General features: G+C 36.4%; 5 protein-coding genes, 1 long non-coding RNA gene and 1 pseudogene across 13 annotated transcripts in view; 3 read left to right on the top strand and 4 right to left on the bottom strand.

The window, feature by feature from the left end:
- Positions 1-4945: 4945 nt before the first annotated feature.
- Positions 4946-10533, bottom strand: FTSH4 (FTSH protease 4). The gene is made up of 7 exons (XM_086644838.1): positions 10220-10533; positions 9267-9330; positions 8450-8713; positions 7909-8145; positions 7681-7805; positions 6911-7387; positions 4946-6151 (listed from the first exon to the last, which is right to left on the bottom strand). Exons 1-7 carry the CDS (start codon positions 10244-10246, stop codon positions 5231-5233), a joined length of 2115 nt encoding a protein of 704 aa, XP_086500964.1. The 5' UTR covers positions 10247-10533; the 3' UTR covers positions 4946-5230.
- Positions 10534-15417: 4884 nt separating this feature from the next.
- Positions 15418-21416, bottom strand: LOC147539170 (Metallo-hydrolase/oxidoreductase superfamily protein). 5 transcript variants are annotated; one of them, XM_086640899.1, is made up of 12 exons: positions 20865-21416; positions 19632-19759; positions 19391-19503; positions 18786-18827; positions 17815-17870; positions 17653-17729; positions 17092-17211; positions 16538-16614; positions 16380-16443; positions 16217-16267; positions 15999-16047; positions 15418-15793 (listed from the first exon to the last, which is right to left on the bottom strand). In XM_086640899.1, exons 1-12 carry the CDS (start codon positions 21022-21024, stop codon positions 15675-15677), a joined length of 1056 nt encoding a protein of 351 aa, XP_086497025.1. In that variant the 5' UTR covers positions 21025-21416; the 3' UTR covers positions 15418-15674. The 5 variants fall into 5 exon arrangements, with proteins under 5 accessions (XP_086497025.1, XP_086497024.1, XP_086497026.1 ...); XM_086640898.1 differs by having other exon boundaries at positions 17815-17885; positions 20865-21256; XM_086640900.1 differs by lacking the exon at positions 17815-17870 and having other exon boundaries at positions 17653-17743; positions 20865-21256.
- Positions 21417-23741: 2325 nt separating this feature from the next.
- LOC147539171 (beta-fructofuranosidase, insoluble isoenzyme CWINV1-like) lies at positions 23742-27450 on the top strand. 2 transcript variants are annotated; one of them, XM_086642170.1, is made up of 6 exons: positions 23742-24582; positions 24834-25699; positions 25787-25945; positions 26048-26286; positions 26379-26469; positions 27051-27450. In XM_086642170.1, exons 1-6 carry the CDS (start codon positions 24396-24398, stop codon positions 27228-27230), a joined length of 1722 nt encoding a protein of 573 aa, XP_086498296.1. In that variant the 5' UTR covers positions 23742-24395; the 3' UTR covers positions 27231-27450. The 2 variants fall into 2 exon arrangements, with proteins under 2 accessions (XP_086498296.1, XP_086498297.1); XM_086642171.1 differs by having other exon boundaries at positions 23758-24716.
- Positions 27451-29466: 2016 nt separating this feature from the next.
- On the bottom strand, positions 29467-33318 carry LOC147539172 (nucleosome assembly protein 1;2-like). 2 transcript variants are annotated; one of them, XM_086640325.1, is made up of 12 exons: positions 32716-33233; positions 32562-32605; positions 32340-32435; positions 31502-31594; positions 31288-31375; positions 31144-31205; positions 30855-31039; positions 30591-30768; positions 30447-30490; positions 30037-30241; positions 29921-29935; positions 29467-29822 (listed from the first exon to the last, which is right to left on the bottom strand). In XM_086640325.1, the coding sequence occupies exons 1-12, from the start codon at positions 32780-32782 to the stop codon at positions 29754-29756; spliced, it is 1146 nt and encodes a 381-aa protein (XP_086496451.1). In that variant the 5' UTR covers positions 32783-33233; the 3' UTR covers positions 29467-29753. The 2 variants fall into 2 exon arrangements, with proteins under 2 accessions (XP_086496451.1, XP_086496452.1); XM_086640326.1 differs by lacking the exon at positions 29921-29935 and having other exon boundaries at positions 32716-33318.
- Positions 33319-37160: 3842 nt separating this feature from the next.
- On the bottom strand, positions 37161-37940 carry LOC147539173 (uncharacterized; annotated as a pseudogene).
- Positions 37941-39491: 1551 nt separating this feature from the next.
- LOC147539174 (uncharacterized) lies at positions 39492-41963 on the top strand. The gene is made up of 4 exons (XR_015225709.1): positions 39492-39612; positions 39696-39753; positions 40601-40674; positions 41738-41963. It is a non-coding gene; the product is annotated as an uncharacterized LOC147539174 (long non-coding RNA).
- Positions 41964-54425: 12462 nt separating this feature from the next.
- LOC147539175 (uncharacterized) overlaps positions 54426-57296 on the top strand; it is a 3610-nt gene continuing 739 nt past the window's right edge. The window contains exons 1-3 of one of the 2 annotated variants that reach the window (XM_086640321.1): positions 54426-54657; positions 55231-56389; positions 56544-57296. The exon at positions 56544-57296 is cut by the window's right edge and continues 739 nt beyond it. In XM_086640321.1, coding sequence (XP_086496447.1) covers positions 55308-56389; positions 56544-57296 — 1835 coding nt within the window. In that variant the 5' untranslated portion in view covers positions 54426-54657; positions 55231-55307. The remainder of the gene's footprint in view (positions 54658-55230; positions 56390-56543) is intronic. The other variant, XR_015225180.1, reaches the window with a different exon arrangement.

Consider the following 57296-nt stretch of genomic DNA (forward strand, 5'->3'; position numbering starts at 1 on the left):
GAAAATAAATTACTTTTGTTATTTAGTAGGGAAATTCAAGAATAATGTATAAAAGAAATTGTACTGAACTCAAAATTTTGGAAAACTTTCTTTCATTAGTAGAAGACAAAGGTCGAGGAAATTACCTTTGCTTCTATTTGGTACAAAATTTTAATTTACTCAGCGATCCAAAACAATTACCTTTTCGATAAAAATATAATACTACTTATTTCTTCATAGAGAAAGCTCAAAATGACACAGCGAGATTTTTTTAATTTAAATATATCCTAAATCATTTACTTCTTGAACAATATTAAACATGTGAGACAAAACGAAAGAACAACGAAGATACAAAGAAAGAAATATACTAGAATTAACAAAAACATCAACAAAGCTAATCATCCTATAACAATAATTAATTCATTTAGTTACCACATTAATCCAAAATTCTTTACCCAACTATGTCACAATTCTTGGCCGCCAAAAGAAAACAAGAAAATCACTCAAGATGTTGAGAAGGAAAGTTCCAAGAAGTTTGATAATTAGCCTTAATTTTGCTTTGAAGTTAGAAGACAAAAGAAAGTTCTAAAAGAAACTACAATTTTGAATTTGATCGATTCATTATCAGTCACTTGCTTCCCCCCTCATTAAAATAGTGTCTTGTTCTTCTTTCCTGGAAACATGATAAATTGGGCACTTAGAAATTCCAACAAATAGTCCATTTTGGATGAGAATACAAATCAAATCAAACAGAAATTAACAACACGTGGTTAATTATAAAGTCTTCCCAGTTAGAAAGTGATGGGGAAGTTTTGAACCACAAAGTCCCTATATGTGGTGGTTGCCCTAATGTTGTTAGATCCAATCATTTCACAAATTGAAGGGCCTTGAAGAAGTTGAAGTAAAAGACATTGTCATATAGGACGAATTGGTTGTTTAAGTTCAAAGAAAAACAGATTTTGCCAAGGACACCTACAACCACCACAAGATGAAACCTGTAACAGGTAAAGGGTTGGTGTTACCTCTGGATAGAGCAAGGCCCTCCGAGGAAGAGGAAATCCACTTCACCTACTGACAGACGCGCCCTATTCTCCTTTTGAGTTCCTTTGTGAAAGGGGCAGACATAAGTGCCGAGTGATGAGTTAGGGACATGAAGATGTTCTTTTTTTTTTGAATTTGGAGTGTGGACCAATTTTAACTAACTTTATTATCAAACAAATTACATCATCAAATAACAATTAACTTTATTTAACTATTCCGTTAGTCGAAAAAAGCGAGATGCCCCATACATTAGTTTTGTTTTACTTTTGATGCCCCAAACAGTGTCCCTAACACTAATGCTGCAATTTAAAAGAAAATGATATACTCAAATCAACCCTTGGTTTCCCAAGCGTTTGATAGTGATGACATAAGCTCCAAAATCCTGGAGGTCCTAAGCAATTCTTAGAGGAGGTTTATGTGAATATGATTAATGAATGTAAATAGATTTTAATTTTTTATTTGAATATATATGTTTTTTTTAACCAACTACAATCTACGTTAGTCATCACATCATCAAAATGTGATAAACACGATAACCGCCTAAGTTAAACCAATAATTAAAGTGGCCTAAAGCCCAACAACATAGCCTAATAACCAAAATTCAATAACGATTCTACCTCGTATAGCAATCGAACTTGGAACCGCCAGGATTTTGGAATTTACGTCAACACTATCAACCACTTGAGCAACCAAGTGTTGACTTGAGTATATTTTTTTTAAATTGCAACAATAGCGTTAGTAACACTTGAATTTGAAAAACTTGTGTTTGAGATATCAAAAGTTAAATAAAACTAGTATTTAGAGCATCTCACTTGTTTTGACTAACGGGAGAGTTAACTAACGTTAGTTGTTAATTGACACCGTTACTTTTTGGATGATAAAGTAAATCAAAGTTGATCAACACCTCCAAACTCAAAAAAAAGGACATCTTAATAGGAACTCATCACTCGGTACTTATGACTGCTCTTTCGCAAAATGATTTTTTCTTTTTTTGGAGTGCCTTTAAAAATTGACTTAGTACACTTGGTCGAAAGTGGTGCTAGACCAGTGGCTCTGTGGAGGAGCGATTGTGGTGGTGCCGCCTAGATAAGTGGTTCTTTTTCTTCTTTCAGTCTCTGTTTTGATCAACCCTCGCCAGATCTGGCGAGGGTCTCCTCTATTTTTCCTCTTTCTCTCTCTTTTATTGTTCATATGGTTTTGTGGTGGTGAGATTTGAGTATGAAACGATCTGGTTGTGGTGGTGTTCAGTGTTGCTGTTATGGTGATGGTGTGGTGGTGAGGAAGAGGGTAGTGGTGAATGGTGGTGGTGGCGGGTTCAGTGGTGGGATAACGATCGGATCTAGTTGTGGAGGGGTGGTTAGTGGCGGTTTTAGGATTAGATTTGGTGGTGGTCTGGGATGATGGTGGTGATGTTCATGGTGGTGGAGTTAATGGTGTTTATGGAGGAAAGTGGGTTGTGCTTATGGCGGTGGTGTTTTAAATGCTGGTTGTGGGTGGCGGTGGAGAAGAGGGATTTGGTTATTTCTGTGGTGGTGTTTAATGATGGTGGGGTGTGGTGGTGGGAAAGGAGGTTGTGGGTAATTTCTGTGGTGTTTTATTGATGGTGGTGGTAGTAAAGCGATTGATTTTTACGGCAAAATCGGATGGTGCTTCGTGACGGTGGGGTGGTGGTGACGTGATTTCTGTGGTGGTGTGATGGCTACGATTCTCCGATGACGGAGGCGGTTTCTTGGCGGCAGCGGTGGTTTTCCGTTGACGGCGGCGGTTTTCCGGTGACAGTGACGGTTTTCCGGTGACAGCGACGGTTTTCAGGCAACAAGGCGGTCGTTCTTTTATCAGTTTTACTGTAATCTTTTGTCGACCTTGAGGGTCTTTTCATTCACGATCTTTAGGGTCTTTTGTTTGAGTCAGCATCAAGTCAATTTCTGTCCCTTCATGAGGCACTTTATATTCGAAAGTTCTACAAACTTTTCTTATGTAACTCTCATGAAGTTGAGGAGAGATATAACAATTATACCATGTATCTTCGTGTTGTTCACTTATGAATGAAAGTATGGGTTACTCAAAAAAAAAAAAAAATCCAAAATGGTCCAGGTGCAAATAGGGATTACCCGATAAAAGCCATTCACCCAAGTGTCTTTAGGACAGCCTTCATCTTTTCAAATTTTTGAATCTTTTTGAGTATTTAGAAAATGAATGGAGGAGGGACCCCGTTACATCTCTTTCTCTCTCTCTAAAATCTCTCTCTAACCGTTTTTCTCAGATCTGTGATTTGCCGGATCCCTCTTACCTTTAGTAGTTCGTAAGTTTTTCTTTATATAGTTTCTTGTAGATAGTCCGTGAGTAACTACATATTCGTCCTGCACTTTCTTTTGCATACTAGGTTAATGAAGTTTGTTTCTTCTTTGCTTGCAAATGAATCTTGGATCTCTCTTAATTGGGGTTACATAGACAGTAAAAACCCTAGATTATAATCTCTGGAAGTTTTGATCAAAACCCCAACAAGATTCAAGCTATCATGGATGAAGAGTTTTAGGACGAGAATTATCCATGGATGAAGCATCAACTGTTACAATCTTCTAGTAGTGAGAATCTTCTGCTTGGAGAAGAGATCTAGAGAAAGAGACTGAGAAATCGTATTCATTATTGGATTTTCAAACTCGTGAGTTTTCTCTTTGTCTGGGATATGAAATATAAAATCAAATTCTCAGAAACAGAACGAAATTGGGAGAAGTAGAAATCAAAAGTGGTGGTCAACCATGACGTGGTGTGGTGGTAATGTGAATTCTATGGTGGTGTGATGGCGACGATTTTCCGGTGACGGAAGTGGTTTTCTGGCGGTAGCGGCAATTTTCCGGTGTCGGCGGCGGTTTTCCGGTGACGTCGACGGTTTTTCGGCAAGAAGGCGGTGGTTCTTGTATTTATTTTACTGTAGTATTTTGTCGACCTTTAGGGTCTTTTCATTCACGATCTTTAAGATCTTTTGTCGGCCTTTAGGGTCTTTTGTTTTGAGTCAGTGTCTAATCCTATTTCTTTCTCTTCATGAGGCACTTTGCATTTAAAGGTATGTAACTCTCATGAAGTTTTCAGAGGAGAGAAATAAAAGATGTATCATCCATGTAAACAATGTGATTTTATCACTTATTAATGGAAATGGTTCCCTTGGCTTCCAAAAAAAAAAAATGAATGGAGGCTTTAGGATATAAACATTAAATAAGAATGATAGAACAATTAACTACTGTTTCAACACAAAAAAAAAAATCAATTAACCTATTAAGATACTTGTCGTTGTTTATGTTGGCTCCAATGGAGCCAACTACCGACGTAAGAGAGACTAGAGAGATCGGCGTGCATATTTCAGGTCATTTTTGTTTCCTCTTTTCCCTCTAATAGTATTTTCTACATTCTATCGTGAAAAACAAAAACGGGGCCTTTTCTACATAGGATGTCATTTGCCCATACAAAATAGAGATTAGGTTGGATTTCAACTTCTTAAGCATCATAATTATCCTCAATCTGTCATTCCCCATAGCTTCAATCCTGACAAGTATAAACATTTCTGGAGTCTCTAACCTAGAGTTCATAACATTCACAATGGAGTATTCATCTTCTTGAAATCTCAGTCAAGGAATCACTTTTTGATTGATATACCATCTATCATTCATCACATGAAGAGTTTAAGTATGACACAAAAGCGATCAATTGGTACAAAGGACGATCAATGATCTTCAACAGAATTTTTTATCGAAACGGAACCCAACTAGTGTTTGTTTCTCTTTTATAGTCTGCATCTAACTAGTCCAAAGTTAGGACTATAGTCATTCTAGTTAGTTTAGACATTGAACTCCTAATTAGACTGTCTAGCTAAAATGGACCCAATATGAACTCTTATATATCGTTCCGAGTAGAATCAAAATGAAATGAATTTGTGAAAATGTTCTGATTAATCTTAATGAAACTCCTAAACCAAATATAATGTTACTGCCTTAACTTTCTACATTCAGAATTCACTTTCAAATTTATGAAATCGTAACAACATGAACATAACCTCAAATCGGAGAAGCAGGCGATAATAGTTTAAAGGCCTTACTTTTCCATCTATCGTCAAAGATAATTAAGAACCTTATAGGTTGGAGTAACTATATGCACATTGATTCTGATAATTATAACAGATGGAGAATATCAAATCTCTTACCCATGTTTGAACGCGCTAAGATCCAACAGGAGCTACTCCTTTCGCCTTCGCAGCAGCTGCTGCTGCCGCGGCCGCTGCTGCTGCTGCAGCTGTTGCTGCTGCATTTGGTGGGGAGGGAGGGACTGATGCAGATTGAGATGTACTCGGCGTCTTGACAGATTGTTGCTGGTGGTTTTGATGCAGATTATTAGCTTGGGCAAGTAAAGCTTTGATTTGAGTCCCAGTAAGTGTCTCTTTCTCGAGTAGCGCATTAGCTAGTACGTGAAGCTCTTTCCGGTGGGTAGTCAGAATAGTTTTCGCGTTATTATATGCCCTATCCAAGAATTCTCTTACCTCTTTCTCAATAAGAAGTCTGGTTTCTGTGCTCATGCTTTTTCCATTATCGTCGTAGTTGTGAGCAACTAGTCCGACTTCTTTGCTCATTCCATATTTTGTGACCATTGCTCTTGCTAGAGATGTTGCTTGTTGGAGATCTGAAGATGCTCCGGAGGTGACTTCATTTTCTCCGAATATCAGCTCCTCTGCCACTCGTCCACCCATGCAAACATCTAACCTAGCAAGCATTTGCTTTCGAGAAACACTAGTTTCGTCTTTATCAGGCAATTGGGCTACCATTCCAAGAGACATTCCTCGAGGAACTATAGTCGCTTTATGAACTGGATGAGCTCCATCAGTATGAATGGCTACTAGAGCATGACCACCTTCATGGAAAGCTGTTAGTTTTCGTGATTCGTCTGATATTACAGCTGATTTTCTTTCACTTCCCATCATGATCTTATCCTTGGCATACTCTAGATCACTCATAGTCACTGCTTTAGCACCATCCATGGCGGCCTTGAGAGCAGCAATGTTAACCAAGTTTGCAAGGTCAGCACCTGAGAATCCAGGTGTTCCTCTGGCAATGATCATTAGATCAACATCATCACCTTTGAGAATCTGCGAAATGGTATATCAACAGTTAACAAAGACAGCTATTTTCTGGATCTAGTACAGATGGAGAAGGGGAGGGTAAATCACAGAGCTTTGATGACTCGAATGAGTAACTATTATGGATGTGGTTAGAACCTCATTCACGACTCATTACATGACAAAATTGAAGCATGAAATTTTGCAGTAGATATTCGAACGGTAAATTGGTAATGTTAACCATCTCTTCATACCCGGTTAAATTTACGACAACAGGTACTCAAAAAAAAAAATTTGCTTCCTATTTATACAAATCCAATGTGATACAGAATGACTTAATTCAAAAGTAGTTGGGGTCAGCCGATGCACACCCATGTAACCCTTCGAGGGTAAGTCGTTAGCCCGAGCTGAGCCTATATATAACAAAAACATTTTACATATATTATGTAGTGCATGAGTGTGAGTGTGTGTGTGAATGTGAGTGAGTGTGTGAGTGTGCGAGTGTGCGAGTGTGTGAGTGTGCGAATGTGCGAGTGTGTGAAAACTCCGGCTGAGATACTCAGACAGAAACACATGTCTGCTCCCGAGTGAAATCTGCCGCAAACGCTTAGATTCAGTTTGGACAACAACCTTTTTGCACAAGGACAGAGCCCTCGAAATCTTTGACTCTTTCAGTGCTAGGCTTTGCCTCTTGAATGTCAGTGATGGTTATAATCTTTTCTCAGATGAAATATTCCTGGGATCTTACTAAAGGATACTGCTAATCTTCCAAATAAAATTATTAATTACCTTTGTCATGTGGACTTCCATTATTTGCCTCCGTCCTTCGACATCTGGATTAGGGACAACAATATTCCGGTCAAAGCGCCCAGGTCTTACAAGTGCTTTATCCAAGGATTCTGGAAAGTTAGTTGCAGCAATGACAATAATCCCATCATTCTGTTTAAACCCATCCAGCTCAACGAGCAACTGATTCAAAGTCATTTTCATGTACTGCTGATCTTTTGGGTTACGGCTTCCTCCAATTGCATCTATCTCATCGATAAAGATTATACATGGAGATCTCTTCTTGGCAGCTGCAAAAAGATCCCTTACTCTTCTTGCTCCCACACCAACAAACATTTCCTCAAACTCACTACCACTACATGAGAAGAAAGGAACTCCTGCTTCTCCAGCAATGGCTCTTGCTAACATAGTTTTCCCTGTACCAGGTGGACCCACAAGCAAAACACCTTTTGGGAGCTTACCACCTAGACGAGTAAAGCGCTACAAAATAAGAATTGAATAAGTAAGCAGAAGCAGTTTGCAGGATAAGAAACTTTTTTAACGAAGGAAACATCCCCGTGTGGTATTCCTTTCTTTATTTCCAATTAAGAGCCCATTGTCTAAAATACCATGAAATGACCATTATACACCTGAGCAAAACAAGTCAGACTACTGACTCAGAATAAGATAACTTAAACTCGGTCGTCATATTTAAAACAAAAATACAGAACCTTACATAAGTTTAGAATTCAGAAAAATGCTTGCTAAACAATGTACTTTGAATTTGTATTTACCTTGGGATCTCTAAGATAATGAACAATTTCTTCCAACTCGAACTTGGCCTCATCCACCCCCTTGACGTCACTAAATTTCGTGTTAGACTCCATGCTAGGCTGTACCTCTTCGTTTAGTCCGAGACCTGTTAGAATATTTTAAGAAGAAATTTCTTATTCGTCAGCATACAACTGATACAAACTATCATATTCTAGACGAAGCATCGGAAGTCGTAACTCGTAAGGTACCTTTGCTTATTCCTCTATCCTCGATGAGTGCTCCAACACCTGAAATGAGGAGAAAGGCCAAAGCAATGGACCTGAAAGTGCGCCATAACTGCTCTTTGAATTGCCCACCTTCTGCAGTCACCATATGGATAGGAGCACTTGCAGTTCCAAGGACACCGTCTTTCGTGGACTTCCCCACATTCTTCAAAGCTGAAAGACCACCTATACTTTCTTCTTCCCTTGGCATGGTGGACATTCCTGAAAGCAACTACTATTTAAGATCGGAACAAGTTCTAAGGTACAATATGGGACTTCAATCACTTCTACAAAGGTACGATATAACCATATGACTAACTAATTTTACAATTTTCTCATATTAAAGTCATTAAGAACCTTTTTGAGATCTAAATTAATTTCCAAAAGTACCCCAAGTTACGCATGTGAGATTTGAAGGGCATGCCTGAAGAACTTAATCTCAAATGCAATCTACAAATACAAAAAAAGGTTGAAAGATATTTCCGTATGAACAGTATGCAATAAACGTTTATGGTCCTGCAAATACCTTTCTGCAATGTCTTGAGCAGTTCGCTTTCATCCAGCCTATCAACTTTGACTAAAGCTTTGACATATTCAGCAAGTGCTGACTGGCTAGAATGAAGTGAAGGCGAACTTTCAAATAGTCTTATCACCCCTTCTGGATCATTTCGGCGATAGAGCTCTTTAAGCAATGTAGCATCACTCACACCCTCCGAATCACGTACTCTGCGAGCAAAGTTGCCAACATAACTTGACTGAAACCTTTCTTGAAGATATAGAAGCCTATTTGCTGCAAAAGAAAAAAGAAACACATGTTTACAAGAAGTTTGTGATTGAAAAATACTTTCTAGTACATTTTTTAGTTTGGATTGAAACAAAGACAAAGCTTATCACCCATTTATACTTAAAAGAAAATGCTATATGTTGCATCATAACAACGACTCAACGAGCGAAGGAATTGTCCAAAAATATGTTGGAGAACAACATTAACATGATATCTTATGCATACTTAAGTTGCGGAAAGTGTGCTGCTGGAAAAATTGTGGATAGTTCAAAGGAAAAACTACTTAAAAGAATCCTATTGTTCAGCAAAAAAAACAAATGTCGTTCTTGATCCATAAATTTCTGCCCCTCCATATAGATTAACTTGATAACAACTATCGGGAGAAAGCACATGTCCTTCACCCTAATTTTTTTAAAAGTACTTGTACACGAACATTGCAATGTGTTGAAGCCTACAAAGTCTTTATATTGTCAAAACTATGAGGAAAAAGTTTAAGACAGAGAGAAACGATTATTTGTGACATTAAATAATGAGTAACTTGGCATTCATATTTACATACCTTGACCAACCTGAACAAGCTTCTTCACTGATATTGGTTGCAACTGCAGTTGCTGTCTTGACACCTGTTATAGAGCAAGCACAATAAATTGTTGCACTAAACCAAGAGGAAAAACCACAGCTAGCGGAGAGAAGCTTAAAACGGCTTACAAATTGAAGCAAGAAAGTGGACAAGAAAGACACATTAGGAAGGATACACTTGATAAAAATGTGATACTTCAAAAAAAAATTCTTTTATAAGGAATGGTTCCTAGGCAATAAAAGATGATGAGGACTTCGTGATAAAACCTAATGTGCTACCCACTCATCCATGCAGTAACCAAGGAAGAGATTGAAAAAATAGTGTACTAGGTAGAGGCCTAATAATCCATACATTTAGCTGCCCCAAAAAGACGAAACGAAATGAGTTTTAAGAGGGCATGGTTTACTTTGATGGGGAACCCAATAATATGTCTGTTTAATTTATAATATCTCTTCAAATTCTAGCACTCCATGAAAGATTCTAGGAAGTACAAAGGGAACTTGGAAGGTAAGAGAACCCTATCTAAAACAACTGAAAAGGTTATCATCTACCCGAAAAATTGCATCTTTGCTCCTCTATAAAATTAAAATAGAATCACAGATAAGAGTTAACATCTTCATTCAACAATTTTGTTCATGTACAAGGTCATTTTTAAATCCAATCGAAACCCAATCCTAAATCTTTCAAACGATTCAAACAAAACCCACCACTCATTCAGAATACCAAATCCCAATAGACAAATTATTTTCAAGGTTCTCAAATAAATTCATGAACAACTACAGGATTAGGGTTTTTTTCCTGAAACGCATAACAAAACATGAACAAGGGCAAATCGGAAAAAAAAGGCTTCTAGATTTCCCCGTGACAAAATCTCTAAACAAGTGAAAAAATGAAAACCCATGGATCTAGAAATTACAAACATAGAAACTAACCTGTGTGAGAAGACGCCTCCAAGCCATCCCCTTTTCTCTCTTTCTTCTTGTTCACTCTCTATAAGGGTTTGATGGGTAGCCTGGGTTATGTAATCAAAAGATAAGATCAAAATGAAGAAAAAAGTAGAGAGAGAAAATCAAGAATCGGTTGTTTTAGAAGAAAGAGAGAAGAAATTTAGCAGGAAAAACTCGTAAATATCAATCGATCTCTAAATTTTCTTTTTTTTATATTTTTATTGAGAACTCGAGGGAGTGGTTTTTATTTGACGATCCTAATATACACACGGTGCGTAGATGCCCACCTTAAATCATTTGGTGGCCCGGGCCCTTTAAGGAAGTTATATAGACACTACTATATTTACAAACCCCAAGCCCTTAGGTGTCGTTTGGCAACACTAAAATAAGTTATTTTTTTGCTTATTTAAGTAGAAAGGTCAAAAAGTTAGTTTGGTACGCAAAAATTATCGACTTCATTTAAGTTAAAATTTGACTTTTTCTAAAAGTTAAAATTTTTAGCTTTTGACTTCAAAGTAAAGTAATTTTTTTTTGAGACATGCATGAATTTTACTTGACGAATTTTTTTTGTCTATCTCAGCTCCACTACCACAACTAAACTTCTACCATACCATTCTACCCACACCACCACCTTACCTCAACTAGCACCACCACACCTTAACCACCACCTTCGTACCACCACCACTATACACCACCACACCTCGACAACAACCACCTCGTAGCTCTACCACCACCACCACTGTACCTTCACCGCCACCGCCACCACCACCATACCTTCACCACCACCACGGTACCTCCATCAATACCACCTACATATCTTATCCACCACCTTTACCACCATCACCATACCACCACCACCATAACTCCGTCACTATCACTCACATACCTTATCCACCACCACCACCAACGAATTTTCACCGTTACCACCACCGTACTTCCACCACCACCATACTTCCACCACCATCGCCACTATCATACTTCCACCGTACTTCCACCACCACCATACTTCCACCACCATCGCCACTATCATACCTCCACCATCACTATCACTCACATACCTTATCCACCACCACCAACGTATTTCAACCGTTACCACCACCGTACTTTCACCACCACCATACTTCCACCACCGTCGTCACTATCATACCTCCACCACCACCATAACTCCGTCACTATCATTCACATACCTTATCCACTGCCACCACCGTATCCCAACCACCACCGTACTTCCACCACCATCGCCACCATCATACCTCCACCACCACCGATGCCACCATTATACCTTTCTACCACCGCCACCATCAAACCTCTCTACCACCACCACCATCAAACCTCAACCACCACCACAACCCATAACCATACCTTTTAGCACCACCACTACTACCAATATCACCACTACTTTGTATACAAGACTAATCGTGGAAATCTTGAATAAATCCAAATTAAAATCAAGTATCTCTATGAGAAAGAAAAAAAAAATTATCAAAAGTAAATTGAGTTACCAAACTAACTTTTTGACTTTTTTACTTATAAGTAACATTTTTGCCAATTATACTTTTAAATTTTTTTACTTTTTTAAAGCAAAAGAACTTCTACTACAAGCAAAAGTACTTCTACTTCTGGTTGCCAAACGACACCTTACATATCCGACTTGGACCAAGTCATTGGTAGGCCCCACACCCGCGGGTGCACCAATTGGTTTGTCATTCTTAAGTTCACGAGGTATTTGCTGGTGTCAAAAAATGACTATCTCGATTATCAGTAAGAAAAGAGACTTTGATGGTGAATCGCCTGTTTGGTTGAATGATATTATGTCTGGATGAATGAACTTACTTTAGTGAAGGCGATGTGATGAGCTTTTATTGATTGATCATTGGGGGACGTAATGAGCTTACTTTGGTGAAGGCGATGTGGTGCCCTTTTATAAGTTGTTTTGGACCGACTGTGATAGACGGTGAGATTGAGGCGGTTGAGATTCACGCGTTGTATTGAAACTACTATTTTGTAGTTATGGTTTCCTTTTGAGTTTATCTCGTATCTAGGATAATTAGAAGTTCCTCTGTTCAAGGATCCTTCATAGATATTTTGCCGAGTTGACACATCTTCTTGGAGATATTTCCTCCTTTGAGACTCTTGAAGCTCAAGTTAATCACACACTTAGGATCGTAGCCGACTAAGAGCTTTAGGAAGATTCGGGATTAAGTCAGCGCGCTTCTGCCTTCCCATGTTCAAGGCGTAAGCCATCGGTCTTGCTTACATGAACCCCCTATACTTCTTGAGAATCCCGAGGCAGACCTAGTTGTGTTTTAAGTGGAACAAGGATGGAGCTCCTTAGAGGATCTTGTCGACCTCCCTATTCTGGGCTTAGGTGACAGACCTCTTCGGAATCAGTTGCCTAGCTGTTGTCTTGAGACAGGTAGATCCGTTGGACTTCTGATCTTTCTTGACGACAGTCAACGATTGACCATTTTATATATCATCAGTCTTGAGTTCGAATCTTAGTGCAATCAGTTAGATCTTAGATTTATCTATATAATCGCGACATTAAAATAAAGTAATAATAGATAAGAAGGACAATAAGGCCTCTTAGGATGGCCTGTAAAATTGTGGCTTCATTTAATGAAGCTAGGTTGACCCCGGCCAAGATCTAAACGAGCCCGACCCTCTGATAACTTGTTTGATTTTCTTTCTCAGGTGTCTTTTATGGAGTTCGGTGAGAAAAATAGTTAAGATCGGGAGAAAGACACACATGAGGGGCAGTTTGGTCATTTGCAGATTTGGGAAATTTTGATACTCGGATGAAAGGAGAGCCCATGACGAGTCCGTATGCGAAAACAGAAGTCAAATAGGAGTCCGGACCAGCAAGATGGACTAGGTCAAAGATTTGGTCAAAGAAAGTTGACCAAATATTAGAAAGGAGACACGTGGCGCAGATTGAATGGTGAACCCGGAGCAATCTGTACTTGAACGGTATTCACTTGGGGCACGCGGGATAATTTAGGGACTGTGACTGGTGGATGATTCGGTGTATGCAGAAAACTAATACTCCATATCCCATCCGACGGATCTTAAACGACGCACGAGCGGATCAGCAAACAGGTGGGCGTTGCTTCATTTTTTCATCCAGCCGCGAAGCACTGAATAATCAGCATTTATCCACCCAGCAGTTTCGTGAGTTCCCTCCCTTATCTTCTCAAAATCGAAACAGAAGAAGGAAGGGATAGAGAGAGATTCGGCGAGTTGGTTTTGGGCGAGATTTGAATTGATCTTTGGGAAGTTTTATAAGGCCTCCCCAATTTTGTTAAAAGGCCTCTCCATGAACCATTTTACTTGCTAAATTATCACTGAGGGGAGGCCTTTTAACAAAAATGAGGGGGCCCTATAAAATCTCCCTTGATCTTTTCGGGTCTATATAACAAAGAAGAAACAGAGAGCTTGTGATATCACGGTTTAGGGACAAAATAGCAGAGAGAGAGGAGGATTATCATCACTCGTTTTTCTTTCTTGAGTTTTTTATTTTTCCATTTTTGTATTTTTTTTTCTTGGTGAGAGAGAGATTGTAGAACAAAGAGAGAAAAACAGAACAAAGAGTTAAAGAGAGAGAGAGAGAGAGACTGTAGAGAGAGAAATCACAGAGTTTCAATCTTCTTCATTTATTTTCAATTCATTCGGATTGATCTCATCAGTTTTTCGTGTTCTAACACTACTGTTGCTATTAGTGAGGAAGATAAAATAGAAAGAGTGAGAAGAGAAAGAAAAAAAACAGTAGAGAGAGAAAAATAGTGGAGAAGACGAGAAAACTATTTTCCCACAAAGAATTCAATTCCGAGAAGACGAGAAAACAGTTTTCCCTTAAGGTGCGTTTGGCGGATAGACGGGAAAATCAGAAGGAAATCGTTTCCAACGAGAAATTTTTTTTTTGTTTTTTCCCCTCTTTACTTCTCACTTCATTTTCTGATTTTTATCATAATTTCCATGAGTAACCAACTCTTCTATCTAGGGTTTTAGATGAAGTTCATCATATTTAATTTTATCGATATGATTTATTAATAAATTTTGTTGTTTTTAACGATAAAAATCTTCCGGGTTTTCAGACCATTCACGGACTAGAAACTGAGTTATACAAAAAGTTCGTTGATTAATCCAAGTAAATCGTCGTTGGAATTGTTAGGAGGATGGATTCAAAAACCCTAGGCTCTCCCATTTCCTGAGTTTTAAGTTAATCATTTAAAGTTTATTTGCTATTTTCATTTGAATCATATTACCAATCAAACCAATGTTTCAAGTCATAATAGTTTTAAGGTTAGAATTTGAAGTTTGACTAAGTCTCTGTGGATCGATCCGGTCTTACCGGAATTTACAACTTGACACCCGTGCACTTGCAGGTGTAGACCTATTTAGGAAACTTTTTAGGACTATCAGCGATCTATTGATTAAAAAGGCCCTTCGTTTTCCTTTTGTTTTCCCGATCCCCCACCACCATTTCTTTTTCACATCGGCAAGGGTTGCCGGCAAACTGACATTGCCAACGACCTTTAACATTTTTTTCCAGATCTTTCTCTCTTTTCCTCCAACCACCACACCTCCGACCACCACTAGTTCTCTCCTCTCTTGTCAGCTCCCTTTCTTCTTGCTCTTGCTTACTCCCTCTCCCCCCTTCTCCATCTCTCTTCCTCCCTCCTCTCTCATCCTCAATATCTCTGTCTCTTTAACTATTCCGACGAAGGAAGGATTCTCTTCGCTCGAATGTCGATCTGGTTTGGGAGATTTCCCATGAACCAAATCGACTACTGGCTTCAGGAGTGGGAGGATTAGAGAGGGAGGAGAGAGAAATGATGGTGGTGACCAAAGGTGTTTAAGAAGAAGAGGAGGTTTTGTTTCCCCAAAAATTATGATAAAATTTACCATTTACCTTTACAATTTTGTATCTCGAAAATTTCTATTTTCCCCATAGCGCCGACCATTAAAAATACAGTAGTTTCAAAGGCGTAGGTCCATAATTCACTAGGTACATAGGCAAGTAAAAGGGTGATTGATGCCTAAGAATTCAATTTTTGAAATTCCCCAATCAGACAGTACCGCTTCAATGGTTGTTGAGAAAAAACTTAGATTAGGATTAAGAGTTTAGGGTGTAGAAACAAGAACATAGGAAATCTATTCACTAAGACTGCATTTAAACAAGCTTGAACCAAGTAAACTTCTAAGATTTATTTTATTTGACAAATTTAAACAGAGAAAATGTGGATCTCAAAAATATTTTGTTTTTTGATGGTTACAAAATGCAATATAATCACTGTAATCATCCTTATCCTCATTCGATACAAACTACAAAAACCTTCATTTTCCTTCATATCTTCAAGTTGCTGAAGACTCATTTAACCTGTAAAGATTTATTCTTTTTCCCATCTAAATAGGCAAGTAAAGAATTGATTATGTTAAACTAAAGCTTCACCGGGATTCGGAGACCGTCATAGCAAAGTTGAACATCGAGACCCTCAATGTTCATCAATGTTGCAAGATACTCGTTCACTTTGTCGTGATCCATTAGATGCATCATACCTTCAAATAAACGAAAAACAGAAGAAACTTTTAGCCATCTTAACTATATTATACATGAGCGAGTAATAAAGATTTCAAAACATAACTTTTGAAGAAGATAATGTCAGAAATTAAGCAATAGGTGATGGGCAGGAAAAGTCAAGATTGGAAAATTAATATGATAAAAAAAGTCGACCATGGGAAACTAAGAATGTGTGAAATGTACCAGTGAATAGTGTTCTTTTCGGTTTAATCTTCCGAACTTCCTCCAAAGCCTGCTTACAAGAGTAGAAAGAGTAAGTAAATTATGCAAAAAGGGAAACAGAGACATGAGTTGGCCCCCGTTCCCCACGGCTCCTTATGGCAATAGGAGTACGCCTTTGAAAAAGCAACCGCACACACATTTGTACAAATAACAGATGAAAGGTCGTATCGTTTTGTTACCTTGGGTAGCCCAAAATGTGTTGAGGATGATCGATCTGGTCTTAAAGCGTCCTACAGAAATTATTCGATGAATAAGTGAATTAAAAGATAGAAAACCTAAATGACTTCGCGGTGTAAAATGAGAACGAAAAACTTCTAACAGATGAGTTAAGTGTAGGGAAACCATGATTAGAAGTTCGCAGTTCTCCAAGAGAGGGTAAGTTTCAGCAGGTATCTCACTAACGTCGCTGGAAACACAAGTAAATCCTAAGTTGTAAGAAACACAGGACTACCCACTAACAATTTATCAAGCAAAAAGGCCATAAGAGTTAGAATACTTACCTAATGTAACAAATGTTTCCGAAGCGAAAACCAAGGGAACGATAACCTTGTCCATGCCAGACAGGTAAGGGAGTAACCTGAATTTGAATAGAAGGACATTTCAGAGATCACTTGCATATGAGTTAGTATAAACCAAGTATTTCAGCTTCTTAACTTCATTTAAGAATGTGAAGCCCATTTTGGTTGGGCCATAACATGTGTCTCTAGCCATTGCAATTAGCAGGGTCAACTCTTCCTTATGGAGTTTTAAGGTCGTCTATAAAATCACTGTCATCTCAAAAACAAAAGTTTGGTAAGTTGACACAAGAATTTTTTAAAATGAACGCTACTAAAGAGTGATAGGGAATTGACTAGGCATTTAACATCTTCATTCACCATTAACAACTCGAGTCAAAGTGGTTTGATTTTCTTAGTTTTTAGAATTTCTAAATGATGCTGATAGATATGGTTAATGCTTCCATACTTGGAAACTTCTTGACTGGAGAAGATAGACAAAGTTGAAAATAAAACCCGTAGTTGAAGAGAAATACTTTTTTTAACAGGTCACCTTATACCTTAAGATCTTTGACAATGAACGGCTCCTCCTGTATGATATTAAATTGCAAATCAGAGACTGCGGCACCAGGGGTGACTACGCTTGTATCAACTAAGTAATAATGAGTCTTCTTCATGACCTGACAACATTGAAAGAACAATAAGACTGACAGTATATTACACTCCCACCTAAGTAGTTGAGCTAGGTGAACTCGACCGAAGTCCATCAAACTCCACCAGGAAGCCGGATATAGTCGCACGAGTGACTTACAAGCACCTCTGACGTAAATAGTCGGGCTAGGTGAACTCGAACCGAGCTCATGACATCCACCAGGCCCGACTACATGTGATCCCAAGTTACGTCCCAGTAACTTCAACCGAATTAGTTGGGCTAGGTGAACTCAGATGTCATTAAACTCCACCAGGCTCGGGTCCCCGGTCGAGATCGAGTTACTCGCAGACATGGAGTGTGACCCCCCAGAGTATCAAATATATTATAAAGGGTCTAGTTTCCACCTACTGAGAAGGATGATTTTCGATAGATTATAAATAAAAAATGTGACAATATTTTCTTCACGTGCCTCAAAATCACGATTAGCCACATAAATTGGGATGTTAGGTTGGACATTGTTAGTCCAATCACGGAGATCATCAAGACCTGCACAATATAAACTATTAATGTAAATATCAGTTGGCACACCGAAACCTTTTGAAGAATAATAGAATGAGTTAAAGCCAGAGACCTCCAATTGCATCAGCATGAGAATGTGTAATAATTACTGCATCGATTGTTCTTAGCCTGATAGAAGTTTGACTAATTACAAGACGAAAATAAACGGAGATAAACATTCATAGACACAACTTCTTTTTAAAAAAGACATCAGAGGACAACTTTCCAAGTAGTTCCATGAAGAGAATAAGAGTAAAAAAGACCGCAACATCACAATAATTAAGAAGATTGGTGAAACCGAACCCCAATTACTAAATGTGGGGATGTCTATAGATTTTTTTTTTTGTTGAGAAGAATTGCTAATCACTTGAACATTGAAAAGAAAAAATTTAAATGAATTTTATCGAGGCAATTAGGAGACAAAAAGAGCAACTTCTTGCATCAACTCGTAAGGTGGATACAGAATCCTATTGGTAATAATTTAAAAGTTTGTGCCAATGACTAAACATAAGTATAGGAATACGTTTTTGCGGTTTTAGTGTGACTTAATCTTGTGGCTACTAAATTTTCGATATAAATATTGCTTAAGAATATGTTGTCTCGCTTTATCACAATGTTGTTCATGAATTGTTTAGGAAATGCAAGTTGATGGGTGAAAGTGGCGAAGCGAGTTTCGAGGTTCTTTCTCTGTAAGAACGAGGATCGCTGTTCTGTCCAGAATTTGTCAATCTTCTAGGCTATCCGGCTTATATGCTTGAACAGACTGAAAGGATAGATCTAAACGAGATTTAGTCTCTGATACTAGCTACAACTAGATAATGCAAGTTTATATGCTAAACTTTGAGCTTCTACAACCACCTCCGACATCATCTTCGTTAGTAGTATCAAGGTACTCCGACACTATCAAGCTTAAATTAAACGAGGAATCACAGTAGTCCTATTCTTGGGTCAAAACATCTAAAGTCGTTCAATATTGAGAAAGAGAAATGGTGATTTTGGCTTCAACTTAATTGGCTCAAACGAGTGAATGAGATTGATTCTTACCCATATGTAGGAAACCATTTAAGAGCACTATGATAGAAAAACCTGCATAAGAGAACATAGAAAGTTATTACCAAATAAAGAGACCCAAGTCAATTCACGGGAAACCGTGACCAGCTGATTCTTTATCCCGAAAGCTAACTGTCTCTCGCTAGTCGCTACTACCCTATGAATTCTTTATAATTTTATGATATCATTAATTGCCAAAAGATCAATTATATCGTACAACTTATAAAAGACAAGAAAAAGCCTCGCCTTCAAGAGGAGCAATGGTGTACACGAAACGACCAAAATATGATTGGGAAATTATAAAGTTACAAAAGATTTTGACAAAAAAAGGTTCCCAGCTGATGTGGCGGGTGCTTTTTCAAACTTTGACCAAATCTAGGCCGTTGAGAAATGAAAATCACAACCGCCACATCAGCTGGGAACTTTTTTTTGTCAAAATCTTTTGTGATTCTAGCATCTCTCAATATGATTTTATTAAGGAACAAAGGATGATTTTCTCCACAAGTCTACCAACTAAATGGCTAAATTAAAAAAGATACCGGCAAAAAACAAAAGGATGATGAAGAAGCGCAAATGAAAGTGGTAAGGTGGTTACATACTTTCCAGCATCTACAAGAATGTTACACATTCCAGATGAGTTAGCATAGCGAATAAGAATGCTTGTGTTAAGTCTCCTATTCTTGTTACCTGGTTCTGCTGCCTTTGAGCATACCTGTTAAAAACAATTAGTAGGAATTTCCATTGGATTATAGTAGATAGAGAAAGAAACAACGGTATCGTAAAACTATATTAACAGGAAAGTTATCGCCAAACTTTGAAAGAAATTTTTTAAAATCATACCGGACATTTTTCCAAGGGCTTAGTGAGGCAGCTAACTCGAGGAATACCTTCACTAGTTCCCGTCCCTAAAAAGATAATTTCAGACTCCTCTATGGGTGTTTTTGCTTTAGTATCCTCAATGGTTGAGTCTGTATTGCATTAAGAATCACTTCATATCCCATTAAAAAGTTTTATATAATTTATAACTTTTTTAACTGATGGAAACAAACATGAGAAGTTTAATATACTAGCTTTTAGTTAATCAGCATGATCACACTTTTTCCATCCTCTTTTTGTCAAGTCCTCTTCAGTATCAAGTGATTTTGAAACAAAAGAAAGACTAGATATAACTAATATATATATATATATATATATAGAAGTGAACGTTTTTTAGATGTGTACTACCAAAGGATGCTTGACACAACCAACTATCGATAGAACGGAGTGAAGTGGGAAATAACGGGAATTCAGCAACATAAAAGATGCAATTCCGTTTTGTAACTTAGGTCTGTATAGTGCTAAGAATCTACCACTCAATGACATACGTACCAAAATTGATGCAATTCTAGGTTTATTGTAATTGATAGAGAACGGTGCGGAACAATTAAACAGTTCAATAGCTAGGATGCAGTGAATGTTTAGAACTTTTAAAATCTTGACAATGTACAATGGACAAACAATGTTGAGGTTGAGAGGTTTACTGAATTTTGACAGTCTACTTACTTCGTGATGATCACACACCTTGTCCTACCAACTTTGTTTCCTAACTTTGTGATCCATATGTTTCGATAGCATAAAAAAACATGGCGAAGAACCCAATGAATGTAATGAAACAAAGCAGAATAGAATTTTGACAATCACATCGGAAATGTCGAAAACCTATAAATAGATTCTTATATACAATCCTCAATCACAACATCAACAAAATGAGCATAATATTTTACAACCACATACTTATTACACAAAATGATCAACATTATAATAACCTAGTAAAGAATATGAATCAGTAAATTGGTACTTTACCATTTTCAACATATTGATTGAATCAAATACAAATAACCCCCAAAAAGAGTCTCAGCAATTTAGAGCAAGTACCACAATAACTCAATAAGGATGATATGAGTCATTAAAATGCACCCAAAGCATCAAAACCCTAACAAAGACAAAGATTAACACAGTAGAAAGAAATTACAAAGAAAATAATCCAATGAACTACAGTTTGCAGAATAGAATGATAGAATTTCAGTAACCTACTTGAATGAAGAGAAGCTTGAAAAATCCGTCTGATTGGAGAAAACCCATGTCTGGGAAAAGCGATATTTGGAGATTTACAGAGTGAAGTTCCATATCTAAAATGGGTAAAAGAGCTAAATGAAACAGGAGCAGAACGAACTGCTCCTAGAAGAAAACCCATTAAACCACAATTACTATAACTAATTGAAGAAACCCTCTAATCTCATAAGAGTTGAATAACCTCCGAACTGATTGGAATCAGAGCTGGGTAAATCATACATTCAGCTCTGACAAATCTGGAACAGATGCAACTGGAAATAGGGTTATTTCCCAAATCGATCCGTAGTTTATGACCGGACTCCTCCCTTGCCCCTAGTTTACAGAAAATGTCCATATTACCTCATTTTCTTCTTATCCGTCCATTAACTATTAATTAAACTTTCTAAAATACCCCTTTTTTTAATTCACTCACATAGTCAACTGTCTTTCTCTTTCTCTAAAACGTCTCTCTCTCTCTCTTTCATCATCTCTTTCTCTCTCTTTTTCTTAGAATTTCTCTCTTGAGAATTTCTCAGTTTTTCAAAAGAACGACATATGATCGTGAAAAGAAGTGAAAAGAGAGTAATTCTGGAAAATCTAAAACAAATTTAAGAGTCAATAGACCGAAAATAAGTGAAAAGAAAGTCATATAAGTATTTTCAGTAAATTAAGATGTCAAGTAAGAATCCAGTCATAAACTAAGGGGTCATTTAGGAAATAACTCTTTGAAATACGTAGAGTTAGATTGAAGTTGACTAACCGGTCCATTCCAAATGGTCGGTTACGAGTCATATTATCCCATATCCATACGTATCACTACACAAAACTGGAACTTTTTTTTTTGTTAATAACAAAACTGGAACTTATCAAAAGTTACAATTCTAACTCTATAAAAATATAAGGATCCGAACCAAACCCTATAAAAGATGAGGTATCCGTTACGTATCTTAAGACTTACTAATAATTTATACTACTAAATGATATCTTAAAATTTATCAAAGAAAAAAATCAATCAATCACTTATGTTTGCTGCCCTATCGGTTAAGTGGTACTCATCTGGTACACTTTATGACTATTGAAATCTTATCAATTTCAATCAGCAAATACTCGTATGCTTTCAACGAAAAAATAAATACTCGTAGGCTATTACGTTTTCATTAAGTATGCCATAAATAGGTACACACGGGTCGTGAGTCTACTATACTATACTAGTATATTGTCTTACAAAATAATTAAATTTGGTCTCTACATTGGGAAAAAACTGTCGTGAGACATTCTTTTTTGCAATAAACTGGTCAATCTAATTTGACTCAATTGACTTTTTCAAGTTAAATGACAATCTGTTTAGAAACTTAAAATTAAAAGTTACTCATTTACTTGTTCCTCTCTCTCTTTTGTCTCTAAGATTGATCTTCTTCACCATCACTACCATCCACCATCGCACCCGTATTGATGTCTCAACCACCGCCATCGACCACTTACTCCTTATGAAGATGGTGAGTGGTGTACAAGATGAAGACAAAGATGAATGCGTTTTTTGAGAAATTAAGAAAATGTAAGGTTTTTTTTTAGAATTTTTTTCTCTATAAAATTGGAGAAATTTCGTAGTATCAATTCACGTCTCTTCAATAATTTCCTCCGCCCCAAAGCAGGGGCCTTCAATTTTCAAAGTCTAAGAACGAATTGATAGGGGCTCGGCTTGACTCCCAATTATTTTTTTTATTTGGGAGCCAACCCCAGCCCCTATATGCCAACACAGGATCCCTTCCCTTTCGACTCCAACTTCTCCCAATTAGTTGCGGGCTTCCCAACGGCTAGTTGGGGGGCTTGGGGGTGGTGCGTCTCTTAAAACTGAGATTAGCCACATTCTTATTTATTTATTTATTTTTAAAATAATATAATTTTTAACCTCTTGTCTAGTTTTTTTTTATAAGTTCATTTTTCTATTATTTTTGGAAATCATTTTAAATTGTGTCTCATCAGAATTGGATCAAAATCTTAAACAAGAAATTGGGGCGAAGACCCAATTTTAATTTTTTAAGTTAAAAAGACAAGTTATATTTTTTGGTTAAAATCCCAATACTTTTTGCAAAGATGTAGCAAGGTGTTGGAAAACTGTTCTAAGATATTGCAAAGTTGTCGCAAGGTGTTACAAAGTTCCTGTAAGGTGTTCCAAAGCTACCACAAGGCATTGCAAAACTGCCGCAAGGTGTTGCAAAGTATTGCAAAGTTGTTGCAAATTACAAAAATAACTACGGTCTACGGAGCCAAGGACTTAAAAATTGACTGATCTTTTTTCACCAAAGCAAAAGATTTATAAAGATTTTTGACCAAATTTTTCAATTTTAAATTTGGAATCTATAAATTTGTTGAAAAATAGAATTGAAATTCCACACTTATAAACAAATTAAATTTTTTTTTTTTTTTTTTTTTTTTTTGAAGCCACGGGAATCGATTTCCATTCATAAGTGATAAAAATCACATTGTTTACATGGATGTAATTGTTATTTCTCTCTTCCAACTTCATGAGAGTTGCATACCTTTAAATGCAAAGTACCTCATGAATAAGACAGAAATGGGACTAGACTCTGACGAAAAAGATAGAAAAAAGATGAAAAGATCCTAAAGATCACGGATGAAAAGACCCTAAAGGTCACCAAAATAACTGATAATACAAGTCTTTATCTTCATATCCATAATAGAATCAACTATATCCCTTCAATCTTCTTTCATTTTTGAGAGAGAAAAGGGTTAACGGGATAGAGGGAGAAATACATAACGGGATAGACTTGTATTATCAGTTATTTTGGTGACCTTTAGGGTTTGCTTAAGAAAAAAAAAAAAAAAAAAAATAAATTTGGGTGGAGAGCCCCTTGGCCAACGGTTGGGTTTGCTTAAGAAAAACACTTTTTTTTTTACCCACAAATAACCCTCAAATAAGAAACACTTGGGAAACAGTTACTTTTCAAAAATAATTAACCACCCAGTATAAACCTAAGATGAAGGGAAGTTAATTGGGAAGAAGGAAGAACTGGAAGTAAAAAACACAACACAAAAACCATCCATCTCTTTCGTTTCTATGATATTTTTTTTTTGCTCTGCTCTTTATCAAGCAAGTCTTTAACTTCTGTCTTTTCAAAGTTGAATGTTTTTCCCTTTGTTCTTTTTTCTAGTTTCTGCATTTTTTTCACTTTAGTAAGAACTTCACTACTTTCTACATCCATGACTAAACTCTTAAGATGAACAAAGTTGATAGTGAAACATCAAGAACCACGCGCATCTTGCGAGTTAGTCGCCTAGTTTTTTAGTGTTAGTACTACCCCACTACCATAATATTGAAAGTTTGAAACTTCTTTTACTTTTCTTGTCATTTTAGACATTATAAACATTTTTGTTCTATGATGTGCACAGGATATCCTATCGGATCAAGTAGAGTTCGATAGTCGATCAAATATAAATACCCTTATTGTGTTGTGGGTTCTCATTAGAATCTTCGAAGAGTGAGTTCTAGTCATGGCTAATTTTGTTGTTTGGTTCATTTACTTTTGTTTTGTTTTTCTTACTTATGGTGTTGAAGTTGAATCGTCTCATCCTGTTTACTCTAATATTGAGTCATTTCAATACCTTTATCCAACTTCAATGAAAAATCAACCTCACAGAACTGGTTTTCACTTCCAACCTTCGAAAAATTGGATGAATGGTAACTTCTTCACATCCTTCATTTCTTGTTCTTGTTTTTCTTCTTTCTCTAAAAAGTTCATTTTTCTTGTTTATATTTCTTGTTCTTATGATGGAATTCGAAAATGGTGCTGTTGGACTCGACAGATCCTAATGGTTAGTATCCTTCTGTTATTTCAAGATTTTACTCGCATGGTATGCTATACAAAATGTCGATTTCATAATGAGAAACCCGTGCCTAAAAATGTCGAATTTTTGTTTATAAAATTGCAGGACCAATGATTTATAAGGGAATTTACCATTTCTTCTATCAGTACAATCCATTTGGTGCAGTTCCAGGTAATATAATATGGGCTCACGCTACCTCAACCGATCTTGTAAATTGGGTTCACCATAAGCCTGCTTTAGAACGAAATGAACCATATGACATAAACGGGTGTTGGTCTGGGTCCGCTACGATACTTCCTGGGGGTAAACCTGTCATTATTTACACCGGAAATGATGAGCAAAACCGTCAATCACAAAACTTAGCAGTACCGAAAAACTTGTCTGATATTTTCCTTAGAGAATGGATTAAATCGCCTCAAAATCCTGTTATGGCTTCGACAACCATGAATGGAATCAATGCAACTTCATTCAGAGATCCAACTACTGCTTGGAAAGGTCTTGATGGAAGATGGAGATTACTTGTCGGAAGCAAAAGAAAACGTCGAGGATTAGCATTTCTCTATAGAAGTAAAGATTTTGTAAATTGGGTCAAATCACAACACCCAATCCATTCGGCAACAAGAACCGGAATGTGGGAATGTCCGGACTTTTTTCCTGTCTTTCTTAACAGCAAAAACGGAGCCGACACTTCTCTAATGACCTCAAATGTCAAATATGTGCTTAAACTGAGCTTAGACGATACTAAACACGACTACTACACAGTTGGAAAATATTATCATGAAAAGGATAAGTATATCCCAGATATTGAGTCCATAGATAATGATTCAGGACTTAGATATGATTATGGAAAATTCTATGCTTCGAAAACATTTTTCGACAGTTCAAAGAACCGAAGAATCTTGTGGGGTTGGATAAACGAATCATCCGAAAGTTTTATTGAAGATATAAAGAAGGGATGGGCTGGGATTCAGGTAAAACAATAGTAGAGTAGAATGCAGTCCAATTTGTTAAGAGTTTTTGAGAAGGTTTACTCTGAATTTTTTCTTTCTGTTTTATAGGCGATTCCTCGGAGTCTTTGGCTCGATAAAACCCAAAAGCAACTAGTCCAATGGCCAATTGTAGAGATCGAAAAGCTTCGAGAAAACCAAGTCCATTTGCCTATTACAGAGCTTAAAGGTGGATCATTAGTTCAAGTTCTTGGAGTAAAGGCTTCCCAAGTAAGTTCCGAAAAACGAATTCACTCAAACGTGTTTAAAAAATAACTATTTTTTCTCATACAATTGGTAGTACTTAAGATCTACCTCTGTTTTATCTTGAAGGCAGATGTAGAGGTAGAATTTGAACTATCAAATTTGGAGAGAGCTGAAATCTTGAACCCAAGTTGGGTAAATGCTCAACTACTTTGCAGTAAAAAAGAAGCATCAATTAGAGGTAGTTTAGGACCATTTGGTCTTTTAGTCTTGGCATCGAAGAACTTAGAAGAACAAACAGCTATCTTCTTTAGAGTATTCAAAGGTCATAAGAGAAATATAGTACTCATGTGTAGTGATCAAAGCAGGTTAGATTCTTAATTCTTTTCTTCTTTATTTTTGTTTCGGATCCATTAAATCGCTCGTAACTTTGAGTCTTTGATTAAAATAAATAATGCAGGTCTTCTTTGAATCAAGGACTAGATAAAACTACCTATGGAGCTTTTGTGAATGTGGATCCTCTCCATGAGCAACTTTCACTTAGAACCTTGGTATGTTAATTCATATTATGTCTTGTTTGTTCTACTTTATATTGGTTGATGTTACAGATGGATTCACCCGAGTTAACGAGTGTATATCGAAAATATTTAACAAATTAGGTGAAACCTAGATTCCCCGACTAGTGGTTCCACCTTGACAGTGGTGGCCCATTGTCGCCATAACGAAAGGCTTGGTATGTTGGTTAATATTGTCTTTTTGTTAACTTACCGTCTAGTGGTTCCTGGTTTGGTGGCCCATTGTCGCCATCACGATGGGCTCGGTATGTTGGTTAATATTGTCTTTTTGTTAACTTGCCGTCTAGTAGTTCCGCTTTGGTGGCCCATTGTTGCCATCACGATGGGCTTGGTATGTTGGTTAATATTGTCTTTTTGTTAACATACCGACTAGTGGTTCCGCCATGGTAGTGGTGGCCTATTGTCGCCATCGAAATTGGTTGTCATATTCGTACCACTATCCTTACTTCCAAAAGAGTCTAGTTTGAGAAAGGGTAACAAAACTTTCATACTTCTTTATTAGTGATCAACAAAAGAGTGCAACTTGCTTAGATAATTTTCGATTGTGATTTGTGCAGATAGATCACTCTGTAGTGGAGAGTTTTGGTGGGGAAGGAAAAGCTTGTATAAGTGCTAGAATGTATCCAAAATTGGCTATTGATAATGAAGCTCATCTTTATGTATTCAACAATGGGACAGAAAGTATAAGAGTTTCAAATTTTAATGCTTGGACAATGAAGAAAGCTGAAATCAATTGAAGAAAAAGTGAATGAATGGAAACTTGAAACTCAATTGAAGATAACTAGAAATGGCAAAAGTAGTTGTAGTTGAGATGTGGGGATATCATAAAAGAAACTCTCACTATCTCTTTCTTTTCTTTTTTACTTCTTTCACTTCTTTAGTTATTAGTATCTCCTTGTCTTTATGTATTTCAGGATTTCAATAATTTGAAGCAAAATTGCTAAAATGGGTAAGAAATAAGTCTCTTTGTTTTTTTTACTTTATGAACCTTTTGATTTTGAACTCACTAGTTTATTCTCGGCTATAGAGACATTCGACTTTTTTATGATGGAAATCTAGTCATAACATGCTAATCACGACACAGACACGTTTGGTGTAACTATATGTAAGGCCCGAGTCTCGATACTAACCAATATAGTCCCTTCTTTTTGCCACCAAAACCCTAGCCGAATGGGTCTAAAGTTTTGTTTTCGATGAATCCACTAAGTCTGAACTCGCGTCCCTTATCTAGACTATGGATGCTCCCTAAAATGTGGGCTATCACATATATATATAAAGGGTTGGTGCATTTGTCAAACATTACTTAATGAGTAGCTAGGAAGTTGTTCTCATCATGAACAAGACATATACTAAAACAAAACATAGTTCTCATTAGGGCTTCTTTTCCATATATATAGTGTGAAGATGGAGATTCCTCTATTGTGAGAGATGTTTGTTTCTTACTTTCTTCCCTCTAAACACATTGAGCTGAAAACACTGATCCGGTCACTTTAGACTCCTCTTATATGTGATGTTAGGAGGTCTATTTTTTATTAAGGGACGTCATTTAGTTTCAAAAAGGGGACGTACAATTTACTAACATGACATGTAAACTTGGATAACATGACGTCTTTCGCAATATACCATTTTCTAATGCACTTCAAGGTATTTTTTTTTTTTTTTTTGTTGAAAGCACTTCAAGGTATTGCCTGCGCTAACTAGGTGACGTATGTGTAAAAGCAAGATCACTTATGCGCAATAATATGAGGTCAATAAGAGAGGTACATTTGTACTTTTCAACACAAAAAAGTACATTTGGACTCAAATTGTATTACTAGGTTTGGATAATACGATGTAGTTTTGTTGTTCGTGATTTTTTATTACGCTTGAGATACTACCTGTAAGACTAGATTGTAAGATGTCAAATTATGCCTTTCCTTGTGACTTTGCGATGTACCAGGATAACTAAATGTCTCATAATGTGGTCCAGAGAAGTAGCCTTAGGAGGCGGGTTATACCAAGTTTTCCTTTAAGTAGGATTGTGAGAAATAATAAGAGTCGATGGATTCATTTTAATTAGAGGTATCTATTAGGGGCTTATTACTAATACCTTAATCAGACATTCAACTCTATCGCTACACTGTTGGCTCACTCCATTATGCAACTATAATCAGACCTGATATCTCCTTTTCTTAACAAAGTGTGTCAATTTCTTTAACCACCCATTCAAGATCATTAAGCATTTGTTATACAAATCTTGATACCTAAAACATACATACTATTGATCATACTTTCTCCATAAATTGATCACATCTTTCTCTTCATGCATTTTCTCATCAAAAACATCCTCATCTTGAAGCCTTTTCTATGCAAACTTGGCAAGGTATTCTCATGATCATAGATCCACAGGTGGTTTTGCTGGTTTTTGTGAGCTCCAATTTGATATCTTGGTGTTCCAAGAAACAGAGTGGCTCATTCCATTATGAAAGCAGAGTTCAAGGCTCATGCTGATGCTACAATTGAAATAATCTTGATTGAATCTCTCTTTGATCGGTTACATATCTCAGAAACTAAATAGGTTACAAAACAAACCTGTGATCTTAAATTATTAATGGGTACTGCTTCACCTGACCTTTGTACTAAATGAACATCGACTCAAACACACTATAAACACCAATTTTAGGTTTTAGGCTGAGTAATGTGGCATTCTCCAACACTGCTGAAACTTTTTTAAAAAAGTCAGGTGCTTACAGATGTTTTTACAATGGCCCAAGTGCTAATAGGGCGATCGAATGCCTGTACCAGATCCAACATCACTGTCACACATGACATTACAAGTTAACTAGCATTCAGACATCTAACACCAACTAATTTAGACACTGGAGAATACCTAATTGCTCCTCCCGAACCAGAGTATTGGTGTATAATCAATCAGATTATAGAACAAGCAGGTGGCTGTGCCCGTGTCTCCTAGTTCATCTCAAACATCGGATATAAAAAACATAGAATATAGTATTAAGATAGATCAAAGGGAAGTTCAACAACACTGAATAAGACATCAACAAATTAAAAAACTCACCTCCCAAGTCATGTCACTTCCCCCCAACAAAACCCTAATAAGTATTCTTTAGAATAACAATTGCTAGTAATAACAAGGATAAATCAAAACTTCAACCTCACACCAACCCCATTCTTCATTTTCTATCTCTTCCCATCACTCAAGAAATCATGCCACACTTTTTCTCTCTTCACTCTACCACAGTTCACAGACATCAATCCTTTTACTGCTGCTTGCACTCTGGAGGTCGCTCACCCTGCTGACCTTCGCCGACTTGGACTCTTCCAGTTTTCTGCAAATAAGAGAATAAGATGCGGCAAAAGTTATGAAACCACCTAAATACATTATGGCTGAAAATAAGAATGATGCAATAAAGACCATGTTTCTTACCTTTGCTGATGTCTGTCGGGATATTTCGAACAAGTAAAACAAAGATGGGTTATTAGCAAACTTCACTAATTCAAAATCAATGACAAAAAAAAGTAACTTAGAGATGGATATATTACCTTCTTTCTACTCTTGCCAGCATCTTCATCATCTTCGTCATCATCCTCATCGTCTTCCTCGTCCTCTTCTTCGTCTTCATCATCTTCTTCATCCTCCAAATCATCTTCGTCATCCTCATCAATGCCTTCGTAATCTTCACCTTGAACAGCTTCTCCAGTAAACCATGACACGGCATGTGGGATAATTTTGTCGCGAATGGTGGAACTTCATAAAGCACGGCAAAAGTTATATTCTATTTTGCTCAAGGAGTCAAGAGATTCAACTACTACAAGAACTTAGGTATATCTACGGGAATATACATTAAATCCGCAGAAATAGCAAACTTAGTAAAAATGTAACTTCTATTTTACTAACCACTTGACATCTATCTTAACCAAACAAGTAAATTAAAATAAGTAAACCAACTGACCCAATATCGTAGTCTTGTTCCATTTGATTCTGAAGGTCTTCAGCCTAATGACAGACAAATTTGCAAAAGATTTAAGCAAAAAAAAAAAAAAACAATTTACTAAATCAATAACTTGTTCATTGTTTACATACTGTATGAACTTACAGTTTCTTCGTCAATGTCATCCTCGTCCTCTGGGACTTGTGGAGGATTAAAGAAATTGAAGAAGCTTTCACAATCTTCAGTTTTAGTGATGGGAGCTGTATTCTTTGATCCCTTCTTTGGCTTCTTTTTCATCACTTTTTGGGTCAAACTTTTGCCTGGATACCACTCGATCTCCGTCCTACATTTTCACAACTTCGAGTGAGCTTTCATTGAGAAAATCATCACAATAAAGGAGTTTAAGATGTAACAGTATTAGAGCCTCACCCGATTGCTTTTTCTAGAATAGGTTCATCATCATCAATCATGTGATATGTTTTTGTCAAAACAGAATTCTTGAAATAAGGATTAGTATCAAAAAAGAATTCGAGCTTGAAACCCTTGGGCTCTTCAATCCTACTCCACTTAATATCTTTTAGGTACTTCAGAGCTCCTTCATCTCTGTCAGTAATCTGAAAAAAATAAAAATAAAACAAACACCCGAAATTCAACATAAAGTAATCAATGAGGACAAGTATATCCAACAAATTAAAATTAATGGATTAGTTAGGTGTACCTCTTCTACCAGTACTTCATTTGTTTTCATTGCATTGAGCCAGAAATCAGGAACCCCTTTCACTGAAAATTGGAACAATGAAGGTACAGGTGAACAAACACTACAAATAATGAAGGTATAGATAAACATATATCTATATTTTACCTTCTGCATCTTTTTCTGAGTCTTTCTCCATCTCAGAGTCTTTAGTAACTCCTTCAACATCAACCACACCATTTACAATATCATACCTCTGTTATGTAAACAAGGAAAAATGTCAGGGCAAGTGTCCCACATAGGCAAAATGTCTCAAGGGTTTTTGTTTCAGAAAATGTGATAGTCTATCACGCTGTTGTATTACAGTTTTAAGTAGATATACCTTTGAGTACAGTGGTTCGTACATCTTCTGGTACTTGGCTTCGAGAGCGGCTCTCTCCTCGAAAAACTTCGCTTCAAGTTCATCATGTTGAGTCTGCAAATTCATGAAAACAATGTCAAACCCCCTCTTAAGAACACTGGACAACACATTCTACAACCTATAAAATGGCTTTTCATCAAAAGATAAAGTATTTTGCACTAGAACATCTTCAAGTAGCATACAAAATTGAGGAAGTTGTCATACTGGACAAAATAGAGTACACTAAACACTTCTATGTGGGCTTTTTCAAACGAGAAACAGAATGTGCGAAAGAAATACAAAGATCATAAGGTAAGGAAGAGGAGATGGAGATAAATAAATTTGTATGTAAATTCTACCTGTGTGATATATATATTGAAAATACAGAGTTATATATTACATTTTCCAGTCAAGAGTTATGACTATCAACCAAGTGGTTTGCCTTGTCATAAAAACAGTGACTTTTACAATGAGGAAGTGCACAAATGGGCGACAAATTAGACATTCCCCAAACTCTACTCTGACTGTGGCTCTCGACATCAAAACTTCTAAAATACACGTTGAATATAACCAGATTCTTCACACAACTATGGTTTATATACATAATAGCTTTAGGTAAAAATTATCATCAACATCGACAAATTAACATAGTTATAGAACTTTGAATCACTTGCCAAGGGGGAATTAAGCAAATCTACAAGAGCAATCAACATAGAGTGGAAAGCAAATTACAGAACCCTAGAAAGAAATCACAAGTAGAAATGGACACCAATTTCAATTGGACCAAAAAGAACTAAACGGTTCCCAGAGAATAACAAACCTGAATCTCTCTTAGAACCTCAACACGCTTCCTGACATTAGGGCTAAGAGATTCAAGTACATCAGTGTGTTCTCCTGCCAAATTCTGAAGCTTATTCTGCACAAATCCAATAAACCCCCCAACAAAATCAGACTAAAAACAAAGATAAAAAAACACAATCTCCTAATCAACAACAAGTAATCAAACCTAAAATGCAAATGAAAAAAGAACAAAAGGAAGGACCTTTAAAGCATTGACAAGTCCGGCACGATCTTCAGCGCTAAGTGCTACAAATAAGAGGAACAGATGAAAATCAAATCAAGTAAGGAAAACAGTTCCAACAATAGAACCAAGTACAGATAGATAGAAAAGTATTAGGGTTTTAGTTTGATTTTACCAGCAGCGGCACCTGGTAGAGAAGATTCAAGATCCGCCATATTAAACTGATCCTTGTTGTTACTCATAGTGAAGAAGAGTTTCTGAACTTAAAACAGACCAGAAAAGAGGTAAACCCTAGAAACCAAAACCCTAGGAAGGGATGGAATCAGGAGAGGGAAATGAGGGATAGAAAGGGATGCGTGTTTGAGGGAAAACGAAAACGGCAAGTTATATAGAGATTGGGGGTTGTCGATAGGATTTAAAGACTCTTTCTCTCTCTAGGTTTTTCTCTCTCTAACTAAAACCTAATGACACAAGCCCTACAAATACTAATCAAAATTATTACTTTAAACACAAAGATCACAAATTAACCCTAAATTAGCTAGCTTAATTCTTGTTTAAGTATTCTAAGCTGTCTCAACTATTTTAGAAATCAAATTTATTTTGGTGGAGCCACATTTCTTAATGTGACCTGCTAGCACCATTAAAAAACATTGAGGTACCCGTCTATGGTGTTAACCAGCTAGATCAGATCTCGACATATATGTACGGGTTGATTCTAATTTTATTCTCGATTAGTAACAGACAATATAACGATAGTATAACATTCAACAATTGTGATAACAGAAACAACTAGTTTCGATTCAAATTAACTTATTGAAAAAACGATTGAAAAAAGACAGATGAAACCAGTCGTACAGATGAAATACTCTCCTGTGTATAGTATCTCTTCTTTTAGTTTCTGATTTGAAACTTGAAATGGTAATTAGATAGCCCAAAGTTGCTACATCGTAAATTATGGCAGTCGAGTCGAAATTTAAGGTAGGTGGCAAAAAAGAAAAGAAAAATTTCATAAAAATGAAAAAATGGATAGTTTACAACCATACAAGGAAAACCTATTGTACATTGATATTATGAAAGCTGCATTTGAGATACCATATGAGATCAAATCGTTTCTAGCAACGCCCCTAAAAATCTACGACAAACGGGCTTAGATATTAACAAAATTCACAAACTGATAGGTCGATAGGGGCCGATCCAAAATGAAATTCCACGTTCAAGACAAGTGCCCGATGAATATCATAACACCAGCTCATGCACTTGCATCTCCATTTTAAGCTTGTCAATGGATATCCGAATATTCGACACCCGATCCGATTCCCTATTCGAATTTTACAAAAATATCTGAAATTTTGAATATCGGATACGGATTCGGATATTCCTTATCGGATATCTGCTTATCGAATATCGGATACGGATACACTAATATTCGATCCGATAAATATCCGTATGCGATAAGTAATATAAAAAATAATAAAAATTTAAATTTATTCATAATAATATACTCCCTCCGTCTCAAATTAAGAGACCCAGTTTCCCTTTTAGTTTGTCTCAAAATAAGAGACTCATTTCCCTTTGAGTTAATTCCTATATGGCCCCCTACTTTGTGACCAGCTTCCTTTATGGCCCCCAAATTTCTGTAAATTCAAATATGGCCCCCTATTTCATGGAAATGTCTTAACTACCCTTCCCATTAATATATTTTCAAAATAAAATTAAAAACAAAATCCTAAATTCCACCTCACTTCCCTCTCCACCACTCATCTCTCTCCACGTCACCTATCTCTCCAACTCACCTCTCTCTCTCTCTCCAAGTCAGCACTCTCATGAAGGTCGCCGGCCGGAAAATTTTCCGGCCGGCGACCTTCAAACTTAAAAGAATTTTTTTTTTTTTTCACTCACCTCTCTCTCTCTCTCTCTCTCCAACTCAACACTCACATGAAGGTTTTCCGGCCTTCAAACTTAAAAAAAAAAAAAAAAATTTCACTCATCTCTCTCTCTCTCTAAAAATTCCGGCGAAGGGAAACCCCCTTCGCCGGAATTTTTAGAGAGAGAGAGATATGAGTGAATTTTTTTTTTTTTTTTTAAGTTTGAAGGTCGCCGGCCGGCGACCTTCATGTGAGTGCTGACTTGGAGAGAGAGAGGTGAGTGAAATTTTATTTTTTTTTTTTTTAAGTTTGAAGGTCGCCGGCCGGAAAATTTTCCGGCCGGCGACCTTCATGAGAGTGCTGACTTGGAGAGAGAGAGAGAGGTGAGTTGGAGAGATAGGTGACGTGGAGAGAGATGAGTGGTGGAGAGGGAAGTGAGGTGGAATTTAGGATTTTGTTTTTTATTTTATTTTGAAAATATATTAATTGGGAAGGGTAGTTATGACATTTCCATGAAAATAGGGGGCCATATTTGAATTTACAGAAATTTGGGGGCCATAAAGGAAGCTGGTCACAAAGTAGGGGGCCATATAAGAATTAACTCTTTCCCTTTTTATCATATAAAGTTCATTAAATTTCCAACATTACCCTTTATCTCTATATTACACGTTTGTGCTCAAATATATATTGGCCAACAACCAAAAAGGTAACTGATGTGGCGTTAAAATGCCACATTTGGATCACTTAACTTTGATGAGTTAGTTATTTTCGTGTTTTATTTCTAATTATTTATAAGTTTTTCTTGGTAGGTACCTTATTTGGAGTTTGACGCTTCATTTGGAATAAAACGGAATATTTATCACATTTTCGTCTCAGGTGGAAGAGACCGGAAGGAAAGAGCGTCAGGGGTATTTTGGTTATTTTGTGAAATTCAGAGGTTAGATGGAAAGTGGAGTCAATGGTGAGTCCGACGGTGAAAACGGAAGTTGAATCAGAGTACGGACTGAGAAGTTATGGAAGAGAGAAGTCGAAGGGTATTTTGGTCTTTGCTGGAAATTATAGGATGTAGAGAAAATTATGGAGGCACACCTTTGGTTCTTAAAAGCCCAAACTTCAAGTCCAGGCCCAAGAACTTTAAAAGAAGAAGAAACTAGGAAAATTCTATAGGCAGCCCTCTTGGATGTCTTAGGACCAAAAACAAAAGGAAGAAAGGAGCTGAATGGGTCATCTTCTACAATTAGAAATTAGGGTTTAGGAGAGAAAGCTAGTGAGAGAAGGGAGAAGCAGCCGCCGGCCAAAGCTTGGCCGGCAAGGTTGCTACACGGGATCAGCAAAGACTCAACTCGGGACGGCGACTAGGGGATAACTCAGCAGCAGCTGAAGCAGAGGCGACCAGCAGCAACACGGGACTCCTCTTTGCAGCTCGGGCTTCCATTAGAGCAGCTCGGAAGTTCGCACTTGCAGCAGCTCGGGGGTTTGAAAGGAACAGCTCGGGTTCTCCAAGCAAGAAACGCAGCGGCCGGAAAGAGCAGCTCGGAACAACAGCTCCTCAGGCCTTCAAGCACGAACAGCAGCTCGGATTTTGTTCTTCTAGCAACCGGGTTTTGCAGCAGCTAGCCTTGACCGGAATTGGAGTTTTCTTTGGCCGGATTTTGGTAGACCTTGCCGGAGCAACTTTGGGTAGTTCCGGTCATCATTAGGCTCGGAAACCTTAGGGTTTTAGATCCATTCATCATTGCCTTGCCTCCTATAATGTTTGATTTTGTTTTGAGCAACAAATCTTAGAGAGAGAAACCTTGAACCTAGCTTTCATGGTGGATTTGGTTTGAGAGGAAGAAGATGACACTCTGTTAAGGGGAGGTTAAGTTCTGCTGAGAGGACACCTATTATACACTGTTAAGGGGACCCCTGCATTCTGTTACAGGGAGATCGACAGCACTTGAACACTTATATTTCCCGTCGATCTTAGTCTCGCGCCTCATCGGAATAGGGAGAATCTCACCTTAACTCATGTCTTTCTTTATTTTCTTCCCATTTATTATTTGTATCGCCATGTCTAGCTAACTTTTGTATTCGGATACTCGTGATACATGTTTTGATGTGACAAATGAGTTTTAATGATGAAATCTTCCGGGTTTTTAGACCGTTCATGGACTAGAATCTGAGTTATACAAAGAGTTCGTTGACCAATCCAAGTAAATGGGTGAAGTTAACTAACTTTTCATGCTTATTGATTATTAGTAATAGTCACTATCGACTTTGTGGATCGAAGTATCCCTCTCATTCGATTCTTGCTCGACTCTTCTCGAATTTCTCACCTTTAGTTTAGTTAGTCTTATTTGTTTATTTATTTGAAATCAATCCAAAAACCCAACTTATTCTCTTTTTGTTTTTAGTCTGAGTTAGTGACTGACACTTAAACCGGTGGGTTAGACTTTCTCGATATTCGTATTACCTTCCTATCTTCGTGGATCGATCCCGGTCTTACCGGGTTATTACTTGACGTCCGTATACTTGCGGGTGGAGACCTTTTAGGGTAACCTTTTAGGCCCATCAGTAACTAAATCAAAATTACTTAACTAAGAATACTTACTTAATTTTTTTTTACTACGAATATTTTGTTCTTTAATTTTATTCGATTAATACATACACCAATTAAAAAGAAACAAACAAATCAAATGAAGAGACAATGACATCAATTGTTTAAAATTGACTAACAAATACGTGGAAGTAAGAACTTTGTCAGACCATTGTTTCAAGCTTGATTCTGCAGAAATTTTAAGACATTATCTAGTAAAACACGGTCACATTCAAGTTGAGAAGGAAGATTTTCATTGTTTTCTAATTGTCCTTTACTCATGGGTGGGATCTTATAGTTATTGCCCCCGTGCACTTTCATTATCTCGATCATACATTGTTGCATAGTTAGAAAATTACGATTGAGGATCTTTGATGGTAAGTTGTTGAATGACTTCTCCACTGCATAAATCAACTCATCAATGTTCTTAGGTCCTTCTTGATGTTGTAATGACTGAATGGCTCGAAAAAATCCAAGATCTAAGACGTTCAAATCCGGACTATTTGGTGGTTGGCAACCCAATTGAATATATCAAGTCCAATGTTTGAGACGGCTTGGCGAAACTCAACATCATTTGGGCTAATGTGAGGTTTTGCATTATCTTGCTGAATGTAAATGATACCTGAGAGGCTATCAAGCGGCCATTTTTCTTTTATTGTCGGCAAAATTTTTTCGATCAAGAAAGATCGAATAACATCTTTATTTACAGATGTTATTGGTTTCGTCTCTAAAGTACCGGCAACACGATTTTTACTGTTTTTCTTTGCCGACACTTCACATACCAATGGAAAAATTCCAATTTTTCCTCAAAAATAGTTCATTACCTTCGAAATCAGGTTTTGGTCTACCGACAGCTGCAATAAACATAACCTTACTAATAAACCGTTTACTTTGACAAGTACGATGAGGTTCTTCTTCTCCGGGGAGGAGGTAGTATTTTTGAGTTTCTTTGGTCATGTAAAACCATTTCTCATCAATATGGATATAGTTGTACATATTGCGAAAAACTGGATTGGTAGTAAGACTATTTGGATCAAGCATCGACAAACAAAACCGAAGTCTTGTTTTCTTGTTTTCATTTGTCAAAGACGGTTTTATAGCATTTGAGTGTGGTACAAGCATACCTTCTTTTATTCGTCTATGAAGTGTATCTTTCGAAACATGCAAATCACTTGACATGGAACGAATATTTGTGCGCCTTTGTGGACGAAGCTCTTTAATTTTAGCGGGATCTATTTCAATTCTTTTTAGACCAACACGCCTAGAAAATCGGTGAGATACGTCAACAATTTCTCCTTTAGCGATGCATTCTTGAGCACGATTCCAAATTCGATGTATGGTTTTTCTATCGCGCGAAAATAAAGTTGTCGTTTCACTAATTGTATCTTTTCGTAGTTTGCCATTATCACTTCTTATCCAGAGGTAATCTAGAATATTTTGACGTTCTTGATTTAAAACTTTTTTCTTAGAACCAAAGTTAGAGGGATTCAAGTGAAGATCAGACATCGAGAACTAATAGATTTAGAAAGTATGGACTTGAATTTCTAGTTTGGTAAACAAAAAATTACTCTAGCTAAAGGGTACACTGTGTATGAAGATGAAAGTCATGACATATATAGAGCTCAAATTTTTGTATTCTTTGTCTAAATCAAGTTTTGACGGCATATTTTTTGATTGATTAAATCTAATTTTACTCTCAAAAACAAAATTTAAGTTTCAACCAAATTTTACCTCCAAAAAATTTAAATTTAAATTGGATCTAAATTTACCTCCAAAAAAAATTTCAAGTTTCAACAATTTTTGTGAAAATATTTGTGTCAATGTAGGAATTCTATAGAAGTCTATTTGAATTTGCTTGATTATTGGTAACAATCTAACTTGGAAGAAAAAATACCATCCAATTTAAAAGAAAAATACCATCTAATATTAGGAACAATTTATATTGTTACCCAAAATAATTTGACCATTAAATTGAAATCTAATTTTCCTCCACCTATTTTCGGTAAAGAAATTCATTTTAGATCTAGTCTAAAAAAGAATCACACGAATCTGAACATTAAATGAGGGTATAAGTGGAAGAAAAAATACGTGAAAATTTTGAAGGATTTTAGGTCTGGGTCTCTTAATTTGAGACGGAAATTTCAACCATACATTTTATACTCCCTGTTTTAAAAGGTTGGTTTAGGGACTATTTGACATTTTATAGGTCTGGGTCTCTTAATTTGTAGACCGAAGATAAGATTTAATCAACTTTGACTTTGAAAAACTTCTTTCCGCGGAAGCAACGGTGACAGGTATTGTAACATCCCGTGTTTTAAAAGGTTGGTTTAGGGACTATTTGACATTTAGGTCAAATCAAAAGAGGGACTAAATCAGCAAAGAGTTCAATTTTGGGGTATTTTGCAATCTGGACAAATCGAGGGACTGGAGTGATATTTCGACTATTTTAGGGAAGAAATCAGGACCGACCTCTTTCTCTATTCAACTCGTTTTCACTTCTAGGCTGGCTTTGGGAGAGAAAAAAATCGATCAAATGGATAATTTCAAGTGCAATTTGAAGGGGAAATCTGATTTTTTGTTGAATTCAAGCTTCAATGAGTTGATTCAAGCTAGGGTTTGTGGAATTTTGGTAAGTAAAATCCTATTTCTCTCTCTAGATAGAATGTTAGTTGTGTTTGATTTTAATGGAGTCTTGTTACTTCGAATTTGTAGGAGATTGGGTGGAATAGATGAAATTATGAAGAAGCAACTCAACACCATCTAAATCAAGGTAGTATTCATGTTTGATTAGCTTATTCTTAAATTCTAGGGTTTGGGGTTTATGGAATTTAGAAATTTTCATGATTCATGTAGTTCTAGGGTTTATATAGTTGGGAATTAAACAATTTTGATATAAAAGCAACTTTAGAGAGATTATGTGATATAGTTTATCGATCGAACGACAACTCGAGGGACTGAATTAAGTCTACTGTCCGAGCCTTTCTGGGCTTTATATGTTACTTGGATGGACTTTTCCGAAACACGAAAGTCGTAGACTGATGTTAGCTTTCCGAAATGGTATGGTACAACTCGATTCGATGTCGAAAGAGAGAGTTACGACTGTTTTACCAAACAGCGCGGTATTCAGCAAATATGAAATCTGCTTACTGTTTTACTGTTTTAGCTGGTCATCGAGATATCGAATGTTGCTTGAGTCTTCTTGAATATTGTAGCTCGTCTTGTGGCGATTCCAGAAAGGTATGGTACAAGTCGTTTCGATCTCGTACGAGAGAGTTATGGTTGTTTTAACGAACAATGCGCAGTTAGGAAAATTCTGCTTTGTTGTTGTTCGTATTTTACAAATTTCAAAGGCGGTTCACTTGGATTTTGGGGAATACATTTAATAACTAAATGTTAAGGACATAAGTAAGTTCAAACACTGATTGGTTGACCCTAAGTGCACATGGTATGAAAGATAGAAGATCGATCGAAATTCGGTTAAGTCGAAGTCTTCCAAATTACTGGTTTCTTTTGTGTTTTTGTTGAGTTTTATTGTTTACTTTTTTATACTCTTTAAATTATACCAAGGTTCTTACCGAAGAACCTAATGTATATTTGTTTTGTTTATGGTTTGGTAGAGGGAGAACCGGAGCATTTCGTGAACGATTTGGCTACGGTTGCAGCGGAGGAAGACTAGTTCTTGTACCGCTAGGTAGGGGTTCCGAATCCTTTATCCAGCATGATTTTATAGATAATGAATATGCTAGATTCTATAGTTATATATGTGCCATTATAACTAGAGTTTAGGTAGCATGAAACTCGATTTATGTGATGAACTGAAATATGGTTGAATGGTTTTACTGCGATATGAGAAATGTTTTCGAATGGATTTTACGATGATTGTGAACTACTGGGGATTTTCTTGTATGTACCCGACTGCGGATTATGTCACCCTACGGGCACGTAGCCATTGAGGGTAGGTGACATGTGGACACGGGGTGACCCGTGTGAGACCGGTGAGGTGGGCGACACTAGTCCTGAGACCTGTGTGAGTAGAGTGCTTCACTTGCTGGCCATTGGTGCTCGTGCCTCCAGCTCGAGGCTCAGGGCCGTACACCCTGACCGCTCGCTTGGGAGGTGACATTGATTGGGATCCCTCTGCTTTGTGGCGATATGACTCGTGGTTGTTCCACTTCCGTGTTTGTTAAGATAATGAATTGAATATGAATATTGGTTTTGATAAATGAATGAAACTGATTTTGAATGATCGCATTAGATGCATGACAGGGTACCGAAGAGAATGAGGTTCAGGTCCTTCCATGGTAATTGGGGGACGACTCTCTTATTCGAACTCGGTGATCAAAAACGTATTTAGATACTTAAGGTATATATGTATCATGAGGTAAACTCTTCAATGATTGTGGAGTCCCTTAGTGGGAGAGGGGCTTACCGGCTAGGGATAAGTCTCTTTCTCGAGGAGACGTAGTGCATTAGCTAGTGCCATAAATGGGCTGATACTATCTAACGCACTCTAGGTTCTCCTGAGGAATTCTCCTCTTATTGGGAGCGCACCATGGGTGGGCAGCTAATCACTGCTATTGCTTGCTAGATTAAGGAAAATGGTTTTGTATATAGTATATATGGTAACTGGTTTGATAACTCGTTTTGTCATGATGTTTACAACTTATTAAATGAACTTTTGAAAACGTGATGGGTTTTGGATTGGTCTTCTACCAGAATAACTCGTGTCGGTGAGTATTTTGATCCCCTACCAGTTGTTAGTGTGCAGGTGCTTTGTCGTAGCCTCGAGGCGGAGTTGTATTCCAGCCGGTGATCTTGTCTGATGAGGCTAGAGGTGTTGCGTCGTTTTCTTTGGTTTTCGTTTATTGGCTTTCCATTATTTTAAAGTTATGTAGTTATTGCAGAACTGAACTCGAATATGTATATATATAACACTTAGAGTTGTTTATAAGTTGTATCGATGTGTAAGAGGCTTTTATATTTTGTTATGTGGTTCGAGTTTCGACCCGAAACTGAGTTGAGTTTGTTAGCTTCCGCTTTAGTTTATTTTTCTTGTATATGCGAATGTATGGTTTGCATGACAGGTTTTACAGGTACGACCGGTTCGATTTACAGAGGAGACTCTGCCGGATTTTTGTCTCGTCTGTGAATTGTCGGGGCGTGGTCGTGTCTATTTTGGGACACGGGGCGTCACAGGTATGGTCAACAAAATTCTATAACTATCTCATGAATTTGTGTAACACCCCTTTATATCCTTCAAATTGCTTAACACTTCAACTGGTCTTCTAATATCCTTTGGTATAAGACGCCTCGACACTCCGAAAATAAGTGTAGTCCATCTATATCATACGACTCATTGTGTTTTAGAAAGTTTCCAGCCAAGCACATGAACTTCTCAAATGGCCATCATCTTTAGAATTTCACATATACAAATCAAACAAAAAACCAAAATCTCTTCGTACTTTTGAAATTGTTCAAATTTAGTCTTGAAAGAAGAAAAAACATGATCCAATATGTATAAGAAGTAATTAACTTGAAATGATTCTTCAGCTGACATTGATGTATTTTCGGTTATATTCTCGTCAAAATGTTTTTTTTTCTACATATAATGCGTCTTTTCAGAATGTAATTTCAACATCCATTTTAATTGCAATCTCTTTAGCTTCAATCAGGGCTTCTTGAAATCTCACTTTTCTATAATTTTCAAGATAAGAAATAAGCCCTTTTAACTTCTCTAATGCAATATTAATATCTATATCTTCAGTTTGAAGTGTTTTGCTAACGGAATTTACCGCAAACAAAATTTCATGCCAAATAACCATGTTAAGCAAGATTTCAGAATTTTCAAAGTCTTGTGTTATGATGTTTTCGGCATCATTAACCGTTTTGGGATCATTGCTTGTTTTTACATATTCCTTTAACGCTTCACGTATTTGTAAAGTTTGGTATCGTATTGCTTTAACACTTTCAACTCGACTTTCCGATCGAGTTTGGGAGAGTAATTTAAGTGTGATACCTTCAAAGCCTTGTACTTTGTCTTTCAAGATTTGTCAACGCTTAGGTGAAGATGAAAATAATACATAAATACTTTGTATGGCTCGAACGAAAGTAATCCCTTTAGTACACCAATTGACCATATCACAAAGTACAAGATTAAAACTATGACAACCACATGGCATGTAGAATGCTCTTGAATTTATTTCAAGCAATCTTTTTTGCACACCTTTATGTTTTCCTTTCATATTAGATCCGCTGTCATCTAACATATCAATATTTAGATGAATATGATCTAATTCATTCTTAAGAACTTCAGGACCATACCCCGATGTATCCTCCACCTTTAAGAACCCAAGAAAATATTTTTCAACTTTTATTGGAGTTACTGCAACATTCATACATCTTATAACTAGTGGCATTTGTTCATCATGACTCACATCTGGAGTGCAATCAAGTATCACTAAGAAGTACCAGGCATCTTGATTTTTTTTCACAATGAGAATTTTAGTTTAAAAGCCAACATTAATATCAATTCATTTTGAATTTTGTGACTAAGATAATGATAACGAAGTTCACCATGTTGGATACGAGGAAAGTGCAATTTTAGTACCTCATCAAATTCAACAACCCATTCAATTATGCTAAAAAAAATTTCCATTCTTTTCTTGACCAATCTTCTCATCACTTCCTCGAAAGGCTTTAGCTAGAGTCTTTACAAGACCAATTATCCTCTTCAAAACTTCTTTCCGGTGTTCTTTTTCTTTGTTAAGTTGTTCTTGTAAATGTTTGTCAGTTGTTTCAACTCTTCTCAATCTCACTTCTAACTCATGCCATTTCATTAAAGCTTCACAATGGTCATCACTACCTTCATGTCTTTGAAGTTTTGATTTTTTTTAACTTTAGAAAGTGGGTACTGCTGATGTACTAGGTAATAAATAATTAATTAATTCCAAAAAGAAAGTCAAAGCTTTACCAGGGAATTCGATAAAGTAGAAGTATTGACAATGGGCATTCACCATTCCCTTGCTGGGTTTTATATGAGGGCCCATTAATAAACATTAAAGTGCCTCTAAATTTTTTTTTTTTGCAATAATCAACAAAGCGAGGCTTTGCTCGCTTTGGGCCAGGGTCGATCCTGCTAGCAAGCTATTATCATTTCTCTTTCCCGGGAGTTAAGTAGCAGACAGATTGTCATTCTATCACTTTCTCTCTCCTGAGAGCCGAGTAATAGTCACTTTATCACTTTCTCTGTCTTGAGAGTCCTGTAATAGGGAGGTGATGACTTTATCACGTTCTCTCTTCTGACAAGTAGATTTTCTCTCCTAAAGATCATTTTATACATCCAACTATCCAGAATAGTCACTTCCACACTTAACGATCACTTGATCACTGGTCAACTTAACATAGTGAACATAACCTTATTGATTTGACCGTTGGAGTTTCTTTGGCCACCACCACCCGTTGTTCCAAAGACTTACAGTCACGTGTGTTCCATTTCCTTTGCATGTTAAACTGAAGAACTTTATTGGTGCCCATAAACACAAGTATGATTGACGGGCTGACTTCTGGTTAGTAGTCCAACTCATTTGACTTTCTGACCGAGTCGGTGTGCATTGGACACTGACTTCGATTAGTCCATATTGATCGAGACAATGTGCCATGCACAGTCAGAGTTATTTATACCAATCAGTCTGCCATACTTTTTCTCTTTCGCCAAATTATCTTTATTGTTTCTTTAGTCCGGTCACATTAATGTTTCTTCCCCTCATGTACCACTGCTTTCTTCATTGACCATCGATTTGCAAACACACTCGGTCACTTGGAAAAACAAAAATACTCAAGAATCTAAAAAAAATCAAATTATTTAAACGTATTTTATGGGTCTCTAAGCATTTTAGGTTAATTAACTCATTGTGACACTTCTCACTACCATGTCTTCAAAACGCATAGATCGTGTTAAAAGCATAATGAGATCAAACTTCGGATCAGTCCATACTGATGATGTGAGAATCTGGTTTCTTCGGTTATCTTCTTGATGATCGAGGTCTCCAATCAAGTAATGAACTCTTGTTCTCATTCAATAGTTAGATTCAGGCGACAAAGCTTGCAAAAAACAAAGTGAATACTCCGACACTTAAGTAAGTGAGGTACTTTTTGCAGTTTAAGAAAAGAATTCGTTAAGTAAGAGTGTCGAAGATGACCTTTGATCCCCTTTTAAGGCAAACTTGGTATGCTTATATAGGTTTGAGGATGTGGTGGTAAGGCACCACCAGTCTTGATGATAACCACATGTGTATGTAGGGTTGGGAAAAAAGTCCGCAAACCCGAAACCCGTCACGGGTACCTGAGTCCATTAGAGCCCGCGGGTACCCGAAACCCGAAGGCGGGTTTAGCCCGAAATCAACGGGTCGGGTATGGGTTTGAAGTGCTAACAGGCATCCGCCCGAGCCCGCCCGATAATCTTTACCCGACATAACCCGCTTAATAATGTCATCCATTTATACGATAATACTTATGCACATTATATTTTTTTTTTTTTTTTTTTTTTTTTTTGAAGATATCCTTACTACAATAATATTGTTTACAAATAGTACCGAACCAAAAGCAAAGAAGGACTACAAGTAAACAATTTTTAACGACTGAAGGACTAAAAACAATTAATTGTCTTGGACAAGGGCCGCTAACTCATGGGCCGCTAACTTATGCACATTATATGTATGCTTGTTTGTATGTATTTATGTGTGCATGTATAACATATATAGATATATTTTTAAAGTATTTGAAGTGTATAATATAGATATATACATATATTGTTGTCCAAGTGCGGAGTGCCCTTGACACAACATTGTTAAGAGAAACCTAATTAAATTTTAGTTTCGATAGAAATTTCGGTACCATCGAAATAGAAATATTTTGGTCATTTCAACCAAAATATTTTGAAACTCTGGTGAAAACACGATACTCGACCGCCCGATACCCGAGAAACCCGAAAAATTTGACGGACTTGGACAGATTTTGGACACTAAGCCCAAATGGAAAGAGAGTTTCAAAGCCCGACCGGTCCGACCCGATTAATGACATGAACCCGACCGGCCCGACCTGGACCGATTCCCACCCCTATGTGTATGTTGTTTTGAGGATATTATTTGATGATTGTTTATCTTCTGACACTGACAAATCCTCTCTTCAAGCCTTCCACGTCGTTGTTACTCTCTTCAAGCAGAGCAAAAACTCAAGGTGGCTAGTTGACTTATGCTGACCTCCTTACTTTGTCTCTTTGACCAAAATAAAGCTTAGGGGCAAAGCTGACTTGGATCCACCTTCTTTTTTGCCTTGAGGCAGTACATGGGTCAAGGTGTCCGCTCAAGACCTCCCTCCTCGACTTCGAGACTCAAGTAGGGCTCACGGGGTAGAGATGACTCAGGTCCACCTATTGCGTGCCTCTTGGAAAGCGCATGGTTTAAGGTGTCTGAAACACTTGTCTCGACCTCCCATTCTAAGACTTAGGTGGAAGACCTCTTTCTGATCCATCTCCTTGATGACTTAGACGAAGGTTTGCTCATGACTAGCTTCTATCAATCTGTTGACTCTTTGACTTGGTAAAAAAAAATAGGGTTATTTCCCAAATAGCTCCCAACTTTGTGACCGACTTCCTGCCTAGCCCCCTACTTTATCAAAATACCCAAATGGTCCCCTTTTTCAGATTCCGTTATAACATCGTTAACTAGTCATCACCTCTCTCTCATCCAACTCATTGCCTCTGTGCGACCTTATCGCCTCTCTGCCACCTCATATCCTCGCCACCTCATCATCTTCACCGGCGAAGGTCGCCAGCCGGCCAATTTTCCGGTCGTCAACCTTCAAATATTAAAAATATACATATATTTTAAACTCTCTCTCTAAAAAAATATTTGCTTTAAAGCTCTCTCTAGATCTTGTCCAGATCTAGAGAGAGAGTGTTTTAAAAAAAAAAAATTTTAGAGAGAACTCAATATATATATATATATATATTTGATGTTTGAAGGTCGCCGGCCATATATATATATATATATATTTGATGTTTGAAGGTCGCCGGCCGGCGACCTTCGCCAGTGAAGATGATGAGGTGGCAGAGAGAGGCAATGAGTCGGATGAGAGAGAGGTGATGACTAGTTAACGGTATTATAACGGAATCTGAAAAAGGGGGTCATTTGATTATTTTTCATAAAGTAGGGGGCTAGGCAGGAAACCAATCACAAAGTTGGGGGCTATTTGAGAAATAACCCATTTAACATCAGCAGTTATCTTGTAGACGCTTTTTCGAAATTGTTGGACCATCAACAGGTAACTCAAAATACCTTTTGCAAATATTTAACCACATGCGATTTTCCCATCATATGTTGATTTAGGGCAGTAGTAAAACTATTGTTCTTCGTAGGTTTGTTTCGATGTAATCATTTTGGTCGGACTAGACCCATATGAACACAAACATAATTCATTCAACCAACACCAATAGCCACATCCTTTGAAATTGTATCTCTGCAAAAACAATGATAAATTGAGTTAAATGATGAGAAAAGGGAAGTATATTGCATTCAGACACTTCACGAACCACCCAACTAGATTCTTGGTTGTTTTTTAAAGAAACACCTTAAGGGTAGCTTCACCACAAGCATAAATGATTTTTTCCCTTCCATCTAGCTACATAATCCAAATATAAATCATATTTGATATTTTAAAGGAAAATACATTGTCAGTAAGAAGAGACACAGTTGAGATGAAAATGAAAAAACAATTAAAAGTATCACAATTTACTACTACTTACAGGTCAAATAATGAAAGTATGATTAGTTTTTAACATGTATGAGTAATTTTGTTTCATTGTTATGTTTTGTGAATACGAGTAATTACGTTAACAAAAATCTAAATCATAAATACCTTAGATTTCAGAAATTTAACAATTTAGAAATTGAATAAATTTAGAAATTTCATCAACTGGAGAGAAATTTCAGAAATTTAGCTTAATCGTGCAAATCACTAGTTTTTTCATCAACTTGTAAGAAATTTTAGAAAATTTCAACTCCTTTCAAACTAGTAAGAAAACCCTAAATAAAAAGCCTTATAACATAAAGGGTTATTTCCCTAATGGCCCCCTACTTTGTGACCAGCTTCCTGCCTGGCCCCTTACTTTACAAGAAATACCCATATGGCCCCCTTCCGTTATAACACCGTTACTCTCTCTCTTCCATTTCTTTTCTCTCTCCTCCAGCATATTTTCTCTCTCTGCCACCTCGTTAAACCAGCCACATCATCGTCTTCACCGGCAGGGTCGCCGGCCGGCCAAATTTCCGGCCGGCGACCTTCAAACTTCTTTTTTTTTCTCTATCTCTCTCTAAAAAAAAAATATTTTTTTTAAAAAAATTCTCTCACCTCTCTCTCTCTAAACTCCGGCGAAGGGAAACCTTCGCCGGAGCTGGGTCTGTTCATCACGGACAGACCAGATCAGGGTCTGTTCATCACGAACAGACTCTGATCTGGTCTGTTCGTGATGAACAGACCAAACCTTCGCCGGAGTTTAGAGAGAGAGAGGTGAGAGAATTTTTAAAAATTTTTTTTTTTTTAGAGAGAGAGAGAGAAAAAAAAAATAAGTTTGAAGGTCGCCGGCCGGAAATTTGGCCGGCCGGCGACCCTGCCGGTGAAGACGATGATGTGGCTGGTTTAACGAGGTGGCAGAGAGAGAAAACATGTTGGAGGAGAGAGAAAAGAAATGGAAGAGAGAGAGTAACGGTGTTATAACGGAAGGAGGCCATATGGGTATTTCTTGTAAAGTAGGGGGCCAGGCAGGAAGCTGGTCACAAAGTAGGGGGCCATTAGGGAAATAACCCTAACATAAATACCCTACTATCATAAATTTCGAACTTAATTCATGCTTCTAGAAAATCGGAGCAAAACCCTAAAACACGAGATTTTTGAAAATTGAAGCATACCTTGAAGATTTTGATATATATGGAGTTTGTCGTTGTACCCTTCTCTTTCTGACGCGTGTGTGTTAAAGTTAAAAAATGTAGTAATTATTTTTTGTGCCTCGATTCAATAAGCTCAAGCTCACCTGGGGAACTATGAGCTTAAGGTCACTGACCGTTGCTCTTATTAGATCAATCTATGAAAAAATAAGTACAAATGTACTTTTAGGAACTAGGTAAAAACAATAAAGAATAACTCATACTTTGTCTCTTTAATTACATAATCGCCATCTTTTTTCCCATTCATCTCCCCACCGTCTTCTAGGCAATTTCCCAACTTTTGGTGAGTCATGGCATGAGAGTGATGTTTTCGGTGTGAGATACTGAAACTTCTACACACTTTTTGTTTTTTTTTTTTTGCAAAATATTGAGTATAGTTAATATGGAACCTTGAGATTTAATTTTCTCTTCAATCCAAAGAGCTTTTTTTTCTTTTTTCATATTACTGTAGAAAATTCATCTTCTTGTTCTTCACGGAATCTCACAGTAATTAGCGTATTCGATAAACAAATTATTCCATCTTCTAGAACATGCTTCTACAAAAAATATGTTTTCCAATACTCACGAGGGTGAACCCCAACATATAATTATTTTTAATGAGAACAATTGTTAAATTTACAGTACACATGAGAGAGACGATGAATGTAAATTAAGTCATAACATCAACGATGAACATGAATGGTTAGAGAGAGATATACTTGGAGAAAAAAAATGATTATATCTAGAATTAGATAAATGAATTTCGGTCGTATGTATGCATGGAATTTGAATCTCCCGATGAAGCTCGCAACTTCTGCAATCAATATGCATCCAAGATGGGGTTTAGTGTTAGAAATCTTCGACTTGTATGTCTAATCGCACCAACACATTAATAAGTCGAAAGTATTGTTGTTCGGTACAATTGTTGTGTAGTTTCACTACATCTGAAATTGTTAAAGATAGAAAAAAGAATCATTCCGAGACAATAACGGATTGCAAAACAATAATTTTCATATGAAAGAAAGAAGAAACTACATGTAGTTTCTCAATTTGTAGAAGAGAACAATCACAATCTTGTGACTCCAATGAAAAGATATAAGCTTCGATCACATAAGAAGATGATAAAAAGTCAAGGAGTATTGTCAAATAACATGCGTTCAGCAGGTATGAAAATAAATTTGGTGATGACTTATATGATCCGTGAAGCTAGGGATAACCGTAATGTTGGATTTACAGAAAGAGATTCGAGAAATTTCTTTAATGCAAATAGGAAAAAGTACATGTAAACAGTGAGGTAGAAGCTTTACTTGATTATTTTGTACGTCAACATATGGAAAACTCATCATTATTTTTATTTCGTTCAAGTTATTTCCAAAGGTCAAATAACAAAGTTGGACTGATGCTAGGTCAAAGATGGATTACCATTAATTTGGAGGCGTTGTTTGCTTCGATCCTACATATGGAACTAACATGTATGGCAAGCCTTTTGCCCCAATTGTTGGCATCACCCATCATTACCAAACAATATTATTTGGTGGTGCATTACTTTATAATGAATCAGAAGAATCTTTTGTACGGATAATGGAAACATGGATGAGATTAATTAATGGTAAACAATCAAAAGTAATTCTTACTGATCAAGAATCTACTACTAGAGGAGTCATTGTGAGGGTATATATCCAGGTACTCGACAACGTATGTAGAAATGTAATGAAGAATTTACCTTAACTTATAATGAACACAAGGGTTTTACTCGTGACTTTAATGATTGTTTGTAAGACAACGAAACAATTGAAGAGTTTGACTCAAATTGGAAAGCAATGTTGAAAAGATGCAATTTAGATAACAATAATTGGTTGAAAATGTTATTTCAAAAAAAGGAAAATGGACACCAGTTTATATAAGGGATATTTTATGCAGCAATGTATATACTCAACGTAGTGAGGGCATTAATTCCATCTTTGATGTGTAATTGAAAAATAGTTTGTCTTTTGTTGAGTTTATCAAGGAATACGAAGGGCCAATAATAGCAAAAAAAAGAAGCGGAAGATGATGAAGACTATGAGATCAATCATAAAATTAGAGTTTCGAGATTTTCACTAAGTATGGAGAAACAAACAGAAAAAACGTATACGAAAACCATCACAAACAAGCAACACGCATGACAACCTTTAACTCTTTTGACATGACTACAAGTTGTAGTTGTCTACTTTTGGAAGTTGCAAGTTATTTATGTAGATAAGATTTTTGTAGTTGTGGATATTCAAAGTATTCAAAATTGTACATACTGAAAAGGTGAACAAGATATGCAAAATATTGACTGCTGATTGATGAAAAAGGCAAAGAAGTGAAATGTGACTTTAATGAAAGCGTTACTATTAGATACAGTGAACTTAGTCAAGAGACAATTAATATTGCAGCTAAGAGTGTAACATTTATTGAATTGCACAAGATTTTTTTTTTGTTGAACATTGAATTGTATAAGGTGACAATGAGAAGCTTACATAATGCATTGAAAAAGTCGACTATGCAATGAAGAATGAGACTGCTGATATATCTAAAGAAAATATGATTAACAGTTCAGATAAAGAGAAAATCCATGTATCATCAACAACGAAAACTACACCAACAAAATCACCCTCTTTTTTTTACCCATTTGGGGGTTTTTAACAAATCTTGTTAGTATTTTGTAGCTACAGATTTTGGGATGGAAAATAAAAATGGGATTAAAGGCTTTACAGACTAGACTTAGGGATAAAGATGCTTTACTTCCCTCTCTAGATTTAAAAAACTTCTCTCTCTAGATTTAAAAAAACTTCTCTCTCTGGAGTTTGATTATTTTTCTCTCTATGAATTTCTTAATGTTTTGATGAGAGAAAGAGAGAAAGTGTTTTGATGATTAACATCTGGGTTGATGAGAGAGAAAATGATTTTTTAGAGAGAAACAATTGGGGGGGAAGATGTACTACAGATAGTTTTAGAGAGAGAAAAAATTTGGTTGATGTGAAAGTATTAAAAAAAAGGTAACTTTGGAAAACAATATCTGACTTTAATGGTAAATGGACGGTAATGGCGAAAATGGGGCTACTTGGGTATTTTCGATAAACTTGGAGGCTAGGCAGGAAGCTGGTCATAAACTAAGAGTGCCATTTGGGAAATAACCTTAATTAATTTTCTCAAGAATTTTACTAGTACTTTGTTAACTTTATGAGTTTAATCTTTAACTAATTTTAGTTTATGAACTTTATGATTATGATCCAACGTTGTTAAGTTTTTTCATCACCTATTTGTCTATAATTTTTTTTAGCTCCTCTATCTTTCTCACCAATTTGATTATAATCTTCAATCAAATAATTTCATTTAAGAGGGAAAAGATAGAAAATGACTTATTATTTTTTTAGGATCTTAAAACACTTTCATCTTGATATCAGAATATCCGGTGAAACTATGGGAATCATTGTTTTTGCCATGTAATTACATCAACATCCTATAATAGTTTTGTCGATATTCATCATTGACAATTTTTCGGAATAAAATCCTAGATTGACTGGGTATAACAAAAAAACCCAGCAATTACTCTATCTATTTCAGTAAAGGTCTTCAAATTTTGTGGTTTTCAATGTGGGATTTTAATTGTTTTATGTATCTCAGTAAACAATCAATATGTCTCTCATATTAAGGTTAGGGTTTCGTAGATGTAAAATTTTCTTGTTTCAACAATGTATTTAAATCAATAAATGAAATCGTCTATTGTTTTCTTGTACCTACTAGTTCATCTATCTTGAACAAAGTGTGAATAACAAACCATTAATTTAGTTAAGACAAATATATACTTTTGTCCTTGGTGACTTCTAGAGAGAGACAGAGAGAGAAAAAAGTTTTACTTATTTTGCCCTATATCGATCTAACAAAACTAACGGTCAATGAGCTCATGCTCACACTTCTCCCGATATGAGCTTGAGCTTATTGAACGAGTGTTCTTATTTCTTTACAAAAATAACCATGCCACACAAATAAACAAGTTTTAGAGTTTTGCATCCATAAAAGAAATGAAGATATCTATTTTGGCGAACTAAGAGCATCTCCAATGCAAAACTAAAAAAAAAAAAATTCAATTTGTCATATGTGTCAAGTCTCGATCGAGATTCTCTTTCCTATATGGCTAACTTAAGTGCCTCTAATTCAAGTCCTTCTCCAGTGCAACACTCTAAACAACTCTAACAGTTACAATGTCACACATACGTTTAATAGGAAAAAGTAGTTGAGAGAGAAACACTTTCTACTGGTCCTTAAATTAAAATTGATGACTTGGATACTTAAGACTCTCAAAAGATATTTCAAAAATAGAGTTTCTGATTTAGACATCTTAAAATTAATTGTTTCCACATCATCTTAAGATCTCAATTAAGTTTTGCACTAGATAGGTATTTTCTTAAAAAAAACTCTAAAATCTTAAGTGTCACTTGAGATTTTAAGATTAGAGCATCTCCATTGCAACACTCAAAATGATAAAACTCAAAGTGTCACCTAAGAATTTTTTAAGAGCATCTCCAATGGGACACTCTACTAAACACTCTAAAAATCTAGTTGTCAAGTGTCAAATAAAGATTCTCTTTCCTAGTGTCAATGTAGAGACACTCTACATTTGTTTGGTCTCCAATGGAAATCTCTAAAATCTCTTACTTAATACACATGTCCCTCTTCAATTCAATAGATAAAAAGTAGTTGAAAAGCAAAGTTTTCTATTGGTTGGAATAATAAAGTAACACTTAGAGAGTCTCAAGTAGACACTCTCATTTTAGAGTTTCTCTCTCTAGACACTCTATAATAAATGTGTCCAACTCATAATAGAGTGTCTAACAAAGTGTTCCATTGGAGATGATTTTTTAACAAAAACTTCAAAAAGTCACACGTGGCACTCTAAGTGTTAGAAATTGAGTGTCCCATTGGAGATGCTCTAAGGTTTTTGTAAAAAACTCTCTCTAATGCAACGTTCAATTTAGATCTCAAAATTATGTGGCATCATTTAATATTGTTGAGATATCTTAAGAGCATCTCCAATGGGACACTCTAACAAACACTCTAAAAGTCCTAGTTGTCAAAACCAATAGAGATTCTCTTTCCTAAATGTCAATATAGAGACACTCTAATTCTTGTTGGTCTCCAACGGAGATCTCTAAAGTGTCTATACTTAATACACATGTCCTTCTTCAATTCAATAGATAAAAGTAGTTGAAAAGCAAGATTTTCTATTGGCTGAAAATTAAAAGTAACACTTAGAGAATCTCAAGTAGACACTCTCATTTTAGAGTTTCTCTCTCTAGACACTCTGTAATAAATGTGTCCACCTCATATTAAAGTGTCTAATAAAGTGTTCCATTGGAGATGATTTTTTAACAAAAACTCCAAAGAATTTATGTGGCACTTTAAGTGTTAGAGATTGAGTGTCCCATTGGAGATGCTCTAACAAGAAACTTAATACTTGAGATCTCAATTGGAACTTAGAACATCTTCAATGCAACACTCAACTAATCCAATGTGTCAAGTATGAATTGAGATTTTCTTTCATAGGTGGCACAATTGAGATACTCAATTTCAAATAGTTCTTCAATGAAACAATAAAAAAACTCACCATTTACTTTAGATTTACTCTTGTTTATTATTTTAATATATAAAATAGGGTCCATGGGTATTAAGTCCAAAATAAAGTTCAAAAAAAGTTTAAGGTCCAATCTTCCCAGAAAATAGGTTTTTAGTCCTTTTCGTTTTGGAAGGTACATTGTTGATAAATAACGTGTTATGTATGACACATATAAAAAAAATGAAATAAAGTATGGAAAACATAAAATAAAGTATGAAACTTTAACAATAAATAACAGGTAATTTATGAAACAAAACAAGAATTTTTCAACAGAAAAACACTGTAACTTTGAAGTCTAGGTATACTTTAAATAATTTGGACTAAATATCCATTATAATTATTATTTTGGCTTAAAATCCTATATTAATATTAGGGGGGACTAAATGTGTGTTTAGGGGTAGATTTTTGGAGTATGAACCCAAAAAATGTATAAAATAATAATGTAGACCAATTGAGGTACAATAATATATGTTGAGATACTCAAAAGAAAACTCGACAATTGAATTTTCTTTTGAGTATCTCAACATTTATTATTGTCCCATCATATTGAGATTCTAGTTTAGTGTTACATTTGGACAGTGTTTTCCTTTTCCTAAAAATTCTAAGTACTGGTACGTGTGAAATTGAGTTTTGCATTGGAGATCTCTTAAACCCCAACACCCTCTCTCTCTCTCTCTCTCTCTCACTTATCTCCCTCTCTCTCTCATGGAGAAAAATTCAACATCAGCAGTAAGGGTTAGAAGTTTGCTTCATCGTCCACCGATTCCAAAGGTATCACCTTGGCTGGTTTTCCCCAATGAAAAAGGTAAGAAATCTCAAGCCTTTTACAATGTCTCTGAACCCAATAAAAAAACCTACAAAAAATTCATTCCAGAAATGAGTCGTAAATCATTTTGGCAATCTCCTTCTCATCAAGGTTGGTTGATTATTCTCTGTAATAATAAAAGAATAGCTGATGATAAGAATTCAATTTGGAAATTTGGGGATTGTTTTCTTTGGAATCCTGTTTCATTAGAAACAATTGAATTACCTAGTTTGATTAATTGGATTTCATCAAGACAATATTTGTTATGTAATTGTGTTTTGAGTTCACCTCCATGTAGTATTAATGATCATGATTCAATGGTTTTCTTCCTCTTTGATGATTTTGCTTATGGTAATCAAGTTCTTTTATATTGTCATCCTGGAGATAAACATTGGATGATTCAAGAACTAAATGGTAGTGTTATAGGTGAATTTGATCAATCCCTAATTTACTTCAAAGATAAGTTATTTATTATATCTGCTACTTGGATATTTGAGATCAAAAGAAAACTAGGGTTTGATAATGGTGATGAGTATGTTAATCATGAAACCCTAACTGTTAGGTCACATGTGTTATTTCCTGACCCGTTTTTTCAATCTCAACTCGGTAATTTTTTGCGAACACATTATGTCGAAACTTCTGATGATATTTTCAAGATCAAGAAGCATTATAGTTTGAGAAGCTTTGATAAGATAGTTAGATCGATACAAGTATTAAGGATGAATTTCTCTAAAATGGAGTGGGAGGAAGTGAAAAGTTTGGGTGATCATGTCTTATTTCTCGGCGAAAACACTACAGCTTGTTGCTCGGCGACCGAGTTGGGTTTTACTAGGGGTTGTATTTATTATACACTTCCAGGGGATAAGAGCTTGTACAAATTTGACCTAGAAGGCCAAAGTATTTCAGTTTTTTTGCCGTGTTTGAAGCTACCATCACCATGGTTCTCCCCGGAATGGGTGATGATCATGAATCCAACTTTCAGGTAACTATGATTCTATGAATAAAAACATATTCTCTCTGATTTATTATTCTTTTCGTCCTTTGGTTTGATTTGTTCGTACTAGCAAAACACTGAACCAGTATGAATTATCAACACAATAGGCTCTGAGAGATACTTTGTGTGCTTGAATTTATAGGGTTTCTGATGGAAGCAGAGAAGAAAATGTGTACGGTGAAGACGGAGAAGAAGAAACCATTATAGAAGCAAAGAAAAGTAAGAATAATAGAAGTATGAATGAGAAGGAGGATAAGGGAGAAAGTAACAATGCGGCTGAATTGGAAGAAGCTGGACCTAATTGGGGCATGTTTAGTCAGGATATTTTGGAGCTGATTGCGAGTTATCTCCATCCAGTGGATTACACACATTATCGTTCATTATGTAGAGTAAGTCGATCAGTACTACCTGCTTTGAATTGGAGTACCTCTTCTACCAAGACTACAGAAACCACATCTTTATCTCCGTGGTTAGTTTTCTCTGAAGACAATGAATCAATCTACAAATTCGTTGATCCAATGCATAACAACGAAAAGTACCTGATAAATGTCCCAGAATTGTTAAAGGGTGCAACTATACGCTTTTCGAAAGGCGGTTGGCTATTAATGTCGAAAGGGAGGAAAACCATATTCTTCTACAATCCGTTCACAAAAGTGACAATCCAACTTCCGGACTTACATGATAGGGATTATGTGTTTTACGGCATCTCATTCTCGTCCTCACCTACTTCTTCGGATTGCATAATTTTTGCCGTTACTGAATGGCTCCCTGATGTGGTTATGATCCTGTTCCTTAGAAGAGGAGATACATTTTGGAGGTGGGGTGTTAGAAATACTTTTGATTTACCTGTCAATGAAAAGCAGACACCATTCAAGCCTTGTCTTAATAATCCGGT

The sequence above is a fragment of the Eschscholzia californica genome, unplaced genomic scaffold, assembly GCF_041429995.1.
Source record: "Eschscholzia californica isolate CP2 unplaced genomic scaffold, dmEscCali1.0.p SCAF_5, whole genome shotgun sequence".
NCBI lineage: Eukaryota > Viridiplantae > Streptophyta > Magnoliopsida > Ranunculales > Papaveraceae > Eschscholzia > Eschscholzia californica.

Excerpts from the sequence above, each read along its gene's own strand:
- LOC147539172 (XM_086640325.1), bottom strand. The coding sequence starts at position 32,782 with ATGAGTAACAACAAGGATCAGTTTAATATGGCGGATCTTGAATCTTCT. Across the intron at positions 32,436-32,561 it reads GACTTGTCAATGCTTTAAAG|AATAAGCTTCAGAATTTGGC; the intron begins GTCCTTCCTTTT and ends GGATTTGTGCAG. Across the intron at positions 31,376-31,501 it reads ACGAACCACTGTACTCAAAG|AGGTATGATATTGTAAATGG; the intron begins GTATATCTACTT and ends TTTACATAACAG.
- LOC147539171 (XM_086642170.1), top strand. The coding sequence starts at position 24,396 with ATGGCTAATTTTGTTGTTTGGTTCATTTACTTTTGTTTTGTTTTTCTT. Across the intron at positions 25,700-25,786 it reads AGGGATGGGCTGGGATTCAG|GCGATTCCTCGGAGTCTTTG; the intron begins GTAAAACAATAG and ends TCTGTTTTATAG. Across the intron at positions 26,287-26,378 it reads ATGTGTAGTGATCAAAGCAG|GTCTTCTTTGAATCAAGGAC; the intron begins GTTAGATTCTTA and ends TAAATAATGCAG.
- FTSH4 (XM_086644838.1), bottom strand. The coding sequence starts at position 10,246 with ATGGCTTGGAGGCGTCTTCTCACACAG. Across the intron at positions 8,146-8,449 it reads GCTCAAGACATTGCAGAAAG|GAATGTCCACCATGCCAAGG; the intron begins GTATTTGCAGGA and ends AGTTGCTTTCAG. Across the intron at positions 7,806-7,908 it reads GGATAGAGGAATAAGCAAAG|GTCTCGGACTAAACGAAGAG; the intron begins GTACCTTACGAG and ends ATATTCTAACAG.
- LOC147539170 (XM_086640898.1), bottom strand. The coding sequence starts at position 21,024 with ATGGGTTTTCTTCTAGGAGCAGTTCGTTCTGCTCCTGTTTCATTTAGC. Across the intron at positions 16,615-17,091 it reads TCATTGTCAAAGATCTTAAG|GTTACTCCCTTACCTGTCTG; the intron begins GTATAAGGTGAC and ends ATTCAAATTCAG. Across the intron at positions 16,048-16,216 it reads CACATTTTGGGCTACCCAAG|GCTTTGGAGGAAGTTCGGAA; the intron begins GTAACAAAACGA and ends TCTTGTAAGCAG.